This window comes from Saccostrea echinata, unplaced genomic scaffold, assembly GCF_033153115.1.
Source record: "Saccostrea echinata isolate AGI-Se365-2 ecotype Australia unplaced genomic scaffold, CSIRO_AGI_Sech_v1 ptg000057l, whole genome shotgun sequence".
NCBI lineage: Eukaryota > Metazoa > Mollusca > Bivalvia > Ostreida > Ostreidae > Saccostrea > Saccostrea echinata.
Genome location: NW_026889806.1, coordinates 3,744,735 through 3,796,226, shown reverse-complemented (window position 1 = coordinate 3,796,226; position 51,492 = coordinate 3,744,735). Strand labels below are relative to the sequence as shown.

At 35.4% G+C, this 51,492-nt stretch overlaps 1 protein-coding gene across 2 annotated transcripts; it reads left to right on the top strand.

The window, feature by feature from the left end:
• Nucleotides 1-3,148: 3,148 nt before the first annotated feature.
• Nucleotides 3,149-48,038, top strand: LOC133174337 (neurobeachin-like protein 1). Of its 2 annotated transcripts, XM_061309446.1 has the most exons (58): nucleotides 3,149-3,297; nucleotides 5,527-5,618; nucleotides 5,831-5,992; nucleotides 6,826-6,907; nucleotides 6,985-7,097; nucleotides 7,220-7,293; nucleotides 7,424-7,506; nucleotides 7,667-7,846; nucleotides 8,087-8,104; nucleotides 10,093-10,201; nucleotides 11,411-11,517; nucleotides 11,674-11,757; nucleotides 11,846-11,944; nucleotides 12,082-12,322; nucleotides 12,416-12,519; nucleotides 12,692-12,793; nucleotides 13,128-13,255; nucleotides 13,834-13,966; nucleotides 14,091-14,210; nucleotides 14,434-14,716; nucleotides 15,160-15,248; nucleotides 15,886-15,975; nucleotides 16,226-16,397; nucleotides 16,730-16,863; nucleotides 17,108-17,264; nucleotides 18,919-19,021; nucleotides 19,517-19,676; nucleotides 19,968-20,126; nucleotides 20,401-20,560; nucleotides 20,788-20,876; nucleotides 21,420-22,112; nucleotides 23,966-24,098; nucleotides 25,963-26,069; nucleotides 26,482-26,613; nucleotides 27,188-27,308; nucleotides 27,628-27,812; nucleotides 28,049-28,198; nucleotides 28,621-28,778; nucleotides 31,136-31,260; nucleotides 31,699-31,831; nucleotides 32,312-32,454; nucleotides 32,559-32,689; nucleotides 32,848-32,955; nucleotides 34,026-34,121; nucleotides 34,230-34,354; nucleotides 35,618-35,758; nucleotides 36,366-36,496; nucleotides 37,044-37,271; nucleotides 38,810-38,907; nucleotides 39,163-39,276; nucleotides 39,392-39,481; nucleotides 39,612-39,721; nucleotides 39,892-40,064; nucleotides 41,825-41,919; nucleotides 43,928-44,044; nucleotides 44,213-44,374; nucleotides 44,701-44,849; nucleotides 46,960-48,038. In XM_061309446.1, the coding sequence occupies exons 1-58, from the start codon at nucleotides 3,238-3,240 to the stop codon at nucleotides 47,099-47,101; spliced, it is 7,977 nt and encodes a 2,658-aa protein (XP_061165430.1). In that variant the 5' UTR covers nucleotides 3,149-3,237; the 3' UTR covers nucleotides 47,102-48,038. The 2 variants fall into 2 exon arrangements, with proteins under 2 accessions (XP_061165430.1, XP_061165431.1); XM_061309447.1 differs by lacking the exon at nucleotides 8,087-8,104.
• The last annotated feature ends 3,454 nt before the right edge of the window (nucleotides 48,039-51,492 follow it).

The following is a 51,492-nucleotide window of genomic DNA, read 5'->3' as shown; positions in this document are numbered from 1 at the left end:
TGCGTGTGCTTCTCAAGAAATTTTCTGGATTCAATACGTTTGGAAAGGGGAATTAAGGGGTTTTTTTTTTAGCTTGTCAAGGAATTTTTTGTTAGAATTGGGATCCCCCCCCCTGGAAAAAATTCCTGGATCCGCACCCGGAGGCAATTAATGTGATTGTCAACAGTTTTCAAGAAAGGATCCTAATTAAATTTTGCAGGTTTAAGGGGATTTCCATAATACATATATATGCTCACAAATAAAAATATATTATAAAATATACAGAAAAGGAAAAAAGTGAATAAATAGATTTTAAAAAAGAAATAACTTTAAAGAAATTCAAAAGAAAAAATGTTTAAAAATATTACCCTTCATTTTAATTTACTTCTGATGCATGTCCGTAGGAATCGGGGGGGGGGGGGCATGGGGGGCCGTGTTCCCAATTATTTTGCCGATATATAGAATACTATAGAAAACATAGCTACTATATGCTTGTGCCCCCTCAATAATAACGTCTGATGTCCCCCTTTTTTTTTTTTTTTTTTTTGCTTTTACTTGTCAGGAATTTTGGTAGTTGATAGTGCCCCCCCCCCCAACTGAAAATGTATGGTTGTGCCCCCTCAGAGTGAAATTGCTTCCTGGGCCTGTGGTGTGTAGAATACAAAAGTATAGGGCTATGGATGCAGACATTTTTATTAAACACAAAGTTGTATAGAGAATTAAGAGAATAGTGTTATAGTAGACAGGATTGGTATAAGATATAATGATAACCCTCTTATAATTTGACGTGTTTAAAATTCTGAATGAGTTAAGATAATTAGTTGAGTCCAAATGACCCTGAAATATACTGCATCCAAGAAATGAAGAAGCGAGACTGTTTAGTATGTAAGCAAACTTGCCAGGGTAGATCCTAGCGTATCCGAAACGAACGGGTAAGACTGAAAGAGAAGCATCTGATCACGCAGGATAATGAGAGCATGTACTGGCGAAATTAGTTTTTGTTCAACATAAATTACTTCTAAATAAAATAATAAAAATTTCAACAAGGAAAAAAAAACTATATCCCCCCCCCCCCCAGAATTTGCAGAGTTATTAAAAGTATATACTGAAGCAAATAAAAAATGACTTTGGAACCCCCTCCTCCCTTGAAAACGTGGACCCCATTATCATCACCACGAAATAGGGATTTTCACGTTTGGGTAATGGATTTTACATTTCTTTTCTTTTTTCTTTCTTTCTTTTTTTTTGGGGGGGGGGTGTTTTTGCTTGTCAAGAAATTTCCTGGGTTTAATACGTTTGGGGAAGGGAATTTTGTTTGTTTGTTTTGTTTTGTTTTGTTTTTTTGTTTTGTTTTTGTTTTTGTTTTGTTTTGTTTTTATTTGTTTGTTTGTTTGTTTGTTTTTTTGCGTGTCAAGAAATTTCTGGGTAGGAATTTTTTTTTTGACCTACCCACCAATATACACACATTAGCTGGCAGACGGGAGGTGGAATATGGGGTAGTGTTAATCATAAAGGGTCTATTTTCCAAAGTTTTGATCAAATTGACATAGTTAACTAGACTGACACTTAGCTAGAAAGAGTAGACTCTTATAAGGACAAGAGAAAACCTTTTCAATCTGCATAGATAACCTTCCATCCATGTAAAAGGCCACAGGATTCTCTTGCCATTCATCTTTTTATTTTTAGCTTACCTGAGCTGAAACCTCAAGTGAGCTTTCCTGGTCACATTTTTCCGTCTGTCCGTTCGTCCCTCTGTAAACTTTTCGCATTTTCGACCTCTTCTCCAGAACCACTATAGGCCAATTTCAACCAAACTTGCCACAAAGGGTTTTGTTCAAATGAAGGGTCACGCCCTCTTTCAAGGGGAGATAATCAAGAATTCGTGAACATTTGGTGGTATCTTTTAAAAATCTTCTTCTCTTCCAGAACCACTGGACCATGCAGAAAACTTGAAACTTATATGTTAAACCTTCTTTGCATAGTGTAGATTCAAGTTTGTTCAAGTCATGTTTAGTCATATTGATATGAAAGCATCCTCAGGTAGTATAGATTCAAGTTCGTTCAAATCTTTACCCTCTGGAGTAGAATGAGGTCACAATGTGAGATCAAAGTTTAACTTTTACATAGGAATATATACGGGAATTTTTTTTCTCAAGAACAGCAAAAGCCATGTTAAGTCATTTGGAATGAACATCCTCAGGTAGTGCAGATTTAAGTTTGTTTTAATGATCATGAGCCCGAAGGGTAGGGTGGGGCTACATCTATAAAAATCATGCACCTGGGGATAGGGTAGGGTAACAACAGGGATCAAAATTTTTACACAGGAATATATATAATAAGAAAAATCTACTGAAGAACAGCAGGGTCATATTGACTCAGTTGAGCGTTGTGGCCCATGAGTTTCTTTCTTTCTTTCTTTTTTTTTTTTAAAGGAGGTGATTATGGGTAGTCCTCTATCTCCTAACCCTGTATGCACATTCAGCTTCTTATATGGCCTTGATCACAAGGGGGGGGGGGGGGTTATGGTCAGTCCCCCTCTTGCCCTTTTCCCGATAGAATATTACATGTACCTGCAGGGATGTATCCTTGATGTTTTATATGGCTTTGATCACAATCGGTAAATAAGTTCAAGGGCTGATTCTACGGCTTTGAAGATTTTAAATAAAATACAGAGCCTTAATTAATGAATCATTTGACTTTATACTGAAATATATTCATCATACATATACATGATATATAGGCCTAAATATAATCTACTGAAGATTCATCATTCTACTATAATGTTCTATAATTACAAAAATTCTGTTAGCTGTAAATAAAAAAGAACCTTGCTTGCTTAAGTACCTTCTGTACACATGATTTTTTTTTTTTTTTTTTTTTTTTTGAAAGTACAAAAAGGTGTAAAGTAAAAATATTGAATTTATCTATTTCAATCTGGGTAACAGCTATTATAAATCTAAGGGCATATCATTCTAAATGCATAAATACTACAGATAATTAAATGTGCAATGATTAGGCCATTACAATTATTTTTCCTATTCTGATATGTTCCCTTTCCTCGAACTGTTTTGAAATCATCCCCACAATAGGAGCAGTCGAATGAAAACAACCGGGATAAAACAGGAATTCCAATGAGCCAATCAACAATCGTTTAACAGAGGTGATGAACACCTGTGACAAGAAGCCGGAAGCTGTTAACCTGATGATGAGAAGAGGGGAATAGGATGCACTGAAACATTCAGTAAATGTTTTAAAACCATGGCCGAACTGACACCGGCTGAAAAGTTGTTTCAGATATGGATGAGATTTTCTTCCAAGGTGAGATACCTGTGGTATCCAAACTTTGTTTACCAGTTTGTATCATCTCTCCAAAAATAGGCATGGAAAGACTAATGCTTGAAAGGGGACGTCCAATGTCACACCTTTACCTATACATTAATAAATCGTGCATTTATTAGCACACAACATTTTGCAAAATCGAAACATTGTGATAATTGTTACTGTTAGACCGAGTAAACAAGAAAGTTGGACTGAATGGGATTCTTTTCCTGTTTTCCAATCTTCACACCCACTATGTAGACAGCGTTTTATTATAAAGAGCATTTCATCACAGAAAAGTCTCTGATTTGTATTAATCTGAAACACCCACCAACTAACATTAAACATGATTAAAATATCAAACTTACCCCTCATAGTTCCTATTTAACATATTCCTTTGGTGATTTGTCCCTGAGATTCTATTATTTTAAAAGCCTTTTACATTGTATTATTAACATTGTATACTCCAATGTCAAGGTTTAAAAGGATGTAGTGATGCAAGTAAATCAATTACATAAGGTTGGGTGTGTTAAGATACAGTGATATAAATAGTGTAAACTGAATTATTTATCATTCTCAAATGATGCATGAAGTTAGATATGTTTATATATCTGTCATGATCTATGTTCAAGTTAACTAAACAAGAACAAGTGATGCAGTTAATTGCTTTGGGATTGTAGCAAGAATCATGGTTTACTTCAGCATATATTTGATCATTCTATTGCATTACACTTATAGGGCTGTGTATTGAATAAAAAATTCAATACGATACAATACAATATTTTATAAAGCATTATATGCAATATAGGCCTATTGGAGTTTTTTATCCATTCTATAATAAAAGTCTTAGGAATCATTTAAAGCATAAATGTTATCGGAACTGAGTTTTTTAATATCCATCTTGACGTACGTTGTTGTTGTCTTAAATGTCATTAAAGAATAAACTTCTAATCAAATCAAAATCTAACATTATTTTATAACAACAAAGTGTAAAAGTACAGTTGTTGATGTGTAATAAAATATATGTATACATTGTACTAGGATGTGCAATCTGCTTGACAGATATTGTAAAATATGAGTTTTATTTCAAAACAGCCTGATATATTCTAATAGTGATTGAATTAATTTCCCTAATTTTGCAGAGAATTTTAGAGACAAACTGCCTAGTAATTAGAAACATGGATTTTTAAGACATTTCTTATTAACCAATATAAAAAATAAGAAGCATGATAAAACAAATATAGCATTTTGATTCTGTATAATCCCTAGATATATAGACCTAGTAAAAGCACCCTGTTTTCAGTTGATATGCTTTCCCTAAGGTCTATATATCTAGGGATTAACCTCATCAAAAGGTTATATTTTTATAAGATCATGTTAATGTAACACATTATGACAATGTAACAACAACCTCTGGTGATATATCTCATAGTGCATTCATTCTAACATGTCTAAACACTAAGCTTTTTTTACCACTTGATATGTAAAACATTTATAAATCTATTTATCAAAGAAATGTTTTATCATTGTGATGTTAGGCTGTGCATTTTATTGAAACATGTATGTTTAATTGTTTATAAGGAGCCATCTTTTATAATATGTAATACATATAAGGAAAAAAAAAGGGAATATAAATACTGCATTTTAAAAGAGCAATGTAGGTTATATATGTGTAAATATCCTCTGAAATGTAATACACAATGAGGGAAGTCTTTATTCAGGCCTTAAATTGTTTACAGAAATGCAATAGTTTCACATTATTTTTATAATAATGAAAGAATTCCGATGCTTTGTAATGATGTGTATTTAACCATGCATAAACTTTAATTAAGAATGAAATGTTGAAATGAGGGTTGATGCTTCGTCACAGTACTTCAGTCTCCTTTAACCATGTTAATCACAGAGAACTAAGTGTAGTTCACGTGCACAAAATATTGTACCCCAAGTATATTGGTCAAGAATGTGTTTTTAAAATTGAGTCACTATACTGCAGTTTGAGTCGAAAAGATCCTCACAAAGGCTGAAAGCATATTGAGTCTGTTAACAGATGTGAGAATTATACTGTGTCAATATTGTATGTACAGTTTAAACACTCAGATCTGATCCCGAGACTTTTTAAAGCATTCTTGTAGTTTACATGGGCAAAATCTATGAAGATAAACCCATTTCTGATTGCAACCTAAGAATTATAGAAATATTGTTGATTTCTATTTTTCTTGCTTTTTACAGAATGATGTTGCTATATTAAAGGAATTCATAGATGAATTTGTGGACACATACCAGAACTTAATTGACTTGGAGTTTTTGCATTTGAATGAAGGGTATAATTGTACCTTATTTTACTCTTTAAATAAACTTTGTTGCAGTACTCTAAATCTTTTTTTTCCCTATTATACATAACAATATATTCCTATGAAGAGTTGATAAAGAAAACATGGAAAAATTAATTATTAGGAATATTTCACAATCATTTATAGACCTGTAATAATAATAATTAAATGTTGTCATCTCAATGAATATCATTCATTCTCAGATATTCGGAGGAGGGTCCCCATTTTACCAAGCTTCCTGATGGCCTGCTACAGATGTTGTCTCATCATCTCAACCAATGCTTGGAGAAATTCCAGGAGGACTCGAGTCTCGAGCATATTCATTTCGCTGAGTCCATCGTAAAATGTTTGATAATTATATCAAGGTAAGACCCACAGTAGCAGAGAGTAAAATAGTTATTTCCATTGTACTTGTAAATAAAGATATGTACATATAAGTATACTGATTTATCTTAGGCCTGGGTATTAGCTGGGAATTCCGTTTTTGTTGATTTCACTACAGTTTTGCAGCAAAATGCACCCATACAACAGCAACCTTACTGTTTGGCACAATTGAAAACGTTTCTAGCATTGTATATTTCATATTTTACTTTAAAATCCAGAGCCCAAACATTTTACTAGTATATTGGTACTGAAAAAACGTATTGCAATACAATATTTTTTGTCAACGAATTGCAATTATACCGAAATATAGATATTATTGCACTGCCCTAAATTATCTGTATTTTTCTTTTCTTTCTTTTATGATAATTTTTCAGCAAATGCATATGCAAAACACAAATTCAAATATTTTGTACAAATTATGTTTCAAGGTTGAATTTAATAAATGGTATGTTTAGCATTCTCAGGTTGCATACATATGATATGGTTATGTTGGAGATATTATTCCAATTAGTGTATCATTTAAGCTACAGAACCTATTGAATATCACATAATATAATTTTATGAGAATTATTTGTAAATCTGTCTTAAAGATGTTGGTCTCCATTTTTGACTGCTTTGTAAATACAGTCAAACCTCATTATCTCGAACTCGATGGGTTCAAAAAAAACTTTCAGATATCTGAGGATTTGAGATACTGAAGATAAAAGATGTAAAGAACATGTGGAGGGACTCCCAACTTGCTTCAACATATCCATGGTATTCGAGATATCTGTTTCAGGTATTGAAGTTCAATTGTGAATTTATTTATTTTTAGGAATTATGATAACGTGCCACTGCTGGGATCCTGTCAGTTTGTGAAATACCTGGTTACCATAGGAACGGTGTTGATAGAAAAAGTAAGTTGCAGCCACCAATTATTAAATTATTTGGATTTTGATGAAAGCTGTATTATAATTATGAATTTCTGTTTTAGCTTACCCAGAATGATCTTCAAGAAGTCCAGGTAAAGGAGTTCCTCAAGCTGTTGGTCCATTTCTTTGAATGTTTATATGACCCCTACTTTGTTTGGAGGAAGAGACTCAAAAGGTTAAACTTTGTTCTAAAGAAAATAAACACATGCAGCATTTGATTTTAAATCATGTTTGTACTGTTTTGGAAAGAAAGAATTATCAGTCAATTTATATTGCCTATTGATATTACTTTTGTAGTTGGGTGGTTGACAAGAGTCGAATGACATACAAGCCAGCAGAATTACATGTGGAGGTGGTTCCATTCTTTTATGGTAAATCTTCATTGGTTTTCCTTTCTAACCTAGACATTTATTTAGTGTTTTCCCAATGTATTGTTATATATTGTATTATATATATATACATATGGCCAGCCCTATGTATAAAGAGTGATTTGATTTTCAGACTGCTGTAACAAGCCCTGTCTGTCTGTGTCACTAAAGATTAGGTTCCTCCATCTGTTTGGGGCTCTGATGTGTGGAACACAGGTACAAACTAGCATTCAGAGAGGGAGAGGAAAAAAACTGTCTGAGAAAGATTCTTATAAATATTTTGTTTTCATAAAACTATCTTGATGGTGTCTGATTCTATAGAAAGTTATGCAAATTCTCATTTCTTATTTTTTTTATTTGACTTTTTTGTCTTCAGAGCAATGCATTGAGGGTGATTACGCCAGCCACATTAGATATTCTGCTACAGATGATGTCATCAAACGAGTTGTCTGGACCAGCCAATGAACAGCGCCAGGATCTCTTAGAAATGAAGGACCTCGCTCTCAAGTGTATTGTGTGTATGGTTCATGTGATCCATGGTTCAAGTCCAGACCAGGTCAGTGTAGGGTACCAAAGGACAAATCTGAGTTATTTTTATATTTGGATGATTTCAAATATTCAAAAACCAAATAAAGAATTTTTAGTACTGCAGTCTCTGTACAACTTTGATAAACAGAATCTGAGAGTTTCAATGTTTATAAAATGAAATACATGCATGTAATCTCGGAGTACCAGCTGTTTTTCAGAAAAGAGCAGAATTAATGGTACTTTGTCTTTCTTTTCTTTTTTTAAATAGCACAATAAATCTAAGGTGGTAGGTATCAATCTTGCATTCTGAATGTCTCTGGAATGAGGACTCTTAGTTACTCTCTGATTCATTCATATCACAATATAACAGAGGAAAAATAAAACATTTCACGAGGGGGGTAGCATAAAAACATTGGACTTTAAGAAAAGTCAGTATTTTTACCTATCTTTCCCTTTCATGTATTTGTCCTATATACATGTACATATAGTAAATCAAATGGTATGATACCGTTATGAGAAGGAGTTACACTTCTATTGTGAGTCCGGCTTCTGGCTTCATGGAATCACTGATGCCGTGTGAGGTGATACCAGTCTCCTCTGGCTTAATACCATTAAAGGTTTTGTAGCAGATCATTTATAAGTGAATTTGACCCCTCCTTGATCAGGAACATGTACTTGCAGGGATGCTACATCTAGGGATGCTTGCTATGAATCATGATTTCAATGCTGTATCTGACTTATACTTTATGGATGAGTGGACAGTTCAGATTTTTTTACTAGATGTTAGGTAGCTAGATTCTTAAATTGACCAAACATTGAATTCTGATACATTTAAGGAATCACTGTCTAGTTAGTAGAGTATGCCAGGGCACCAACGATAGTTGGAAACGTGGGATAATTTGCATAACGGGCGCATCTAACTTTAGATTTTAAAAATGTAGACTAATAGATTTAAATTACACGAGGCCTCACATGTCAATTTCAATAGTCCCCGCCCACTGATGTCAAACACAAAGACAGCCGCAGGAGAATTACATGCATATTAGGCCTCCTTAGAGTCAGACACAAAGACAGTAGCACGAGAATTACATGCATATTAGGCCTCCTTAGCGTCAAACACAAAGACAGTCGCACGAGAATTACATGCATATTAAACCTTCTTAGCTCCTGACCTTTTGCTTGGCGAAATTTGCATTCCGGTAGAATGATCAAGAATTCAACTCAACTAACTTTCAAAGAGTTATCACAGAGAAAACAAATAGAAATGGAAATAATGTTGGATGTATTGTATTTTCTTTGAATGTTCCATCAGATTTTTTACTTTTCTGAAATTATTTCATTTTATATGATTGATCATTGTTTTCTGGTCATTACTTTCGAGATCAAAATCACTCATGCCATGAATAGTTAAAAAGTAAAAGGAAAAAAAAAAGTTTTCTGCATGAAAAATACATTTCCCATTTGACTGCAATCTTATGTTATGTGTATCTTCTTATCTTGACATATTAAGAATTTCTTCCTCTTATATGCTGTGGGTATACAAAGCTCTTTTTGTAGAGTTTTGTTAAAATGAATAGCACGTACAAAGTACTTTTTTGACATATATAATTAATCTTCTGGGCAATATATAAAGGCACCTGTGGTTAGATTTTTTTTGCCTCCCATGGACTGTAAGCTGGTTACTTATGAGTATAATGCTGGTGTTATTTTAGACACTGGTACATTCACAAAGAAGAACAGTTTCAGACTCTTAATCAGTGAATTGTGGCTGCAAAAGTTGTGGCTAGACCTCAGTCTGGAGGTCAAAGTAAAAATAAGTTCTCATGTACTGACTGATCTTATGATAAAGGTTTGATGTTACATGCATACGATTGACTCTAGGGAGCAAGAAGTGGATAATGCTAAAACATACATATCAGTAATGTGGTTTCAGTAATTTTCATGGAGATCAAATGTTATGGTTTTGGCAAAATTACAATTTGTTTGATATGTTAATTAGTGATCATGCAGCTACCTCCTCCTATTCTCTCTTGAGTGAAATTTATAGGTTCTGTGACCAGTTTATTTTGTGGTCTGGCCTAACTACAAAAACAATAAAAGTGGCATTCAATGAAAAATGTTGAAATCATAAATAAATGTATTTCTTTGCAGTCCCTCCCCTCACCCTAAAATATGAACAATGTATCTGTTTTCTTACAACAGTCAGCGTAATGTTGTGCTTTGCACGAATATGCCTTAAATAAGAATTTAAAAGCTCTATATTGATGATTTTAGAGGCAGGTGGAAGTATCTCAGGTGATGGAAGGTTACATGGACGTACTGACGGCAGCCGACATCCAATCAGAGGACGGCTTTAATCAGCAGATGCAGCTCAGTATGATACGTAAGTAGGGTGAACAAGGCTCACACCAGGGGAAACTATTAGAACAAGGGGGAGCAAGGCTCACACCTTGGGGAACCATTAGAATGGGGTGGGGGGGGGGATGATGGTCACCATGGAAAGTCATTAGAACAAGGGGAAACGAGGCTCATACAAAGGAGGAACAATTAGAACAAAAGAAGAATGAGGCTCTTACTTTGGAGAAACATTAGAACAAAGGAGGGGGGGGGGGAGAGGCTTACACTATGGGAAACCATTAGAACAAGGGGGAACAAGGCTCACACCATGGGGAACCATTAGAACAAGGGGGAACAAGGCTCACACCATGGGGAACCATTAGAACGGGGTGGGGGGTGGGGGTGAATGATGCTCACCATGGAAAATCATTAGAACAAGGGGAAACGAGGCTCATACAAAGGAGGAACAATCGAAACAAAAGACCATGGGGAACCATTAGAACGGGGTGGGGGGTGGGGGTGAATGATTCTCACCATGGAAAATCATTAGAACAAGGGGAAACGAGGCTCATACAAAGGAGGAACAATCGAAACAAAAGAAGAATGAGGCTCTTACTTTGGGGGAAACATTAGAACAAAGGGGGGGGGGGAGAGGCTTACACTATGGGAAACCATTAGAACAAGGGGGAACAAGGCTCACACCATGGGGAACCATTAGAACAAGGGGGAACAAGGCTCACATCATGGCGAACCATTAGAACAAGGGGGAACAAGGCTCACACCATGGGAACTTGGTACAAGGATTGTTAATGACATGAGGTGTTTCATGATTCTGACCCATGGTCATTCGGGCAAGTTCAAGGTCACTTGCAGAAAAAGTATAAACAATTTTGTTGAAAGTTCAAAGATTATTTGTGAGCTAAAAGTATGCCATAACCTTGACCCTAGGTCATTGTGACAAGTTCAGGGTCACTTGCAGAGAAGTATAAAATTCCTGTCAGGTCCATAATGGAAAAACACTGGCTGTCCAAATTTCACTCAAAAATTACTAATATCATCAGAGGATGTGTTATTTTTTTTTAACCAAAGTCATTTTGGAAAGTTCAAGGTCATATTTACAAAATTGCAAATGGATACTTTAAAAAAAAAGCAGTGGAAGGTACATGTATTATTTTGTGAGGTCACTCACAGTACTTCTAGGTGAAATACAATGGTACATAAATAATTTTCAGTACTTGTTCCTTCTTTGTTGTAGACGCTGTCAATGAGATGCTGGCGTGTCAGGACCGCAGTGCTCTCCAGGTTACATTGGTCAGTGGGGGAACGTTTGATTCCTTGGTGGCTCTCCTACAGAAAACTTCTGTGAGAATTTTAACACTTATTTAAGAATTTAAAAATTCTAACACAGAATGGTAGAGAAGATGACACCATTTTAGCATTTATATACATTTTAATGATATAAAGTTGACTTTCAAAGTTACATGTGCAGATACTAACCCCCTTTATTTCCCCTCGTAGTTGACAGGATCAGAGGCCCAGTGTCTGGCCCTCTCCGTGTTACAGGTCATCTGCTCTGTACTCACAGGCTCCATTAATGCCAAGGTGAGATAACACTGATTAGATTTAAAACAGGAGTATCACAATCGTGTACAACAGGTGTAATGTTAAACTAAATGCTCTGTTGTTTCAGGAGAGATTTGCACTAAGAGTTGGGTACTGGAAGTTTGTAGAAGCTCTAAAAAGCTTGGGTCAGCCATCTATGTCTCTGTTGAAAGGAGTGCTCAACCTGGTAAATCTGCAAAAATAACTGAATAGAATGATCAGTACCCTGCATCCTCATACCAAATAAAAGTTAATATTGGATTTATTAAGATAAATGTACATTATCCGCAGGTTCATTGTTATTTGAATTAATTTGATTGACAGGTTGTGGAGGAGGAGTTTTGTGAAGGCAAAAGTCACATGATCAGAAATGTTCAATCAGCACTGATGTTACTTTGCTGGTTGCCTGATATTCAGTCAAAGGAACTACAAATTTGGTTGGCAGATCACCTTTGTGCCCTGAGCTCTCAGAAACAGAACAAGATGAACTGCTGTAATGAGGGAATGATTTCTGCCATCATCAAAGTTCTGGGCAGACAGAAACAGATTGACCCCAAAGCTGTGGGTATGGACTTGAAGTTGGAATATTCATATTGCTGTTACAATTTTTCAAGTTGTATCTAAAGAACTGTTTACTTGATTCCTAATTTTTTTTCAGCATTATTGATAAATCTATTGGAAACCTTAGGAACTCATTCAATTACTGCTATAGAGTTAAAGCAACTGATTGGGCATTTAAAGTTGGATGAGGAAGAAAACCAGGTACTTGTAACAATACATGTAACAAGATCTTAACTTTAAATCTTGAATTTAACTTTATTGAATCTGAGTATTTTAATTAACTTGTAAGGTAATAATTCCTTTTGAGATGTTTTTTTTTTAATGATGTTTTGAAATGAATTTCATGTCAGATGATTTTGCCTTTTCTGTCCAGAATCCTAATTTTTCAAGATTGATGAGGGCATTATGTACAATGGCAAGACATGATGGGAAGGAAGGAGCTCATTACTTCCTGACCTTGATGGAGGAAAGTGAGGTATTAATTGTGACATGATGTACATTAAAAGATTGTCCTGGTACTGGTATTTATTTAGTCTGTGTGGTACTGATTTTATACAGGAACAGTTGTGGTGTAAACGAGTTAGAGCAAGATTGTATTCTAATACTATACATTCTATATTCTAACAGCATTAGCTTTGTCAAATTGTTCTCAATCAACCATTTAGATTTAATATCCTCCAATGAATGGCGTGATTGCTGAATAGGGTCATTTTGCATGGGTATAATCTTGTTCAGCAAAAGGTATCTAAGATAGATTATGATTCAGAAGTTGTTTACTGCTATAGACTATTTAAATCCTGATGTTTTAGATGATATCTATGCCTGGGATTAGGAAGTGGCCTGGGAATTCTTTTGCTTTCCACACCTGGGTCTGTCTGAATTCCCATTCCTCCCCTGCGGGATCTACAGAACAGGTTTACAGGAGACAGCTATACAGGTCAGTGTAGGAAACTGTGTGTAAGATGTAAATACCAAACAGTAGACAGCTATACAGGTCAGTGTGTAGGAAATAATGTGTAAGATATAAATAAGAAACAGTAGACAGCTATATAGGTCAGTGTGTAGGAAATAATGTGTAAGATATAAATATCAAACAGTAGACAGCTATAGAGGTCTGTGTGTAGGAAACATTGTCTAAGACATAAGTTCCAAACAGTAGACAGCTTTACAGGTCAATGTGTAGGAAACTGTGTAAGATATAAATACCAAACAGGAGACAGCTACATGTATACAGGTCAGTGTGTAGGAAACACTGTGTAAGATATAAATAACAAACAGTAGACAGCTATGCAAGTCAGTGTAGAAAACACTGTGTAAGATATAAATTAGACAGCTATACAGGTCAGTGTGTAGGAAATACTGGCAGAGATATAAATACCAAACAGGAGACAGCTATACAGGTCAGTGTTAGATGTAAATACATATACGAAACAATTTACTGCATGTATTATGAATTTTCTTGTGAGTTCACAATAGAAAATGGATGAAACTATGAGTATGTTTTATGAATTACAGTTTTGTTTCAAACTCTGGCTGTGGCTTTGAGGCTTTCATTACTATGGAGTATGACCTTGTGGTGTCGGTGTACAACAGAAAGGAACACAGTTCTGTGGAGGTCACAGACACATCACTGGGGGACGAACACTGGGTAAGTCTCTACAGGGTAGCCCTCAATATGAGTATATATATGTGTGATTGACAGGGGATATTAGTTTTGTTTTATAAATTTGTTGGACCAGAGAACACTGTTTTTTAATTGTTTCATATTGCAGCACTCTATTGACATCATTCACAGCAGCTCCCGAAGACCCTTCACAAGTAGTCAGTTGTTTATTTACATTGATGGAAAACTCAAACTCGGCTCACAGCTCAAGTTTCCCAATGTCTCAGAGGTGAGAAAGCTGTACAAGTTTCATTGCACATTCAAGTAAATGTACTAAAACATGTATGTTTATATTGTTCTTTATTTTTAGTCTTGCAAACATGACCAGAAATTACATGTACATAAAAATTGGCTTGGAATTTAATCCAGATAAATTTTCCCAGCCTGATTTATCATGTTTATTGGCATATTCTCTCTTATCAGTTGTAAACATTGTACATATTTCATTTTAGCCATTTACAGACTGTAGAATAGGTAGTCCATGTAACAAGGCTGTAGTGAAGGCCCTGATTGATCAGAACCAATCTGCTAACACCGAGAGCATCAAACAATCTCCACTGAGACGACTCTTCCAGAGGAAGAAAAACTCAGATGATCCAGAGATCACCACTATCCCCATGGGGACACATGAGGATGTGTGGGGTGTCTCAGTCAATCTAGGGGGACTGTTGGGCTCAGTTTCAGTGTTCCATGACACAGTGACCCCCTCTCAGGTCAAAGCACTACACCTGGCTGGTAAGTTCAGAAATGAATTTAGTTTTTGAGAATTTATGAGGACATGAACTACGACGCTTCACGTGTTAGTACTTCATGTCAAATATGCAGGCGTGAAGCGTTGTAGTTCATGTACCTCGTGAATTCTCAAAAATTAAATTCATATCTTATATTTACATTATTTTTCTAATGACTTGCCACAATTTTTTGTCATTCAACAATCATTTTTGAAAAAAAAAGTTTGCACTATTTTTTGACTTCAATTACATCGCCATGGAAATATTCTTACTCATCCCATGGTAGTTCTTGTTTTTAATTTGCAAAGAATCTTACGGAAAAATATTTGGAAATGTAAATATTACAGAAATGGTATGGCATATTGGTGGTCAAGTTCATCTGTTTCATTGTCAGTGTATTCTTCGATTTTTTTTAGGGTGATTTTTTTCTTTTTGCATATTTTTCAGGACCAAATCATCCAGTTCTATTTTTTGATGATGATTTCCCAGATTTTACAGATCTTCCTGGTAAAACAGTGGTTTACTACAATGCTAAGGTAAAGCAATGGTTTACTACAATGCTGAGGTAAAGTAATGGTTTACTACAATGCTAAGGTAAAACAGTGGTTTACTACAATGCTAAGATAAAGCAGTGGTTGACTACAATGCTAAGATAAAGCAGTGGTTGACTACAATGCTAAGGTAAAGTAATGGTTTACTACAATGCTAAGATAAAGCAGTGGTTTACTACAATGCTAAGGTAAAGCAGTGGTTTACTACAATGCTAAGGTAAAGCAGTGGTTTACTACAATGCTAAGGTAAAGCAGTGGTTTACTACAATGCTAAGATAAAGCAGTGGTTTACTACAATGCTAAGATAAAGCAGTGGTTTACTACAATGCTGAGATAAAGCAGTGGTTTACTACAATGCTAAGATAAAGCAGTGGTTTACTACAATGCTAAGATAAAGCAGTGGTTTACTGCGATGCAAAGGTAAAGCAGTGGTTTACTACAATGCTAAGATAAAGCAGTGGTTTACTACAATGCTAAGGTAAAGCAATAGTTTACTGCAATGCAAAGGTGGTGCAAAAGTTTATTAAATGCTAAGACATATATTTCTGTGTATAACAGAATACTCTATGTCTGAGATGATGCAGTTGAAGTGTTTGAATAATACATTGTATTTTATTTCCAGGCTTGTAAAGATGGACAATGTATAGATTTGTCCCCTAACCAAAACCATGGACACTTTTCAGGCCAGAGATGTGTTACGTGGGATATCAAGGTAAATGTGCAGTGTAATTAAAAGGTATCTTGCCTGCGGTAGATAAACACATTTATTTTGATTCTATGTAAAATTAAGGTTTTCTGCTTCAGTTACATTAACTTACAAAACAAAATTGAACACAAGGTTTGGTCCATGTATCTATGTAAACTGAACTCATCTGAACACATAATCATCAAAGACTCCTTTAGCATCTTGTAAATTTATCAGTACATGAAAAAGATGAAGGAACTGCTTTCTTTCCATTCAGGATGTGATAAACGGAATAGGGGGGATACAGGTTCTATTTCCCCTACTAGAACAAGTCAACAATGGCCCAGTCCCTGACCTTGACCTCGTCCAGCAGATGGACACGGTCCAGTCGATGTCTCCGGATCAGGAGCAGGATGATTGGGTGGTCGTCCCCAGCAGTTCTTACTCGGGTGAGAAAGTTTTTAGACTTTTCATTGGTATATACTATGCATATGGAGTGTGTGCAAAAGAAAAGACAGAAAGTAGTGTATATCCTTAATTTTTGTAGTTCATTTTGAATTTGAAAAACCAGTTTTTGGCAAAATACATGTATCCACTGTATAGAAAATTGAAATTTTATCATGAAATATCATACTCATAACTCTTGTAGGGAAAATGTGTACTCCAGTACATTATTGTTTTATCAGAAAAGAGTTGCACCTTTACAGTTGGACTACATGTATATTAGTTGATATGAAATTGACAAAATTTGTAGAGCACTCTCCATTTATTGTTTTGACAGATTCCAAGCTGGAGCAGAATCAGGTGGCGGGATTTCTTACACTACTGCGTCACATGATCCACTCACAAGGAACCAATCAGGAGGCAATGATCAGGACGGGAGGTGCTGCGACAATCGGGGCTCTATTGCAGAAAGTAGGTGGATACATATATCAAGCTGTTCAGAAAAGAATTGATAAGATTCTATAACTACACCTAGGAAATTCAACATTGTGTATTGATAGATAGATACTTATAAAGATATAATTATGTAATTTATTGAAAATGATGACAGAGATATTTTTTGTTCATTTGTGCTGAAATTTATAATGTAAAATCTACAAACAATTAGGAATCATTTCTAAGTGTGTCCTGATGATGTTATTTTGATTTGTTTAAGGTGAATTCCCGATTGATAGATGTGAATGTGCTAATGGCGGTTCAGTTGCTATTGGAGACAACAGCCAGTGTGAACCAGACTCTTCTGAGCCAGATGTACCAGTACTTACTTTTTGACTTCAGGATTTGGAGCAGCAGTGAATTTCCTGTCAGAATAGGTGTGTACCTAATCAAGACAAGTAATCCAGATACAAAATCAGAATAGGTGTGTACCTAATCCAGACAAATAATCCAGATACATGATCAGAATAGGTGTGTACCTAATCCAGACAAGTAATCCAGATACATAATCAGAATAGGTGTGTACCTAATCCTTGTACCATAGGACTGGCGGTAAATATAGATTTTGCTTTGATGTTGCTGTGGTGTATTTGCCAGAAGAATCACAGTTTTTTAAGTCACGTCCACCTTTTGGCATCAAGCCATACTGTGTCAAGACCTTGACTGATGAATGAATGATGTCAATTTCAAGACCTTGGCAATGTCTGATAAATTAATAAGTCAACATTTTTAATTTCAAAAATACTAACATTAGCTTGTCGATGTTCGCTTCATAAATGGTTCTGTATGTTTTTTCCGCGTATCCTTAATCAGTAAATGATACGTCCTAACTCGAATTCTCGTCATTCTCTTTCCCGTCTCCAAATACATAATAGCAATTTCACATCAGAATTCCCCGTGTTTTTTTTTTTTTTTTTACTTCCAATACCATTTCAAACTTTCATTAAAATGTCACAAATCATTTCATTTTTTTCTACGCCGATTGTCATAAAAAGTTCAATGGAGATGTTTCCCATACCCATCCCCCCTTTTTCAAAAAAAAAAAAAAAAAAACGATCTAGAAAGATAAATTTTCTTTCAGAGTTAACAGCTTGAATATAAAAGCCTACAATCGCTACCCCTATACCTGTACCTGACAAAAATCATGTTTTCTGCGTCTTCAACATTTCAAAGGTACAATATCTTCACACGTACCAATTCCGAATTTTTTATCAACAACTTGCAGTAGCAGTGCCGCAGTTAAGTATGATCCTTGCAGATGGAGACAGCTATTTATACAGACTCCGGACCGTGGCTTGACATCTCGTGGTAGGCGGTGCTAATTATCAACTCGCTTTTCTCTCATTGGTCCTCTGGTACAAGTAACTTACACAATAGATATTAATTGGTTAGCGGTAAATACACTCACAGTTTTTATTCACTCGGGGCTCCGCCCCTCGTGAATGAAAAACTGTGAGTGTATTTACAGCTAACCAATTAATATCTATAGTGTAACTATAACATACAAGTAATCCAGATGCATAATCAGAATAGGTGTGTACCTAATCCAGACAAGTAATCCAGATACATAATCAGAATAGGTGTGTACCTAATCCAGACAAATAATCCAGATACATAATCAGAATAGGTGTGTACCTAATCCAGAAAAGTAATCCAGATACATAATCAGAATAGGTGTGTATCTAATCCAGACAAATAATCCAGATACACAATCAGAATAGGTGTGTACCTAATCCAGACAAATAATCCAGATACATAATCAGAATAGGTGTGTACCTAATCCAGAAAAGTAATCCAGATACATAATCAGAATAGGTGTGTACCTAATCCAGACAAATAATCAGAATAGGTGTGTACCTAGTCCAGACAAGTAATCCAAATATATTCGAGGTTTGAGGGTACAGAGGTTGCCTTCAAACATTGAACACTGCTTTATGATAATATCCCCGCTCAGATTCTGAAATGTTCTGAAATTATATTTTTATATAGGTATATATGTGAGTAAATTTCTGGAATTACCTTTTGTTTTAGGTCACATACAGTACCTGTCCACCATCATTAAAGATGATAAAAAGTTCTTTAGGAAGCGGTTTGGAGTTCAGTTTGTTCTGGACATTGTCAGAATGTTCTACAGGTAATTCTCCATTAGGCTTATATAATCAGTGAGTAGATAGAGCTAACTAAACTCAGCTGAAAGTGTTAATTTAAAATACGTGTATTATCAAATAAACATTTTTTCATAAATTTTCTGTGTACTTGTAAAGACAAGAAGACCTGTCACCATTTAGCATGATATTATTTGTTGTTTCTTTTCAATTTGTCTTTTTCGTCTGTCCAGAGTTTTTATTTTGTTAAAACTTTTTAAGTAAATTAATACATGTACTGTCAAAACCTCATGATGTCAAACCTGATATGGCAAAGGAAAAAACTACTAGTCTAGATATCATAAGATTCAAGATATCAAGGTTAAAATACAAATAGAAAAAATGGTTGGGACTTCCAACTCCCTTTGACATATCCATGGTTTTTGAAATGTTGATGTTTAACTGTAATTTATAAAGCAGAGTCTTTGGTCAAGATAAAGATCAAGTTAAATCATATGTATATAGAATTTATTATTGATTGATAGTCCAGCATCTACTCCAGACAGTGGCTTGTCGTCAGAAGATAGGAAGACCATTCGAGTCTCACTAATGAGTCTTATCAAGTACTACATATCTCGAGAAGTTTCTTATGAAGAGCTAAACTCTATTCTGAAATTTCTGTTTGCTGTCAAGGATGAAGATATGGTTAGTATCTAAACAAATAAGAAGAAACACTTTACAACTGTTTTTTATCTGGTCCATAAGACTAAGATAATTTTCCAATTTAATGCTTATTACATTCTTTTAATGAAAGTGCACCCTGAGAAGTACTGTTACTTTAAAAATGCAAAACACATTGGAAAAAGAGAATGTTAAGAAATATCTCCACTATCTTCTAATATGATCATCATTTATGTACAATGGATGTACAATGTGTTACATCAAATTAAGCCTGTGATTTGAATAATTAGCATTGTGTATAATAATGTTTGACAGGCCTGTGAGACAATGGATGTTCTGATTTCCCTGTTGGAGAGTAAGGCAAAGAATGACCAGCTACACCTACTGATGTTTGAACCAGAGATGGGGGAACTCATGTACGGACTACTAGTGCATCCTGGGAAATCTGTCATATATTACGAAAAAATTATCAAGGTGTGGAAAAAATTGCAGTTAATTCATAATTGACAGTTTTTATGGTAAATTATATGGCGTTACCCATTTTCATGCAAGTGTTAATACATGTTCATGAAAATGTTTAAGAAACACAAGGAGAAAGAGGAGGTATACCAGGATAGATTGTTCTAATATTCCTGAATTTCTGATTTTGATTTTCTCAGTGGTATTTATCATGTGTTCATGTCTCAGTGGTATTTATCATGTGTACATGTCTCAGTGGTATTTATCATGTGTACATGTCTGATATTAGATACTGTACCTGCTGTTGAACTCAGACAAAGTGTATGAGAAGAGTAAGCTCCCTTTGAGATTATCAGACACGGGACATTTAGGGCTAGTGGAACTGATGAGAAACTGTGACATCTCGGGACCGATGTTTAAACGCTTCCTGGAACAAGTCTCTGCATTGGGTAAGCATACAATGTAGCAGGGATGGAAACTGACTGCTGAATTATAAATTATAGTCTGTATTGTTGGCAAGTTGTGGAAAGTCTAAACTGGTGTGTTTTGTTTTATGTTTTATTAATTTTTATCATTCTTAGCAGAACTACATTGTTGATAGTGTGGTTAATATTTTATCAGATATGAAGTAACATGTTAAAATGTTTAATCAGTAAATTTTTCTTCTGTTTACCAGATGTTCCCCAGAGTTATAACTCTATTCTGGCCCTCTTACAACTAATCCACTACTCGGCATCAGACATTAAGTTAGAGGCAAGTAGACAGGTGAGTGTCAGCTTACAGTAGCTTAGTTATTACATTTTTATACCTTCTGATTTAAAAGCGGGGGATGAATAGTGATGGGGGTGTCTGTCCATCTGTCTAGCTGTACATCCGTCCGTCCGTCTGTTACGCTTTGGGGTACACATCTCTTATCTGCAACTCCTCTTATACCACTGAATAAAATTTAATGAAACTTTCACAGAATCTTTGTTACATAGTGCCATTGTGCACCTCCTATTTTACTTTTTGATCAGACACATATTTCTGGTCTCCCATTGCAGAACATGGACTTTGCCATTATGAACATATGGGAGGTGGGGGGGGGGGGGGAGGTATCATTTTGTGAGCTCAGTGTTCACAATTCCTCTAGTTTCTATTTTCTGGGGTCTCTATGCAAACTATACATGCGATATAAGTTTGATGTATGTGTTTTTGTGAATATTGCTATTAGGTAATGTCTAATTTTCAGTCCGAAGAGACTTGTGCTTGTATTTTACAGATTTATATTTTTTATACAAATGTATATTCATTCATTTTTTTTTGCAGTTGCTCTTTATTTTGGTGAACAGGCCAGGAGCTGCAAAGCAGTTTGTCAAACAGCTTGGATGGCAGGAAGCCTTAACTAAACTTTTCATCTTCAGAAAAACAGAGGAAATTCAGCAGTCAGACTCTTTTATATCTGAAGATAAAAATGTTGAATTTACTCTCAATGAAGAGTCAACTACAGACTGTGATTCTGAAACTCAACTCAATGATTCGTGCAATACAACTATCAGTGTTCCAAAAAGTCTTTCAATTTCCAGCTGTGATAATGGTCAGAAAGTGTCTTCCCCTAAAGAGCCAACAACACCTTTCTATCTTTCAAGAACGTTTGATGATATTAATAGCTCAGAAGATGATAGGTCAAGGTCAGTCAGCAGAAGCTCCAGTGCCAGTGTTGAGGATCTGACAGCAGTGGGTCAAAGGTCATCCTCAATTGCAGCCTCATCATCTTCTTTTTCTATCAGTGACAGTGCAATAGATTTAAACAATTCTGCGACCTCATCTAGAGAGAAGCGGGTCAGTTCAGGCTTCACGCAGGCCGATACGATTCAAAAAGCTCTAGATAACCTTGGGATCCTCAAAATCTATGTCAAGGACAGTGGAGAGAGAACCGAGGAGCTATGTCAGAACATGCTTCTTGTTCTCCTCACAATAATGTGGAAAGGAGTAGAAGGCTCCGATGATGCGGCTTGGAAGGTAACTCTTTCTCAAAGTCTCTTTTGTACTTATGTATATTGTGCACAGTTGAAACATTAAAATTAAATTTTAATCATATATTTTTTACAATACTTGATCACTTTCTTGAAATGTTCGAATCAATTTTTAAGATTAAAAAGAAAGTTTGATTGAAATTGATTATTTCTTGCTTTTATTACATTTCTGTGAGGTGACCAAAGAAGCTTTTTTTAAAAAAAAAAAAAAGAATTTGGGTCTAGAAAGTTTATCTTTTTTGTTGAAATTTTTTACCTTTTTTAGAGCTTTCAGCTCAAGTGAGCTTTTCTGATCACCCATTGTTGAGTGTACATCAATCCATCTGTCTAGTAGCTGTTTGTCTATCTGACTGTAAACTTTTCACATTTTGGACTTCTTTTCAAGAACCACTGGACAAATTTCAACCAAAGTTAACACAAAGAATCTTTGGGTAAATGGAATTCTGAAATATTCAAGTGAAGGACCAAACCACTTCCAAGGGCAGATGATCAAGAAATGGCAAAATTAGAGTGGTGTTATTAAAAAAATCTTCTCAAGAATCACTAGGCCAGAAAAGGTGAAACCTACGTGGAAGCTTCCTAATGTAGTGTAGATTCTAAATTGTTCAAATCATGACTCAGGGTGTAGGGTAATGCCACAATAGGGGATCAAAGTTTTATATTGCAATATGTAAGAAAAATCTTTAAAAATCTCAAGAACCACTTGACCAGAAGAGAGAAATCTTATGTGAAAGCTTCCTGATGATATGTAGTGTAAATTCTAAATTGTTCAAATAAGGTCTTTGGGGATAGGGTGGGGGCACAATGGGTGATCAAAGTTTTGTATTTGGAATTTTAAAAAAAAAATTCTTCTCAAGAAACATTGGACCAGAAAGACAGAATTTATTTGAAAGCTTCTAGACATAATGTAGATTCTGAATTAAACAATTCATGGCCTCTTGGGGCAGGGTGGAGACACAATGGGAGATAAAAGTTTAACACTGAATTATGTAATAAACTATTAAAAATCTTTAATAATCTTTTCAAGAACCAGTGGACTAGAAAACATAAAATTTATTTGAAAGCTTCTAGACATCATGTAGATTCTAGATTGTTCAGTTCATGGCCCCTGGGGGCAGGGTGGAGCCACAATTGGGGGATAAAAGTTTAACATTAAAAAAGACTTTCTTGAAAACTACTGGAGGAGAAAAGATACAACTTGTGTAGAAGGTTCCTAAAGTAGTGTAGATTCTAAATTGGTTAAATCATGGCCCTCGGGCTTTGGATGGGGCCACAATAAGGGATAAAAGTAAATAGGAAAATTTTCAAGAAATCTTAACTAGAACCACTTAACCTGAAAAGTTTAAAGTTATATGAAAGGTTCCTAATATAATGTAGATTTCAAATTGTTTAAATCATGACCCCTGTGGGTAGGGTGGGTTCACAATAGAGCATCAAAGTTTTACTTGGGACCATAAGAAATTTTTTTTAAATCTTCTCAAGAACCACAATAGAATTATTAACTGCAAACATTCCAAATAAAGTTGCTTGCATTCAATTTTTTTTTTTTCATTATGGACCCTGAGTTGCCTAAAATCAGGGTCAAATTTTACATAGTGCATGTATACAGAAAAGGAATTTTCTTTTATTTTCTTTTTAATAACTGCAAGGCCATGTTATTCATATTGAAATTGAACCATCTCCATAAGAGTGGATTTAGAGACCCCTTAGAGTTAGGGTGGTACATAATATTTTTCATGGGAGTATAAAAATCTTTTAAGAATCTGAAAAACAACATAGCTCAAGTTACTCTGGTGAGCTTTGTGTCAATGGGATTCTTGATTGTACCTTTGATTGTAGGAGAGAGGCATTGTCTTTTCGTGGGTAGATCATTTATGTGAGGATCACGAATTGATCAGGTCACCATGGGAAATCAAGAGACGCCTCTTAGAAATGATGATCCACTCCTGTACTTCAGATTTAAAAGACGCAGGTTAGAATTCATTAATACTATAGGTGTGAAGTGTCTATAATAGATCTGTTTGTGATATAATATACACAGCTGTGTAAACAATATCCATTTTTAGCACTTTATGCATTATTGATGTGTTTGTTTGATATTGCTGTATTATATAGTGTTTTAACAGTGTGTTTGCTTTTCTTTCTCATGTTATTACATGTACATTATATGTAATAATGACTGATATTTGATTGTTGTGTAGTCTTTGTAAATTTCTTTGTGTTTTGAACAGTAGTGGATACTCACATTTTAGTTTAGCTTTCACTATTTTTTTTTAAATCCCAGTTTTAATGAAAGGTGTTGCTGAAATAATTCCTTAGCACATGGAGGTCTACTAGTTTCAGATTGAATTAGGTGTTACAGTAAAAATTGACTAATCCGGACACCACAGGTTCCATGGAAATTGTCCAGATTAGACATCAATCTGGATTAAACAACATTTTAAATAAATGAATTTACCAAAAGGGACTTAGAGTTTACATCGTATTAGGCAAGATTTTGGAATACACAACATCCTGATTAGACAAGTTTTACTGTATAATCAATTAATATTATTATAAATAACAGGATTTTTCTTTTTAACAAAAAAAAAAAATCAAAACAAAAATTAGAAATGGTATAGAATATATATTTGCATCTATATTTTACCAAAAAATACTAAATACAGATGAGAATACACCTCTGCATTCTTGTCAAGGGGACATAAATCATGACTAGAAGAAAGAGGAATTTTCTCCTATAGTTTAAAGAATAAATTTGTCCATGTAAAAAGGGTAGGGTGGGCCTTTTGAGGGAGGAGGGGGGAATTGTGAGGGGAGGCAGAGGCTGATGAAGTGGGGGAGGGGGGTGAGGGCTAGGGACAGATGTGATAGGGACGGGGGCATTGTGAGTTCTATGTAATCTTGCTGATGACTTGTGTCTGATTTTAGATGAAGAGAAATTGAGGTCATCTGAATTGGAAAAAGATCCATCCAATCAAATGCAACAACTTTTGTCCTCTACCCTTAAAAGTGCCTCTCAGATCCTAGACAGTATCAAGCTTTGTTAGTGCTTGTTAATCCCTTGTTAGATCCTTTTTTTACATTCATTTTTTAACACATTCTAAACAAAACTGACTGCTTTTACATCTGTACCTTCTTTATGTATATAACTGCTGATGAGTTTTATTTTTATCAACTGAAACGATGAAATTTAAAATTCATTTTCAGTATTGGTGAGTTTTATGCCAAGTTTTATTTCCACAATGCAATAGACTGCTACAAAAGCCTTCTCCTGTAATGTTTACCATCTAGTCAAGTTCATTTAAATGGATTTTTAAAAAGATTTATCAAACTATGAAAGTAAACTAGAAGTAGGAAATTGAAGAGAGGTTTTGCTTAGAATGTTTGCCCCAATGATCACTTTGGTTTACCCTTAGTTTGCATGCTTACATTTTCTGTTGCTTCATGTATGTTGGGTGCTTGTTATGACTACTTGAAATGAGAAGCTTTAAGGTAATAAAAAATAATCAGACATTTCACCCCTACACTCAAATCACACTGAAGTTCACACATTTTTTCACTCATTTTTGATTTAATAATAAAATAATTCATGTTTTCTGATTTTATTATTTCTTGAAGATATAATAGCAGTTTAACTTAATTTCTTTAATATTTGAATTAACATTTACTTTTAAAAACTTTACATACATATATAGTTAAATGTAGATTTGGTACTGAATTTAAACATTTAATGAGCACTCTGACTTAAAAAAATTCTGAGAATACTTTTTACTTCCATATTTTTTGGATCATTTATATATGGGGAACTGTAGGTACTGATATATTTTGATTAACAGCTCAAGATACAGCGACACCTACAGAGAACGCAATACAACTGGTTAAACTGGTTCACTGTTTTATGTCCCAGGATGCCAAGCAAGACAAGGAAAAATTCAGTGAGAGGGTAAGGTAGATTACAGAGTGCATTAGTACAATGCTCTTAATTCATTCTAAAAGATCCTAATGTATGTCATCCAAAACTTAACATGAATGTTGTGTAACGATGAGAAAAAATGATTTTCCTAAACACAAAATCATGTTCATGTATAAAGTTACCCAAGTCAGTGTGCAGTCAAAATGGAACCTCTTGGTTTGTTATATATACTGGAATATACACTGTACTTGTTCTTTTGATAACCTGAACTTACCCTATTATGCATTATAAAAAATCAAAGATGATTGTGAATTTGTAATAGATAAACCATACAATTTTGACTGTTTTGTGGTGTATTGTAAATTATATCATGGTTTGGGTTTCACGACCCTGGGTAACCTCACTTGATGGATTAGCTTATAGATGAATTCTGTATGATTAGCTTATAGAGGACATGATGGCTTTACTGGACAATCTCGCTGTGTGGGATGTGGAATCTGATGGGGGATGGAAAGAGATGGCTCGACTCGGGCTCTGTCTACTCATACAGTACGCTAGTCAACCGGACCTAGAGGTGAGGCCACCAGTTTATTTTCTTCTTTATGCTCTGTCTACTCATACAGTATGATAGTCAACCAGACTTAGAGGTTAGGGCACCAGTTTATTTCCTTACATTCAGAATCTTTTATGAAGAATTTCAAAATGGATCAAGACTCATTGATTTACTTTGCAAAACTTTTGTGCACAAGTTTCAAGTTAAAGTCTTGTAATTTGGAATTTGTCAATTCTGAAAAAGTAGGTGAACTTGCAATTGCAGATTAATTTCTACGTATGTATAATTTGTTGTAAGAGAGTACAGTTTAATGTCTAATTTGCTGTAAGAAGAGTACAGTATAATTTGCTGTAAGAGAGTACCATTTAATGTCTAATTTGTTGTAAGAGAGTACAGTATAATTTGCTGTACAAGATCTCTGTATAATTTGTTGTAAGAGAGTACAATATAATTTGTACAAGAGAAAAAGTTTAATGTCTAATTTGTTGTAAGAGAGTACAGTATAATTTGTTGTAAGAGAGTAAGTATAATTTGGTGTAAGAGAGTACAGTATAATTTGGTGTAAGAGAGTACAGTTTAAGGTGATTATTTTCAGTTGTGTGCTGTAGCTACAGCTAAACTCCACACCCTGGTCCAGACCAAACTGATCTCCAGTTCCGCTGAAGCTTCATTTCTGATTGGAAACTTAAATCTTATGGTGCTCAAGGCTGTTAGGGGTAAGTGAAAACCTGGAAATTATGATTCCAATGGCAAGTGTGGATAAGTTAAAGCTTGAACAAATTTTTTAAGCTGTTGGGCATATATTCTCCTTAATTTATCTCTGTTTGAAGATTAGAGGCATATTTTTGGACTGCTCTTACGACTATTTGTTTCTCTATTGATATATGTATTGTGATAATGTCATACTTATAAGTCACAGGCTGGATTGGGCACAACTGGGAGCATTGTATTTTAAACATGTGCTCAACATTCATTTTGTTAATGATTGTGCTGACTACTGATTTATTTTATAATTTGATATTTCCATGGTTACAGACAATTCTGACACATACTCGTTTCTGATCCCTGTGATGAAGGCCCTTCTGGACAAGGCCAGCGGACTCCTTAACCTTGACCTACTTCTACCTGACCTTCCTCCAACCAATAACAGCCCCTCCTTTTTTGATGACTTTAAGAGCTTCTGTGTATCAGACCAGTGGAAGCAGTTTATAGAGAGTTATGTAAGTCAAAGACAATGAATATCCCACTTGGTGAAGTGATGTAAAAAGCAACAAGGGAATGCTTACTAGTGTAAATTGTGTTATATATTAATAAGACATGTTACATTCCATACTTTAAGATAAATGAATTCAAAATGTTTCTATTTCAAGATTTGTATGTAGTGTTTGGTTCCATTGCTGTTATTTTTAAAAAAAAAAAAAAAAACAACTACTTTAAATCCCGATCTTCTCCATAGGTAAAACCTCAGATGCTCCACTTTGATGAGAGTACATTTGGAGAATTGGAATCGAACATCCGGGACTTCTGGGGACAGTGTAAGGAAGCCATGATGGTCAATATGCACATGAAAAACCGAGAGAAGGGTGAATCCAAGCTCAAGTTTCAGGTAAGCAGTGAGATACTATGCATGTAGTACAATGGAACAAGGCACTATGTATCTAGTACACACAGCTTTTATTAGCTGCCAGTAAGTCTGGTAGGTAAGGTAGAGCTTTAGGAGGAGGAAATGAATTTCGTAAAAAGCAAAGAAACTTGAAATACATGTATAACAGTTTTTATGCATGTACATATAGTTATTTTGGGATATTTGGATATTTCAATCTATGATACATGTATACATTATCAGTGAACCAAACAAAATGTGTGGCAGCAGCTGCAGTATGAGAAAAAAAACAAAATCTTAAATAAGGAATGAATGTTGCTATGTAGGTGATCACCTTTGGAGTAAACATACACTGTATACCTTATTTTCCTAAATTCTGATGCAGATTTTGAATGTCTGATTAAAGCTCTGATTTCTTTGCACAGAACAAAATTCTGGATCCATTCCATAGCAAAGAATCTTCAGAGCAGAAGAGGTTCCACAATGTGGAGGTCCAGCATAAGAGTCAGCATCAGTCCACACTGAAGCAGTGGAGAGCCACTAAACGGTTCTTCACAGGGGAAAGAGGGGCATGGTCTGAACAGTAAGTCTACCAATCAAAATTCTAAAGCAAAGGAGTGCCACTAGGGGCATGGTCTTAACAGAAAGTCTTCCAATCAAAATGCTAAAGCTGTAGAGAGACACACTAAATGTCTCTTCACAGGGGAAAGAGGGGCATGATCTGAAAAGTAAGTTTAACAATCAATATTCTAAAACAATGGAGAGCGACTAGATCAGGTTTTTCACAGGGGAAAGAGGGGCTTGGTCTGAACAATAAGTCTACCAGTAAAAGCAAAAAGTTGTAAGGCCTGACAAATACTTTATCAATCAATAAAATTTTTTTTAGCAAGGCCATTTCTATTATACCTTGTAGTTATTCATGATCAAAGAGAAATACGACATCTTGGAACTTGTGCAAGTTCATGTATCCTAGAGTACCCATAAATCGTCCCCTTACGACATTAAACGCCATAGTAACGGCGTGCGCATGCAAATTGATAAGCAAACTTCAGTGCTAGCTATAGTACGGAAATGCTGATTAAATGTTAAAAGTCATTTTTTCATATCACTCTTGACAAGATTTTTAGAGCTCTCCTACAAAATCAAACTTTTACCCATAAAAATGTCAACCATACCCTATTTTCGTCCTTCAGATATTAAAAGACGGCTGCAAGTGATTGGTCTATTTGTTTTTCGTGATTTGTGATAAGAAAGGTGGAAAATCATACTTAAGTACATGTATAAAATGTTTTTAGCTCACCTGAGCTGAAAGCTCAAGTGAGCTTTTCTGATCACATTTTGTCTGTAGTCATTCTGTCTGTCTGTCCATCTGTCCGTCCGTCTGTCTGTAAACTTTTCACATTTTCGACTTCTTCTCCAGAACCACTGGGCCAATTTCAACCAAACTTGCCACAAAGCATCCTTGGGTGAAGGGGATTCAAGTTTGTTCAAATGAAGGGTCACACCCTCTTTCAAGGGGAGATAATTATGAATTAGTGAAAAATTAATAGCATCTTTTAAAAATCTTCTTCTCAAGAACCACAGGGCCAGGAAAGATGAAACTGATGTTGAAACATCCTCAGGTAGTGAAGATTCAAGTTTGTTCAAATCATGACCTCCGGGGGTAGGGCGGGGCCACAATGGAGGATCAAAGTTTTACATAGAAATATATAGGAAAAATCTTTAAAAATCTTCTTCTCAAGAACAGCAAAGCCATGATGAGTTATATTTTTATGAAAGCATCCTCAAGTAGTGTAGATTCAAGTTTCTTCAAATCGTGACCCCTGGGGGTAGGGCGGGACCACAGTGGAGGATCAAAGTTTTACATAGAAATATATAGGAAAAATCTTTAAAAATCTTCCTCTCAAGAACAGCAAAGCCATGATGAGTTATATTTTTATGGAAGCATCCTCAAGTAGTGTAGATTCAAGTTTGTTCAAATCATGACCCCCGGGGATAGGGCGGGGCCACAATGGAGGATCAAACTTTTACATAGAAATATATAGGAAAAATCTTTAAAAATCTTCTTCTCAAGAACAGCAAAGCCCTGATTGGTCATATTTTTGTTGAAGCATCCTCAAGTAGTGTAGATTCAAGTTTTTTATTCAAATCATGACCCCTGGGGGTAAGGTGGGGTCACAATGGAGGATCAAAGTTTTACATAGAAATATATAGGAAATTTTTTTAAAAATCTTCTTCTCAGGAACAGCAAAGCCCTGATTGGTCATATTTATGTGGAAGCATCCTCAGGTAGTGTAGATTCTATTTTGTTCAAATCATGACCCCTAGGGATAGTATGGGGCCACAATGGAGGATCAAAGTCTTAAATAGAAATATATAGGAAAATATCTTCTGAAGAACTGCAAAGCCATGATTAGTCATTTTCATATGGAAGCATCCTCAGGTAGTGTAGATTCAACTTTGTTCAAATGATAACCCCGGGGGTAGGGTGGGGCCCAATGGGGGATCAAAAGTTTTACATAAGAACATATACCAAGAAAAAAAATTTCTTCTCAAGAACAGAAAAGCTATGTTTAGTCAGATTGATATGGAAGCATCCTCAGGTAGTGTAGATTCAAGTTTGTTCAAATCATGACCCCTGGGATAGGGAGGAGCCACAATGGGGGATCAAATTTTTACAAAGGAATATATCGGAATTTTTTTTTAAAAAATCTTCTCAAGTACAACAAAGCAATTTGTTAAATTGACATTAAAGCATCATCAGGTAGTTTAAAATTCCCCCCCCCCCCCCCCCCCCCCCGGTAATCTTTTCAATACTGAACTGATTTGTGCTTTTGCCTGGCCAATGTGCTCAGGTGAGCAATGTGGCCCATGGGCCTCTTGTTAAAAGTTGCTGTAGAATGCAGATTCAGGTTTCTCCATTATTGTCCTTCATTTCAGTGGCACAGGAGTGATGCACTGGAAGTTATCAAATCAAGAGAACTTTAAGAGGATGAAGGTGAAGATGATTCCTAATTATAACTTTGACCCCCATACTGAAGCCAGCTACCAGAGAGACAATCTAGGTAAGGGCTGAGATCCAGCTACCAATGAAACAATCTAGGTAAGAGCTGAGAACCAGCTACCAGAAAGACAATCTAAGTAAAAATGGAGAATCAGCAACCAGTGAAACAATTTAGGTACATTGTAAGGTTAAAAGCCTTATAGAGGGAGAGAATTTAGGTAAGGGCAGAGAACCAGCAACTAGAGAAACAATCTACATGTTAGTAAGGGTTGAGAACCAGCTACAAGTGAGACAATCAGTCTAGGTAAGGACTGAGGACAATTATCACAAAGGTAACAAGTATCATGAAGATACTAATAAACAATTATCATATTAGAAAAATCTATTTATATTAAAAGTCTTAGCATGAATTTTATAATATAATTAAGACTTGTTTGAATACATGTTCCCAATTTTAAATTTTTCATTGAATCTTTATATTTCTATACTTGTACAACAGGGGCAAGTGAAGCAGACATTGCAGAAGAGATCAAGAAAATCAAGCTGGCGAGGGAGGCACTGGTCTCAAAGGATCAAATTGATGAAGACATCATTGGAGAGGAGGATTGGAGTGTCATCAGCACAGATCTCAGGTCAGAAAGGTCATAGGTCATATCACAGGTCATTAGCTCAGATCTCAGGTCAGAAAGGTCACAAATCATATCACAGATCATCAGCACAGATCTCAGCTCAGAAGGGGCATAGGGTTATATCATGAGTCAGAAAGGCCATAGGTATGTCACATAAATGTCTTTTATTATCAGACATCCATGTGTATATGCTAAAAGATACATTGTACATGCATGTACATGTGACTCCAGCTTGTTGTGAAAAATTAATCAAAGAAAATAGGGATATTGAACAAATTTCTAACCTTTCATGACATTGTATTTGCTAAAACTTAAAATGTATAGTCATTATCAACCATGTCAGAATAAAGATTTAGTCATAAAGCTGTTGATTTTACTAAATACCATCCCTAAATGGGCCCAATTTAACAACTGACCTGATATTGACTTGTGTTTGTCAAGGGTTTTTGATGTTGTACCAGTTCATGTTTTATTTTATTACAGAAACAATGAACCTCAAGGGAAAGAAAAACTGGTTCTCTCAGAGGATTGTGAACTGGTAACTTTAGTGGATGTGGTTAAAGGTCGGCTAGAGGTCACAACCTCCAATATTTACTTTTTTGACTGCAGTTCAAACAGAGAGGAGGGTATGTGTCCACTGCTTTTATAACTTTATCAGTGAATGGTTTGATTTAACTTTGAGTCACATTGAGTGGTTTTAATGAATGAAATTCTCTGATTTCATTACCAGGTGGTGAAGACTTTAAGTGGTCACTGTCTCTTCTAAGAGAAATCCATTTTCGTCGTTATAATCTTAGGAGGAGTGCTATTGAACTATTCATGGTCGATCAAACAAACTTCTTCCTTAACTTTGAACCAAGGGTAAAGTTTTCATTTTAAATTCATAACTTGTTTTTGTTTTTGTATGTTGTTGAAAGTGAGTAGTGTAACTCATGATTTTTTAATCATGTTTATATGTACTATTTTTGAATTGTACACATATTGTAGGAATGATTGTAACTTCTTTTTGTTTTTTTTAGAAGAGAAATAAAGTGTACAGTAAAATTTTAAGTCTGAAACCTCCAAACCTAATTTATACAGTGTCAAGATCACCAGCAGAGATGCTTAAGGCTTCTGGACTTACCAAGGTATAAAAAAATATATGTTGTGTATATACAGTAAAACTTGTTGAATCTGGATGTTGTGCATTCCGGCATGTTGTTCAGTCCGGCGTAATATTTTAGTCCCCTTGATTTCCTTTATAATTTATGTTTAATAAATGTTGTTCAATCCGGATCTTGCCTATTCTGTAAACCGGCCGCTATTTAAAGAACTAACTACTCATAATTAGTACAAATTATCTCCTCTAATCCGGCCACTTATTTTTACCTGTGCCCGCTGGTCATTAGAGAAGTCTCGCGTGGGGTAATTATTGTCCCGTTAATGATCTATCCTGTATCGACAGTTTAGATTTTAACAAACGTGATAAAAAAATCATTAATGGCTCAAGTAAGGCGAGGAAATTAACTCGCAAAAGAATGAGAAATAGTGATGGTTGGGGGTAGCATGTCTGTAGAAAAACTTGGAGACTTGTTCATGACCTCCTTTCTACTTATGTTTTGTGTGCACGACATGCAATTCGAATTACTTCCCTTTGTGTCGCTACCATAATGACAGAAGATTTTGGTTCAATATTCATTATAACATTTGAAGTGTCTTAATATTCAATCATATTAATTTTAAAAGAAAGAAATTAATTAGGAATCTGTCCCTAACAAAATAATATTTACAACGACGATGAGGTTTTGGAGTGTGTTTAAAACATTTAATGATTTTCAAATTTAATAAATGACCAAGAGATATTATATTTCGTTACTGAATAAAAAACTTGAACAGAATTGAAAATTCTGAAGAACAAACAGAGTTTAAAACAAACGGAAATAGACGATTTTTTTTTCAAGTGAAACGTAAAAAATGACACATTTGATCAAGTATTTATTTACCACTCTATGTTTATGTAATTTTTAACTTGCTATAATGGTTCAATTTTCTCCAATCCGGATGTTGTCTAATCCGGCAAAAAATTTTTGAACCACTGGTCGCCGGATTAGACAAGTTTTACTGTAATAGAGTTTTGTCTTCATATTTACATTGATCTTGGAGCAAGAATTTTTTTTTTGTGAAAAAATGGTTTGAGTGAGAAATTTTGTGATTTTAGAAATGGGTTCAAAGGGAGATAAGCAACTTTGAGTACCTGATAGAATTAAATGCAATAGCAGGAAGAACATACAACGATCTTAGCCAGTACCCAGTGGTAGGATTCTTCTGTTTACATTCATAGAGAAAAACATGTAACATTTGTCCCCGTTCCCTTCTTTGATAAATCATTGCTATTGATGGTCAATCTTTGTTTATGTTTTAGTTTCCATGGATACTGTCAGATTACACTTCAGACACTTTAGATCTGGAGGATCCCAAAGTGTATAGAAATCTCAGTAAACCAATCGGAGCTAATAACCCGAAAAACGAGAAAGAGGTCAAAGAAAAGTAAGTCAACCGGTCAGGGCCAACAACCTGAAAATAGAGAGAGAGAGAGAGAGAGAGGAGGGGGGTTAATAACCTGAAAAGAAGTGAAAGATTTGAGAAAGCAAGTCCAATAATCAAAACCTTGCAGGACGGAGTACAGTTGAATTATAATAACTGTATCTTGCACAGTGGCTTTAATGACATATAAGATTTCAAAAACCTGCAGTTTATTTGTTCATGTATCTTATGGGATACCTTAACGACGTTGGATCCTGATATTTAAAGTCTTAAACTTTTTTTGTCAAGTATATTTTTAACTTGTACACACATAGCTTAATTAAAAATCAAAACAAAAAATAGGAGTCAATATGCTTCTTTTGGCGCTACAGTACATTTAAAATGACCTTTTTGCACTGAATTTGTGTCTTAATCAAAAATAACATCTTCGACGTTTTCCCTCCAATATTTTTTATCCAAATAAATCATGGGACAAAGTATGCTATTATTCTCTTTTAAAAAAGACACATTAAAATTGTGACACAGAAAAATTTTCAAATTGCTTTGCATAATCAATTATTTGACCTTTCTGCACTCACAAAATGTCATTTTTCGGGCATTAAAAATTTAACAAGCAAGAAAAATATTTTAAAGTCTTAAACTTTTGCTGAATTTAAGAAGATTGATTAGAGTTATCTTATATATTCAGAAAAGAAAATCAAAAGTGGAGGTCTATGATGTTATTTTTTAGATATTGCTAAAAAACTGTTAATTTTGTGATATAATTGGCTCAATTTTTTCCTGGAGTTTCAGAATATATTTTCTATATTTGTCACAATATGATGATAGAATTCACAAAAACTGATTTAATTAATATTTTAGAACCAGCATTAAACATTTCAATGCACAAAATAGCTCTGTGTGCAACCAGCATGGAAAAATAGGAATCTAAACTTAACAGTACTGTATATATTTCAAAAGGGAAAAAATGATCATTTTCTTCTAAAAAAATCTTCCGCCACAAAATATAGTTCCTGGCTTAATCCTATTTGAATGGAATTTAATCGCGTTTTTTCATTGGATATAGCATAATTTGCATTGTAGAATCCAGATTTAATGTTAGAACTTAAAAATAATGCAGAATTTTAGAAATAAAGCTCCAGACCAAATCTGCTCAAAAGCTCAGGATCGAACGTCCTTAAAGCTTATACTTTTATGAAGCTTATACTGTACATGCACCATCTGTTACAATGGATCTTCTTTACAACTCTATGCTATTTTGAACAGGTATGAGAGTTTTGAGGATCCCTCAGGTGTGATAGAGAAATTCCACTACGGGACCCATTACTCTAATGCCCCAGGGGTCATGCATTACATGATCAGAATGGAGCCCTTTACCACTCTCCATATACAGCTACAGAGTAACAGGTGAGTAGGTGGTGCCCTTTACCACACTCCGTATACAGCTACAGAATAACAGGTGATTAGGTGGTACCCTTTACCACTCTCCATATACAGAGTAACAGGTGAGTAGGTGGTACCTTTTCCACTCTCCATATACAGAGTAACAGGTGAGTAGGTGGTACCTTTACCACTCTCCATATACAGAGTAACAGGTGAGTAGGTGGTACCCTTTACCACACTCCACATACATTTACAGAGTAACAGGTGAATAGGTGCTACACTTTACCACTCTCCTTATACAGAGTGACAGGTAAGTAGGTGGTACCCTTTTCCACCCTCTATATACAGTGACAGAGTAATAGGTGAGTAGGTGGTACCCGTTACCACCCTCTATATACAGAATAACAGGTGAGTAGGTGCTACACTTTACCACCTCCATATACAGCTACAGAGTAACAGGTGAAGAAGTCCAATCAGCTTCCAGACATTCCACTTCCAAGTAGTGGTGTGAGACCTACCTTTTATTTTTTAAAATTTTCAGTATTGTATATAATACATGATATTTCATACTAGGTTTGACACCTTTTATTTATTTGAATGTTAAGTATCACTATGTGATATTTCTTTCTAGGTTTGATGTAGCAGACAGACAGTTCCATTCCATCCCTGCTACCTGGCAGTCACTAATGGACAACCCTAATGACGTCAAGGAGCTAATCCCAGAATTCTTCTATCTTCCAGAGTTTCTAGTCAATACCAATAGTATGTTGATTTTCTGTTACATTACCCCCACCCCAAGAAGTATGTATGTAATTGTAAAGTATCTGGTGTCTCTATGAATTTTCTTGATTGAATTATTACTGATGTACGACAGACATCATGTTTTAGTTCAGTCCTTTTCCTGTAACAGAGATTCATATTACTGTACATATTAAATGATTATATTAACAGATAGTTTGTTTTGTTATCACTTGGTGAGTTGTTTGGAGGAAGAGGAAGTTGTTATATATTTTAACTCCTCCTGATATTGAGTTTCTTAAAATTATAGTTAGCTTTTTATCAAGTGGAGTTCAATTGTTTAAAGTGTTTGGCATAATTCATTAAGATTATCTTATTTTCATTTTATTCAATTGTATAATTCCGGTATTATTTAAATTCAATTCAATTCAGTTTATTGACATCACCATGTTGGCATACAGTCAAAATAAAAAATCAAATGACAGATACATGTTACAGAAAAAAAGGAGAAGAATGTTATAACATAATTTGAATTTAATTTAATTTAAATAAACACTACATTTTTGGACAGATTTTGACCTTGGTAAGCTTCAAGGTTGTAAGGAGCGGGTGAATCATGTGATCCTTCCTAAGTGGGCCAAGTCTCCGGAGGATTTTATATACAAACACAGGAAGGCCCTAGAGTCGGACTACGTTTCAGCAAATCTCCACAACTGGATAGATCTGATATTTGGATACAAACAGAAAGGCCCCGCGGCTGTGGAGGCTCTCAATGTGTTCTACTACTGTACATATGAAGGTGAGTGTTGTGGTCAGACAATGTCTCTGAGGTTGGCACTGTCCCACAAATCTAAATTTTTCTCCTTTCCTCATGAATTGTAAACTTACCATGCATGACATATAAATGTCACAAATGTTTACACATCAGAAATTGCACAAATAATTTTTTTTTAAATTGCGATGTTATTTTGAAATTTGTAAAGGAGCAAACACATAGTCACTTTTTCCCTTCCAGTTTTTATCAAAATACCGGTATATCAATTTAAAGAACAGAAAAATTTATTATGTTCCTCTTAAAGAATAAAGGAATATTGCTTTGCAGCCTCTGTTCATACAAAGGATGGATCTGACAAATGTGTAAATGATGTGGTACAGGGGACATTAAGTTTTAATCTCTTGTTTTTATAGAAGAAGATGATGATTCATATTCCGGTAATGTCAGCTGAAGTATTCATTTTGCTAAAGTTACTCCAAATTTTTTCAGCATATTTAATATTTCATGCATATTTTTTCTAGTCTATGAATCAAAACTTTACTGTTTATTTTTTGTAAAGTAGAGTTACATTTGACCTCATAACACTGCATGACTTTACTGTTTACAAAAGATTTTTATTAAAAAATTATTCCTTCTTTCATCAATAATGTGGGAAATTTCTGTGGATTTCCAATTCTCGCAAAACAAATCCTGAAATATTCAAAAGAATTGTCTTTAGTATTGCAGCTATATCAAAAGATAGAAATGAATGCTGTCTTGGGAGGATCAATTTTCAAAAATTTAAACCTGCAGAAATAGCCCATGAATACCTGAGGCATTCTGAGATATAAAATTTTATATTACTGAATTATATGAAAAAAGATACTTGTTTTATTCCCCAATTTGCAAACAAAATGTTGTTGTGAGGATATATTCACCATGTTAGTTTTTTTGCCTATCCTCCAGCTTCATATAAGAGCTTTTAACACTGAAAGTTCATATTTGGCATTGTTGTTGCTTAATACTAAAATTGAGTGTATTGACTTGAGTCAAGGTCATTTGAACAAATGTAAATTTCTTGTCAGGGCCAAATTTTATTGTGGAAATATATTAGTTCATGAATACTTTACATTTTGCTCTTTGCATAAAGTTTGCTGAAGGCCCCAGTATGCATACATGCCTTATGACCCTGACTTAAGAATTTTTTTGAGGCTAAGGTCATAGACTAGGGTGTGACCACAAATATACAGATCAAATATTTCATGGGAATGTGAAGAGAAAAATCTTTTAAAATCAATTTTCCAAAGAAAAGCAGGGCCAAAGTGGCTCAGGTAAGCATTGTAACCCGTCTGTTTCTTGTATTACTCTTCATGTTCTTTTTAATCTCATATCACATATACACACAGCATGTCAGTTACAAAGTAGGTATGAAGTATTTGATAATGAGAGTGATGTCACAGAATTATGATGCTTTACATGTTATTTCAAGAGACACATAATCAAATGAATTTATCTGATGTGAAATATACATGATTTTATGAGATCTTTATTAATGTACATGTATATGCTCTGTGTCGTTGCAGGTGCTGTTGACCTTGATGCTGTGAAAGATGATAAAGAGAGGAAGGCCATTGAGGGAATGATAAACAACTTTGGACAGACTCCTTGTCAGCTCCTTAAGGTGAGGAAATGTAGCATGATATGGAGAGATATTATGTTTGGGCTGTCTATGTCTTATAGTTGTATTAGAAGATAAGAAAGTGCACCAAGAACAGTCCATATACCTCACTTAATGCAGTCATACTCAGTTTAATGATGTAATAGATTATTGGATATTTTACAAGTTTGTTCCATAATCTATTAGTACATTTGCATGTTTCCAGTTATAATTTTTTTCACCTGTATTGAGATTCAGTCACAAAGTCGTGTATTTTAGGAGGCCCATCCCAGAAGAATGACGATGGAAGAAGTGGCCACTCGGGCCATCAAAGCTGACCGCCCCTTGGGGGTCTTTGATTTCCTCCATCAGCTCAAGGTCTTCTTTGTGGAGGTTGGTGAAGTACATTTGTCTAGACCAGAACAGTGTATCTTACAACTATCATGGTAGTTTTATTTATTTTTTAAATATATACATGAACATGTATTACAAAAAATGTATTTTACAGGTTTCCCAGGAAACTGACCCCCTGGTATATATTTCCGTCCCTAGGAGTCAGGCTAGATCTATTATACAGCATGGAATGTCTGATACTATGGTAAATGCTTCTAACTTAAAAATATATATTTCTTAACCTGTAAAAATGCTCTGACTTAACTATCACCTTTTTGAAAAGAATTAAAAGTCTGTAAATATATTGTTGAGGTGTGTTGTATTTTTTTTTTAAGGTGACAATCTCTGAGAGCGGTATTATTGGTCTCCATGGATGGCTGCCGTATGATAAATCCATCTCTAATTACTTCACATTTGAAAAGGACCCAGCTCTCAGCAACCCAAAGTAAGTTACAAAAATAATTGACTTTTGGCAATTTATGTAAAGAAAAAATTTCCAGTATTGCTTCAAAACTTTTTAAAGGTATTTTCTTATAAGATATGTTTTTTTTCATTGATTTGCAAATAAGTTTAAGATGAATTGTGTGTAGGTATAGATTTATTTTTTCTTTGCAGAAGTAAAAGAAGAATGCCTTGTCCCTTCTCACCAAGTATTAAGGTGGACTCCAAACTGTTTATGGTATCCCATGATGCCAAGCTGCTCTTCAGTGTGGGCCACTGGGACAATAGTCTACAGGTGTATCACCTGGGAAAGGGCAAGAAAGTCAACCACATCATACAACACATTGGTAGATATTACTAGGGCTGCAAACAAAATCTTAGATATTTAGGTGAACTCCAAGATCAATTGAACACAGTGTATGAATTAAAATTTGTTATCCCTATGTAGCGACTGGTCTAGGATATCGTTCTGTCTGTATGTTGAGCTATGCAGCCACTGCATACATGCCAACTTTCCCGATTTAGGCGGGATCCTCCCGATTTTACCCTTTGATCCCGCTCTCCCGATCGGGAAAGCAAAATTGCCCTAAAATCCCGATTTGACAAAAATTCAACTTAAAATTTCCGATTTTCAGAGTTTCCCTACCGCAAAAGTTTGTCAATCGGGATTAGAATATCAGACTTGTTTATTCATTGCACACAGATTAGTCTCTTTGTTTATTTAACTCATGCAGAGGTGTTAATTAGCCACAGGAAATCACTTCTCGCTTGAACGCACACAGCTGTCCAGGTACAGGTAACATAGCCTGGAGCAGTAAGGGGATTAAACTTCTCAGTCAGAAGGGGTATGCATAGTGAAACACATAGATTTAGGGGTTAATTAAATATCATTTTATTAAAAACAAAAATTAAATATAGTGATATGATAAACTATCAACAAATTCGGAATTAATCCTTGTTGATCGTTTTTTTAAAACGAAAGTAGAAAACAACAAAGCATAGCTGCTGATTTTATCTGCTTGTAATAAATATATTGTAAAGTCTACCGGTTAAAATAAGATAAAATAATTTAGATGAAACAAAAAAGTCTTATAACTCAAGTACACTGAATCCCCCCCCCCCCCCCAATGTAATATGACAAGGGAATACCCACACGACACTACCAAGATTATGCAAAAGTTATGATTATAACAATTTCAATTTTTGTTTGGGATAGGGGGTATCCTTGTTTTAAATAATTGATGATCTCAAGAGTACATTCATTTCTTCAAATTTTTTTGTGTTTGTGATAAAATTAATCATCATGATGTATACTTATTAATAGGGAATAAAATGACACTTCTATTTAAAGTACATACCACAAACAAATTTTCTTATCTCTCTCTCTCTCTCTGTCTCACACACACACTCACTCACACACACAATGCATTGCAATTTTTCAATATTTCTTTCAATTTAATGTCTAATTAGGAAATTCTGATTGTGTAAAATGTAAATATAGAATTTTACAAATGTTTCCCAGAAACTGTACAGTAACAAAACCTCATATATTTCTAAAACTTTGCAAAAAAATTTATTGAACTGAAAGTTGTACATTTTCACCAAATTATGTGTCTTTTTCAAACATAATGTTGTTAAACTAAAAAGATATTTGAATTTTGGAAGGAAAAAATTTGTTTGTATTATTTATGCTTAAATTGTATTAACAAGTGATATTGATATTATAAATAAAAAGAAATGGGATAAACATTTATTTTCACGACAAAATGTCGCGAATTTAAAGCTTTGAAAATTGTCGTCACGCGCAAAATCCCCCATGGGAATTTTCAAAAGTTGGCATGTATGCCACTGTGATCCTGAACATTGCTTAGAGATCACCTGTCATTTTTCATGACATGTGCTTTCTGATTCTTTTATCTTACTGATGACAAAAGTTCTCGCAATTAAAAAAAATTCCCTAACTTTATGTATGTCCAGTGACTCACTCTTTACAAGGAGAAATCAAACAATCAGAGGATAACATGAAGATTTTTTATGCACCATTATTACTGAATATGAAGCATTACTTGAAGGTGGAGCTTCAAGTTAACTGTTGTAATTGTTACAGACGTGGTGACCTGTCTGGCTTTGGACCACTGTGGACGACAGCTGATAACAGGCTCCGCGGACACTTCCTGTATTGTGTGGGAGGTCGTCATGCAGGTAACTCTTGTTTGATACAGAAGTCCTTAATTATTCAAGTGAGTTAAGTCTACTCCCTGTAGAAAGCTCATTTTGTTCACGCTGTGGATCAGTCAAAAGAAATTGTGGTCATATGCAGTCACAGATGCAATGGTTTTAGAAATAATTAAAAAATTAAAAAATGTGATTAGTTTGATTCTGTAAGGGTGTTTGTTTTTAGCTCACCTGAGCTGAAAGCTCAAGTGAGCTTTTCTGATCACCCGTTGTCCGTCGTCCGTCCGTCCGTCCGTCTGTCTGTCCGCCCGTCTGTAAACTTTTCACATTTTCGACTTCTTCTCAAGAACCACCGGGCCAATTTTAACCAAACTTGGTACAAAGCAACCTTGGGTGAAGGGGAGTTTAAATTGTTAAAATGAAGGGCCAAGTCCCCTTCAAAGGGGAGATAATCAAGAAAATATAAAAATTGGGTAGGGTCATTAAAAAATCTTCTTCTCAAGAACCACTGGGCCAGAAAAGCTGAAACTTATCTGGAAGCATCCTAAGGTAGTGTAGATTCTAAATTGTTTAAATCATGACCCCCGGGGGTAGGGCAGGGCCACATTAGGGAATCCCAGTTTTACATTGAAATATGTAGTAAAAATCTTTAAAAATCTTTTTCTCAAGAACCACTGGGCCAGAAAAGCTGAAACTTACTTGGAAGCATGCTGGGGAAGTGTAGATTCTAAATTGTTCAAATCATGACCCTCGGGGGTAGGGTGGGGCCATAATAGGGAATCCAAGTTTTACATTGAAATATATAGGAAAAATCTTTAAAAATCTTCCTCTCAAGAACCACTGGACCTGAAAAGCTGAAACTTATGTGGAAGCATGCTGGGGTAGTGTAGATTCTAAATTGTTCAAATCATGACCCCCGGGGGTAGGGCGGGGCCACATTAGGGAATCCAAGTTTTACATTGAAATATGTAGTAAAAATCTTTAAAAATCTTCTTCTCAACAACCACTGGGCCAGAAAAGCTGAAACTTACTTGGAAGCATGCTGGGGAAGTGTAGATTCTAAATTGTTCAAATCATGACCCCCGGGGGTAGGGCGGGGCCACAATAGGGAATGCAAGTTTTACATTGAAATATATAGGAAAAATCTTTCAAAATCTTCTTCCCAAGAACCACTGGGCCAGAAAAGCTGAAACTTACTTGGAAGCATGCTGGGGTAGTGTAGATTCTAAATTGTTCAAATCATGACCCCCAGGGGTAGGGCGGGGCCACAATAGGGAATCCAAGATTTACATTGATATATATAAGAAAAATCTTTAAAATCTTTTTCTCAAGAATCACTGAGCCAGAAAAGCTGAAACTTATGTGGAAGCATGCTGGGGTAGTGTAGATTCTAAATTGTTCAAATCATGACCCCCGGGGGTAGGGCGGGGCCACAATAGGGAATCCAAGTTTTACATTGAAATATATAGGAAAAATCTTTAAAAATCTTCTTCTCAAGAACCACTGGGCCAGAAAAGCTGAAACTTACTTGGAAGCATGCTGGGGTAGTGTAGATTCTAAATTGTTCAAATCATGACCCCCGGGGGTAGGGCGGGGCCACAATAGGGAATCCAAGTTTTACATTGAAATATATAGGAAAAATCTTTAAAAATCTTCTTCTCAAGAACCACTGGGCCAGAAAAGCTGAAACTTACTTGGAAGCATGCTGGGATAGTGTAGATTCTAAATTGTTCAAATCATGACCCCCGGGGGTAGGGCGGGGCCACAATAGGGAATCCAAGTTTTACATTGATATATATAGGAAAAATCTTTAAAAATCTTCTTCTCAAGAATCACTGGGCCAGAAAAGCTGAAACTTATGTGGAAGCATGCTGGGGTAGTGTAGATTCTAAATTGTTCAAATCATGACCCCTGGGGATAGGGCGGGGCCACAATAAGTACTACGGGGGGGGGGGGGGAAGAGAAATCAGGTGAAAAACAGCAAGGCCAAAGTTACTCAGGTGAGCGCTGTGGCCCATGGGCCTCTTGTTTCTAGGGAGGATACAGTAGTTGTGTGAACACAAAGAGACTTCAGACTTTGTACGGACACGATGCTGAAGTGACCGCTGTCCAGATCTCCGTGGAGCTTGATACAGCTGTGTCAGCCTCAAAGGTTAGTAATTTACATAATCAATCAGTATATACAGAGGGAACCCTTCTATATTTAATAGATTGAAACATTAATTATTTTTATTATTCTGCTTTCCTCAAGTGTTTTGTATTTGCTTGTCATGAGAACAATAAATAAATTAAGTCTTTTTGATAACTTTTATACTGTCAGGATGGCACCGTGATTATACATACAGTTCGTAGAGGACACTATATGAGAACCCTCCGTCCGCCGTGCACCATGGGATACACGTTAAATATCCCCCACATGGTAATGGATGATATGGGACGTATTGTGTTATACTGCCATGAAACATTGCCTATTGAACCAAAGGTAAAGTGTATAAATTTATCTTCATACAACGTAGCAATGAGTAAATGAATACATGTTGGTAGTAACTCTAGGAGACCATGGATTGCAATGTTCAGTTGAACTTCGGTATCTTGAACTCTGATATCTCAAATAACCATTGGATATGTCGAAGTGATTTGAAAATCCCAACCACTTTTATTGGGTTCTCACCTCAACATCTCAAAGTTTCAGGTATCTCAAAGTTATTTCTTGGTCTCATTGAGTTTGAGATAGTGATGACTGTATGTTTGATCTGTCTTTGATGATTATGGTGGTATTATTGATGCTTATGGTGGTATTATTTACAGGAGAGGTTCTCCCTCCATCTTTTCTCCATTAATGGACAACATCTATGTACAGAAAGACTGAGCCATGGCCTGGGTCATGTGATCAATGTGGAAGATCACCTGATCACAGGTGACAATCAGGGTCAACTCTGCATCTGGGAAACATTTGGGTAAGAACAGAATCTAATAACAAGGGTCATAATCAATTTTATTGTTCTTTTTTACATGGAAGATTTTTAGCTCACCTCGACGAAGTCGAGATGAGCTTATGCTATACCCCCGGCGTCGGCGTCGGCGTCGGTGTCGGCGTCGGCGTTAGCGTCGGCGTCCCAGGTTAAAGTTTTAGGAGCAAGTCCCATTCCCAAGTAACTATAAGCCCTACCTGGACCAAACTTGCATGGATGATGCATCTAGGGATGGACACTATCACACTTGCTTCGGATGCTGGATCTGACCTAGATTTTCAGGATGAGTGACCAGGTTAAAGTTTTAGGAGCAGGTCCATTCCCAAGTAACTATAAGCCCTACCTGGACCAAACTTGCATGGATGATGCATCTAGGGATGGACACTACCACACTTGCTTTGGATGCTGGATCTGACCTAGATTTTCCGGATGAGTGACCAGGTTAAAGTTTTAGGAGCAGGTCCATTCCCAAGTAACTACAAGCCCTACCTGGACCAAACTTGCATGGATGATGCATCTAGGGATGGACACTACCACACTTGCTTCGGATGCTTGATCTGACCTAGATTTTCCAGATGAGTGACAGGTTAAAGTTTTAGGAGCAGGTCCATTCCCAAGTAACTATAAGCCCTACCTGGACCAAACTTGCATGGATGATGCATCTAGGGATGGACACTACCACACTTGCTTCGGATGCTGGATCTGACCTAGATTTTCCAGATGAGTGACCAGGTTAAAGTTTTAGGAGCAGGTCCATTCCCAAGTAACTATAAGCCCTACCTGGACCAAACTTGCATGGATGATGCATCTAGGGATGGACATGGCCACACTTACTTCGGATGCTGGATCTGAACTAGATTTTCCGGATGAGTGACCAGGTTAAAGTTTAAGGAGCAGGTCCATTCCCAAGTAACTATAAGCCCTACCTGGACCAAACTTGCATGGATGATGCATCTAGGGATGGACACTACCACACTTGCTTCGGATGCTGGATCTGAACTAGATTTTCCAGATGAGTGACCAAGTTAAAGTTTAAGGAGCAGGTCCATTCCCAAGTAACTATAAGCCCTACCTGGACCAAACTTGCATGGATGATGCATCTAGGGATGGACACTACCACACTTGCTTCGGATGCTGGATCTGACCTAGATTTTCCAGATGAGTGACCAGGTTAAAGTTTTAGGAGCAGGTCCATTCCCAAGTAACTATAAGCCCTACCCGGACCAAACTTGCATGGATGATGCATCCAGGGATGGACACTACCACACTTGCTTCGGATGCTGGATCTGACCTAGATTTTCCACATGTGAGACCAGGTTTAGATTTAGGAGTAGTCTCGTTTCCAAGTAACTATAAGCCCTACCTGGACCAAACTTTCATGGATGATGCATCTAGGGATGTACACTAACCAACCTGCTTCGAATGCTGGATCTGACCTAGATTTTCCACATGAGTGAATTTTAGCCATATTTTAACCAAATTAGCATGGATGATGTATCTTGGGATGGACACTTCCAGACTTGCCTTGGATTCTGAATCTGATGTACATTTTCCAGATGAGTGACCAGGGTAATTTTTTGGAGTAGCTATATAATATTATGGCCTGTTATGATTAAACTTGCATAGATGGTGCATCTAAGGATGAAAACTTCCAGACTTGCTTTGGATGTTGGAAGTGACCAAAATTTTCTTGATTACTAAACAGGTCAAAAGTTTTTTGAGCAGGTCTATAATTAAATCAAACTTGCATGGACATTGATCTTGGGATGTACCCTAACTAGAAAAAAAATATGATGTGAAATTTGCCTTAGATGTAGATAACATTCGTCGAGGTGAGCTTCGTAATCTTTGATTACCTATGTTTTTAAAAAATGCATCCTTTGTGCTGCAAAAGGTGGATGAAGTTATAATCACATTGTTAAATTTTTACACAACAGTGGATACATTTAGTACAAATACTTACCGGTATCAACTCATCATAATTTAATTATACAAAAACACCACTCAGAAGGCTAAATAGATGCCAGTGTATGCTTTCAACTTGTAAAGTTTTGCTTTACATCATAATTATCTTGATTGTTCGTATTATTTGAAGACTCAGACAACTGACAGTTTTGCCGCTTCATGTTCCCGTGCATTCATTGGCCATCACCAATAGCAACAGTCACATTTTTGCTGGTCTGAGAGATGGAAAATTAATCATCATTGGAGTGAAAAATCGGTCAGAAATCAGATAATGGTACGAGACTGAAAACTAAGGATTAAGAGCAGCATAGAGATTGTCAGAGACAGAAAGAAATAAAATTGTGATTATACATTATAATATGTAACCTAAATGGATTAACTTATTGTCTGTGTCATAATGATCAACAGTCACTGACTGGTGAATGTTTTAGGTACATTATTGTTAACAGAAGTTATAATCTATGGTTGCTATTTCTTATCAAGCGTAAGATGGGAGACATGGTCACCTAATTTGACAATTTTTACTTAATAAGTAAAGTTTTGTTTCTTACTATCAGAAAATTGTTTTTGTTTATTATCAGATATGCCTCAAGAATTGTTATATTACTCATGTGAATGTGATATTTGTTTACAGATTTCAAAATTTATAATTTATTTGTTTTGGATGATTGTTTTTATGGCTGAAAAAGATGTCATTATCGCACCTATAAGGATCGAGTGTTAATATGTGACTCACATATCCACAATGATTGCAATCATGATGTTGTACTTTATCTGTTCACATATCTTACCCAAATGCCTTGTTTTCTCAGAGATGGGGAAAATTGCACTCACTATAAGCTGTTGTGTTTCAAAGGTCAAATAATGAATGGTGCTATATGAAATTTGAAGCCAAAATTGAGAACCAAATCTTTTTGGAGTACATTGTAGACTCTATTGACAATGTTTCATGAAGACTGTTTGGAAAATTTGTAATATCTATATAGTTTTCCTAGATATCAACAGGACCTTTAAACAAGTTCGGTGTGCATTATTTTGAGAACTTTTTAAAGTTTTGCATTTTAAAGAAATATACATGTAACTTTAATATTTCTTTGTAATTCCTTGCAGCATCCATTTTTTAAACAATGCAGATATATGTACATGGAAAGGTATTTAAGATTATTTTTTATTTGCTGATGGGAATTGAAATAAAGTCTTTAGATATTATTGTCTTTGAGAATTAAAATACCAAATGTTCAATCATTTATTGATTATTAGGTTGAGAAATGGTGCATATAATTTTAATTTTTTGATAGCTTGAAAGGTCTTTATTTGATTGAAGTCTTATTAGCAACAAACAAAAACATAATCAAAAAATTGGGAGACCATAGGTAAGATGAGAGAAAAATTACCTACAAAAAAAGAATAGCACAGATAAGACAAAAATGAATATCTCATTTCCCAAACAGGTGATAAAAGCCTTTGAGATTTGACTGTGAGTCAGAGTGTTGATACATCTGGACATCATTTGCAAAAACATGCTAAAATTTTGATTCCAGTCAAAAGGTATGGACTTGACATAATTTTGTGACAGAGAAACAGTTGTAGACAAACTAGTCTAGCGGAAAAAAGAAACTGTGTATACTTCAAAGTTAAATAAAAACATAAAAATGTATTCCCAAAGTAACGTCGTCACAAAGCAGTCTGAAATTCATATTAGCACTGTTAATGCTTTATGACGTTCGGCGTTCGGGACCTCCCAGGATCAGGTAGCCCGCGTGTGACGTCACGTCGGCAAGATAACGTATTTACGGACAATATATTTGCGTAATTCATTCCAATCGGCTTCTTTGACCGCTAGAAGCATCTCTGGGCATCGACAAATAAACCCTCGTTCCTTAAGGAATAAATTGCGAGAGGCCAACATCCGTCCTCGACTTCCATCTAACCGTCCTGCTCTGCTTTGAAGTCACCGTGTTGCGTGTTGTAGAAGCCATTGTCGTTACAACTAGAGCAAAGCTCGTTGCAAAGCAACGAGTGGGTCTTCCTTCTTAGCGATTAGCTTGTAAGTTGACGTAATAAATGGATAAATATTTGTTTAATTTCCACCTAAAGGTTACATTTTTCTGTTTAAATTGTCAACTTTGCTAACAATCTCTTTCTTCTTTGACCCAAATATCAAGAGACCTCATCTCCGGAACTCTGAATCTGGAGTGAGCATGAGGATATATAATCCAACTGTACTCTCTCCAACAATACTCTTGAAATTGTATCCACAACACTAATACTCCCAGACTCTCATTTCTTGAACTTTGACTTTTGATTTTTAATTCCTAGACTTTTCTATTTATCTAACATCTTTGATGCAATCATGTTAGTAAAACGTCCCATACTAGAGTATCATCAGTATTTTGCTACATCACTGTCATAATAATTGCTTGACAAAAACATTTACACAGCATAACTACATAGTAAGTAATCCAAATGTGTTACTGATTGACGATATCCATTGTTTGACAATCAGTAAGTAGAAAAATACTCTTACAAGAAATGCACAAGGATGATTAATTTCAGTAAGACACGGTGTCACTTGTGGAAAATAATAATATAACCTCTTTTTTAGCCTTTGACTTAAAGTTAAACTTCATTATTTCAAAAACTGATATCTAAATACCATTTATATGTTGAAGTGAATTGGTACTCCAAACTGCTTATTCTTTAAGTTGTTTACCCTACATGGTTATCTGGAGTCATTGGATATCTTGATGTTTATTCTTGGTCCAGTTGAAATTGAGATAAAATGGTTTTACTGTACTTCTTTGGTTCATTTATTTAAATGTTTTACAAGGGGAAAAAAGACACATATTAAAATTTTTGTAATATGTTTAAATAATCTTTTACATGTACATGTATATTACACATATATTCAAGTAATTTTTTTTATAGGAGTTCATTAAAAATATTTGAATCCATTGAAGTTGATTGGTAGATATAATGTGAATTATGAGCCTAAGACACAACAAGCAAATTTAAAGAATAGTGGTCTCGTTCTGTCATTTGTCAGCTGACAAAGTTTGATGATCATAGTCCTTAAATTATTCAAAATATGCCTCTAAATCATTTTGAAAAAGAATGGCCACAAAATTTAAAATGTAGGTCACTATGACCTACTTTTGAGTTAACATGATATGAAGTCCTTAGATGCATCAACTGACATTTGGTGATCCTAGTCCTTATAGTAAGCAAAATATCAACATTTCAATAAAATGTAATTTTTGGTCAACTTTGAAGTGACCTTGAGACTACGCCCTTCCCAGGGCGATTCCCTGTGCAAATTTTAATCTACAATATATCCTCATCCTTTTGTGTAAGTTTGGAGATAATCTGCCCAGTGGTTCTTGAGATTTTTTAGCAACTAGTACTTTTGGTTTTACTTTCCTAATTACATCCTCTTGTTTAAGGGTCACAGCCCTAGTTTAAGTATAAACAGGAGCCCTTGGGCCAAGGATATCCTGTGACAAATTTGACAATAATTGGCATAGGGGTTCTTGAGTTATGACCCATATTCTAAAAAGTTTACGCACACCACACAAATGGCCATAGCATTAACTTTTGAGCCTTTGGCTCACAAGAGCTAAAAAGATAAAAAAAAATTATGTATCTTAGAGTTGTCTTTTTGTAATCAAAGTTATATTGAAATCAGACCAATTTCTTGAAATAAACAAGAGGTCCAAGGGCCTTGGATCGCTCTTCTGATAAACTGTACAACCTATCACTTCTATTTGAAGCCTCTAAGTATCCTGTATATTTAGATAAACCCTTGAAATTCCAAAGGGAGGTCATCATGACCTACATTTTAGATGAAACACTCTGAGAACCCAAGATGATTCTAAGCCAATTAGTACCTGAGAGTTGGTCATGGTGACCTATTCATCACTTGTCATTCTCTGAGGACCCAAGATGCATCAACCAAGTTTGGTGATTCTAAGAGAATTAATACCTAAAATATTTTGAAAATTATAACCATAAAATTTCAAAAGTAGGTCACAGTGACCTACTTTTCAGTTGACCTACTCTGAGGACCCAAGTTGCATCAACTGACAAATGTTGATGATTCTAAGCCAATTAGTACCTGAAATATTTAATTAAAGCCATAAATTTTCAAAAGTAGGTGACAGTGACCTACTTTACAGTTGTTGTACTCCTAGGACCCAAGATGCATCGACTGAGAAGTTTGATGATTCTAAGCCCATTTAGTACCTGAAATATTTAATTATAGTCATATAAATTGAAAAGTAGGTCACGGTGACCTACTTTTCAGTTGACGTTTTTTGAGGACCCAAGATGCATCAACTTACAAAGTTTTATGATCATAGGCCTTAAAATGTCCAAATTATGTCTCTAAAATGCTTTGAAATCGAATGCCTGCAAAGTTCAAAAAGTAGGTCACTGTGACCTTCTTTTCAATAATATGTTTTATGGCCCCAAGATGCATCATCTTACAAGATTTAATGATTATAAACCTCTCAGTATTTGAATTAATGACCTTAATTGTTTTGAAAAAGATTAGCCATAAAATTCAAAAAGTAGGTCAAAGTGACTTACTTTTTAGCTGATGTACTCCGAGTTCCCAAGATACATCAACTGTCAAAGTTTGATGATCATAGGCCTTAAATTATTC

What these genes read in the sequence shown, in the direction of transcription:
- LOC133174337 (XM_061309446.1), top strand. Translation starts at nt 3,238, where the DNA reads ATGGCCGAACTGACACCGGCTGAAAAGTTGTTTCAGATATGGATGAGA. An exon ending in CTACCAGAGAGACAATCTAG is followed by an intron (nt 31,261 to 31,698) that starts GTAAGGGCTGAG and finishes CTTGTACAACAG; the next exon opens with GGGCAAGTGAAGCAGACATT. An exon ending in GAGAAAGAGGTCAAAGAAAA is followed by an intron (nt 34,355 to 35,617) that starts GTAAGTCAACCG and finishes TATTTTGAACAG; the next exon opens with GTATGAGAGTTTTGAGGATC.